This window comes from Arachis stenosperma, chromosome 10 (genome assembly GCF_014773155.1).
Source record: "Arachis stenosperma cultivar V10309 chromosome 10, arast.V10309.gnm1.PFL2, whole genome shotgun sequence".
NCBI classification, from domain to species: Eukaryota; Viridiplantae; Streptophyta; class Magnoliopsida; order Fabales; family Fabaceae; genus Arachis; species Arachis stenosperma.
The window spans coordinates 113,699,850-113,771,938 of NC_080386.1; the positions used below are offsets into that span (position 1 = coordinate 113,699,850).

At 33.6% G+C, this 72,089-nt stretch overlaps 1 protein-coding gene and 1 non-coding gene across 2 annotated transcripts; one reads left to right on the top strand and one right to left on the bottom strand.

Moving 5' to 3' along the window:
* Window positions 1-29,193: 29,193 nt before the first annotated feature.
* Window positions 29,194-34,697, bottom strand: LOC130957911 (F-box/LRR-repeat protein 15-like). The gene is made up of 17 exons (XM_057884760.1): window positions 34,292-34,697; window positions 34,051-34,180; window positions 33,839-33,971; window positions 33,589-33,685; window positions 33,317-33,514; window positions 32,964-33,234; window positions 32,768-32,866; window positions 32,590-32,678; window positions 32,345-32,444; window positions 32,102-32,272; window positions 31,736-31,888; window positions 31,075-31,235; window positions 30,794-30,992; window positions 30,141-30,607; window positions 29,996-30,059; window positions 29,647-29,733; window positions 29,194-29,520 (listed from the first exon to the last, which is right to left on the bottom strand). Exons 1-17 carry the CDS (start codon window positions 34,408-34,410, stop codon window positions 29,443-29,445), a joined length of 2,616 nt encoding a protein of 871 aa, XP_057740743.1. The 5' UTR covers window positions 34,411-34,697; the 3' UTR covers window positions 29,194-29,442.
* A 14,153-nt stretch (window positions 34,698-48,850) lies between these two features.
* Window positions 48,851-48,958, top strand: LOC130958507 (small nucleolar RNA R71). The gene has a single exon (XR_009077625.1). It is a non-coding gene; the product is annotated as a small nucleolar RNA R71 (small nucleolar RNA).
* Window positions 48,959-72,089: the final 23,131 nt, after the last annotated feature.

Here is a 72,089-nt window from a genome sequence, read left to right on the forward strand (position 1 = left end):
ACACGTTTCTTGTGTACCTTCCACGGCATGAGTCTCTAAACCCCATGGTTGGGGGTGAGGAGCTCTGCTGTGTCTTGATGGATTAATGCAATTACTACTGTTTCTTATTCAATCATGCTTGCTTCCATTCTAAGATATCACTTGCTCTTAACCCGGATGAATGTGATGATCCGTGACACTCATCATCATTCTCAATTATGAACATGTGCCTGACAACCACCTCTGTTCTATTTTAGATTAAGTAGATATCTCTTGGGTTCTTTAATCGGAATCTTCGTGGTATAAGCTAGAATTGATGGCGGCATTCAAGAGAGTCCGGAAGGTCTAAACCTTGTCTGTAGTATTCTGAGTAGGACTCAATGATTGAATGACTGTGACGTGCTTCAAACTCCTGAAGGTGGGGCGTTAGTGACAGACGCAAAAGAATCACTGGATTCTATTCCGACCTGATTGAGAACCGACAGATGAATTCCGCTATGACTGTGACAGGGCATATGCAATCGCTTTCACTGAGAGGATGGGAGGTAGCCACTGACAACGGTGAAACCCTACATACAGCTTGCCATGGAAGGAGCTTTGCGTGTTTGATGAAGACGACAGTAGGAAAGCAGAGATTCGGAAGATGGAGCATCTCCAAAGCCTCAGCCTATTCTCCATTACTGCAAAACAAGTACTTTTTTTGTTCTTTTGCTTTTTACAATCAATCCTGATAATTTCTGATATCCTGACTAAGATTTACAAGGTAACCATAGCTTGCTTCAAGCCGACAATCTCCGTGGGATCGACCCTTGCTCACGCAAGGTATTACTTGGACGACCCAGTGCACTTGCTGGTTAGTTGTGCGGGATTGCAAAAGTGTTATTGCAATTTCGTGCACCAACAACCACTCCCATTCTACCTTAGATCGAGCGTGTATCTCTTGGATTCCTTAATCAGAGTCTTCGTGGTATAAGCTAGAATTATTGGCGGCCATTCTTGAGAATCCGGAAAGTTTAAACCTTGTCTGTGGTATTTCAAGTAGGATTCAGGGATTGAATGACTGTGACGAGTTTCAAACTCGCGATTGTTGGGCGTAGTGACAGACGCAAAAGAATCAATGGATTCTATTCCGACGTGATCGAGAATCGACAGATGATTAGCCGTGCTGTGACAGAGCATTTGGACCATTTTCACTGAGAGGATGGGAAGTAGCCATTGACAACAGTGATGCGCTACATACAGCTTGCCATGGAAAGGAGTAAGAAGGATTGGATGAAAGCAGTAAGAAAGCAGAGATTCAGAAGGGACAAGCACCTCCATACACTTATCTGAAATTATCGCAAATGAATTACATAAGTATCTCTATCTTTATTTTATGCTTTATTTATCTTTATATTCGAAAACCTTTATAACCATTTGAATCCACCTAACTAAGATTTACAAGATTACCATAGCTTGCTTCATACCAACAACCTCCATGGGATCGACCCTTACTAACGTAAGGTATTACTTGGACGACCCAGTGCACTTGCTGGTTAGTTGTGCGAAGTTGTGACAAAGTGTGATTCACGTTTGAGAGCTCCAAATCTACTGGCGCCATTGTTGATGATCACAATTTACGCGCACCACCCGCCAAATTAAAAAAACCCGCCAAACCCGCATCGCCAAATTGGCGGGTTTTGGCGGGGCGGGACGGGCCGGTCCGCCGGGTCGAAGCTTTTAATTTTTTATTTTTTATTAAATAAAAGAGTGGTTACTATTATAAAATTAATAATTATAGAATTTTTAAACATTTTTTTTCATTTTTTGTTTTTATTCTTCTTTTAGTTATTAACTTTATTTATTTTATTTTACAATTTCGTATATATGCTCAAATTATGTGACTTATTTTTTAAAATAAATATGATTTTATTGACAAATATTATTTTAAAAAATTTTATTGAAGTTAAAAATTAAAAAATTGTTAAAAAATTATATTATAATTTGACTATTTTTAATTGTATTTTATTTTTTAATTATTATTTTTTAGTTAATTTTAATGAATTTTATTTTTCAAAAAAAAAAAAGAGTCAAGCGGGCTAGCCCGCCAACCCACCAATCCGCCATAAAGCGGGACGAACTAGCATTTTGAACTCATTTTAGTTGGCGAGGCAAGGCGAGCCGGTCCGCCCCGTTTATGAGGCGGGCCTAGGCGGGACGGAGCGGATTGGGACGGGCCGGCCCGCTTTGCCACCCCTATTATAAACACATAATAATCTATAAGAAAGTGATTTCTACCCGCACTTCTAGAGTCTAGACAGTTGTGTAAGACTAAGGGCTTGTTTGGGTGAGCTTCTAAAAAAAGATCTTTTTTCGAGTTATCTTTTTTTAAAAGATCTTATTGAAAAGTAAAAGTAATTTTATGTTTGGATATCTCATGTAAAAAGGTCTTTTTATCTATCAATTGTGTTTGGGTATAACAATATAAAAATACTTTTTTGTTTATTTATTACATGAAAAATATCTTTTTTTTAAGGAAAAAAGATCTTTTAAAAAAAGATGTAAATTACAGCTTCTCAAAAAAGATCTTTTTTTTATTTTACTAGTGTTTTTACTTTTACTACTAAAAATTTGCCAAATACATTAAAAAATAAAAAAAAATCTTTTTTAATTAAAAAAAGATCTTTTTTTAACAAAATAATGGCACCCAAACATACACTAAAGAAGGTCTCGTTACTTATAAGGATGTGTTACTTAGGTTGTATTATCCAATTTGTCGGTGTGTGATCATATTTAATGGAAGAAATATTTAGGTGTATTACAAGTTATTAATAACTATTTATAATAAAATCAACTTAGTGTACATGATTTAAATTAATTGAAGAAATAATATCTTTTATTTACTCTAAAGAGTATAAAAGGTGACTTTATTCAACGTAGGTAAAATAACTAATTAATATTATTATTTTAATCTAATAATAAGGATAAAGTTTTTATCATTATTGTTTTAAAAAAATTAAAAAATATCGTTGATATTTAATTTATTTTAATTTTATTCATAATATTTTTAATATATTTTAATTCTATCCATACAGTTAGTGAGGTTTTTGAAATAATATTAAAAAGATAAAAAAAATTAAATTTATTTTATTTAATATTTATTAATTTTAATAATAATATTTAATAAATATTAAATAAAATAAATTTTAATTATTTTTTATTTTATTTTATTTAATATTTATTAATTTTAATAATAATATTTAATAAATATTAAATAAAATAAATTTTAATTATTTTTTATTAATTTTTTTATTAACAAACATTTCAGTTTCTTTTAATTTTACCTCTAATCTCATAAGTTCTTTTTGGTTCATGTCTCAAAATCTAAGACGGACACAAAGACATAAACACTGAAACAAGCACACTTACATAAAGATACTATTAAAAAAATTGTTTTGAGAATTATAATGGACAAAATACACATTATTTTAAAAAGTCTATATAAAAAAAATTTATTAATTTCATCTTTATGTTACCATGGTACAAAGAGTTTAAGAAAGAAACGAAGAATTATTTAGAAAAGTATTATTTTTATTATTCATATTTCTCATATGTGATTACAAAGTTCTTACTAATATACAGAGACCAACAGTACGCTAAGGATACACTCGTTATAGAATAATATCCTAATAAATTACATTGATTTTTTTTTTAATCCTCTTTGATATTTTCTTCATTTTGTTCCCTAATTATGATATTCTAATACTCTCCTTCAAGGTGAGGCGTGGGATCACCAATACTCAACTTGGTTAGAACTTTAACAAAGGATTGTCTTGAAACTGCTTTAGTAAGAATATCAGCCAACTGATCTTCTGATCTTACAAATGGAAGCTCAATAATGCCATTTTCAATTTTTTCTTTGATAAAGTGTCGATCCACCTCAACATGTTTTGTTCTATCATGTTGTACGGGATTCTCTGGAATGCTGATTGCGGCTTTGTTATCACATTTCAACTGGCTTGAAAATTGTGGTGAAAACCCAATCTCAATCATCAATTTTCTTATCCACAATACTTCTGTGATGCCTTTAACGATCCCTCGAAATTCTGTCTCTACACTTGAAAGAGCTACAACACTCTGCTTCTTACTTTTCCAAGTTACCAGGTTGTCTCCAACAAGTGTAAAGTAACCAGTTGTTGATCTTCTATTATTTGGGTTGCCCGCCCAATTTGTATCGGTGTATGCCTCAACCTTTAAATGGCCGTTCCTTTTGAAAATGATTCCACTTCCTGGAGCTCCCTTCAAATATCGAACTATCCTCATGGCAGCTTCTATATGATCTTCTTGTGGCTTATGTATAAACTGACTTACTATTCCCACAACATAAGATATGTCAGGCCAAGTATGTGATAAGTAAATCAGTTTTCCAACCAGTCGCTGGTACCTTTCCTTATCTGCTAGGGTGGTACCTTCTACTATCTTCAACTTGTGATTAACTTGTATGGGCGTATTTATTGGTTTACAATCCACCATTCTTGTTTTTGCCAGAAGGTCCAAGATGTACTTTCTTTGGGAGATAAAGATTCCTTTGCTGGATTGTAGAACCTCTATTCCTAAGAAATATTTTAGTCTTCCCAAATCCTTCATTTCGAAGTCTGTAAATAGGTTCCTTCTCAATTTTTCAATTTCTTCAGTATCACTTCCCGTTATGATCATATCATCCACATAGATTATTAGGCAAGTGATTAAATCTCCCTGTTTTTTCAAAAAAAAAGAAGAGTATAATCAGAGTTACTTTGCTTGTACCCATACCCTTTCATGGCATCTGTAAATCTTCCAAACCAGGCACGTGGAGATTGTTTAAGTCCATAAAGAGCCTTTTTTAACCGGCAAACTTCATGTTTTCTAAATCCTGTTGAGAAACCTGGAGGAGCTTCCATGTGCACTTCTTCTTTCAACTCTCCATGCAAGAAAGCATTCTTGACGTCAAATTGATAGAGTGGCCAATCTTCATTTGCTGCTATTGAAAACAACACCCTGATAGTATTAATCTTTACAACTGGTGAAAAAGTTTCAGTGTAGTCGATACCATAGGTGTGTGTATAACCTTTGGCCACCAGTCTTGCCTTGTACTGTTCAATAGTGCCATCTGCCTTGTGTTTAATGGTGAAAATTCATTTGCACCCGACTGGCTTTTTTCTGGTAGTAGGATATACTTTTCCCAAGTTCCGTTCTTCTCTAGAGCTTCCATTTCTTTATTCACAGCTTTTCGTCATTCAGCTTTCTCATTGACTTCGCGAACAGTTCTTGGAATGTCTTCTGTTAAGATTTTGGCGGAAAAGGCCTTTGCAACATCTGCTATCTATTCTCTAGCCACTCTTATCGGGTATCTTGAGTTACGAAAAATATGTTCTGGTGAGTACCAATCAGGAGGCATCCCTCTGTTTCTTCTTGGAGGAAGAATAAAGGTATTGGGCTCTGGTTCTTCATGTTCCAGTGCTATACTGTTATTGTTAGTGGCCTTATTAAAAGCAGAAAGTAAATTATCAGATTGACAATTACTTACCTCTTGTCTGACATTCTCAAAAGGGCTCTCACTGGTTGTATGTACCGAGTTGTTTTTTACGTCGAGTGAAGTATGCTCAGTGGCTCCATCTACTTGCTCTGTTTGAACAGTTTCTGGGCAACAAAGGTTATTTAGCCAACTTGGTGGTTCATTATTGTTCTCTCCCTGAATGCCATATTGGCGGCTGAAGTAAAATTCAAATTCTAAAAAATCACAATCCATGGTCACATGAATACGACGAGTGATTGGATTGTAGCACCTATACTCCTTTTGGTGTGTAGCATACCCAACGAAAATACATTTTTCTACACAAGGATCAAGTTTGGTTCTATTGGCTTTGGGAATATGGACAAAGACGGAACATCCAAATACTTGAGGTGGTAAGGTTAGAATAGGCGGGATTACAGTCTGAGTAGCCAAGACTTGTAAGGGTGTTTTGTGGTGTAGAACTTAGGTAGGTAGGCGATTTAGTAAGTAGGCAGAGGTCGCTATAACTTCAAGCCAAAAAAATTTTGAAACTTGTGCATCAAAAAGCATGGCTCAGGTCATCTCAAGTAACTTACAATTTCGCCGCTCAGCCACACTATTTTGTTGCGGTGTATTTGGGCAAGAAGTTTGATGAATAAGACTATTTTTCATAAAAAAATCGCGCATTGATTGGTTTATAAATTTCCCACCATTATCTGAGCAAAGTACTTGGATTTTCTTGTTGAATTGAATTTGAATCATTTCGTAGAAAGTAAAGAACTTATCAAGTACTTCAGATTTGTGTTTTAAAAAATATACCCAAGTCATGCGAGAGAAATCATCCACAAATAACACAAAATATTGAAAATTATTATGAGAAATAGGAGCTGGACCCCCACACATCTGAGTGAATTAGAGAAAAAATAGAATTGACTCTAGTGTTGGTTGGAGGAAAAGAAACTCTGTGATTTTTTGCACGAATACAATTTTCACATTTGAGGGGTTCAGTACTACTTGTAAAAAGACTAGGAAATAGTAACTTGAGGTACCCAAATGAAGGATGTCCGAGACGCCTGTGTCATAACCAAAGTTGCCTAGTAACCGTTCCGTGAGCAAGCATGGCATGACCCTGGTGTGATACTTCATCAACGTAGTAAAGGCCTTCATCAACGTAGTAAAAGGTAGAGTACATGAGTACCATACAATTTAGTTCCTTTGTTACTTGGCTAACAGACAATAATTTTGATGATAGTACAGGAACATAGAGACAATTTTTTAATTTCAATTTTTTTGAAAAAGTAATGGAGCCTCCTCCTTTAACATCAATTAATTCTCCACTAGCTGTTTTAATACGGGCTTTTGAGGGTATAGTCACGTTGTTAAAATCATGAAGGTCATGAGTCGGTAGCCCCACAGTCGAAAATCCATTCATTTATCTTTTTAATTGGATTCTGATATTGGGTCTCCCCTTTATATTGAGTCGCGGTCTGGGCTGAGCAGCCAAGGAGTTCAATAGTTCCTGCACTTACTACCGCTGCTACCTTGCCATCGTGACTTGCTTCCTCTCTTCTAGCCTTACTACCGCTGCTGGTGACCTCTGGGATGCTTACAGCGATGACTCCCTTACTCTTATTTCTTGATGATTCCACCAATTTGGGTAACCCACAATCTTAAAGCAGTTTTTTTTTGTGTGTTTCTTCTTTCTTCTTCCACCAATTGCTTTTTCCATCAGAGTTGCCCATAACGGATAATTATATCCGTTTAGTTTGAAACCAATTGACAAATTGTCAGAATTGGTTTGTGATGATCGCATGCCAAAACTATTGCATGGCATATTTGTAATTTGTAATGTGAATTCGTCAAAATTTTGAATCCCTAAAACCTAACTCTGCTCTGATACTATATTACCATGGTACAAAAGGTTTAGGAAAGAAACGAAGAATTATTTAGAAAAAGTATTATTTTTACTATTCATATTTCTCATATGTGAGTACAAAGTTCTTACCAACATATAGACCAATAGTACGCTAAGGGTACACCCGTTATGGAATAATATCATAATAAATTATATTGATTTTTTCTAATCCTCTTTGATATTTTCCTCATTTTGTTCCCTAATTATGATATTCTAATACTTTATTCTTTCATCTTCTTCCATCAATTTGATTCTTATTTCCAACTAAAAAAAATACAAAATAAAAACCAATTTATAATTTTATTTTCATCATTCAATGCAAATTCAAACAATAAAACAAAGAGAAAATTCCACTTCCTTCCTCTGTAAGATGCTAAAATGACACTCCCCTCCCTTCTATTTATAAAATGTACATTCTCTTCCTTTATAATTTTTAGAAAACCGCATCTTTAATTCATTTTAAATTTTTGTGTTAACTAATGTTAACTTTATCCATTTTTTAAGAAAAATAAAGTATTTTTTACAAAAATATCCTTTAACAAAAATTTTATTTTTTGTCATTAAATTTTGCTTACCAAAATATCTTTTAATAAATTATTTTTTATTGATTAAATTGTATTTTCACTAAAAATTTTTTAAAAAAATTTAATAATTAAATTATTTTTTTCTAAGATATTTTTCAATAATTTTTTAATTATTAAATTATAATTTTACCAAAATTTTTGTTAACATTTTTTTATATTTTACTATTAATTTTTTGATATCAATATATATTATTTTAACATTAAATAAAAAAATCTTACCATTGTTAATATGTATAAAAATTAATATATATTGATATTAATATTGAAAAAAATCTTACTAGGATTATTTTAATATTAAAATAATATATACTGATATAAAAAAATTAATAATAAAATATAAAAAAATATTAACAAAAATTTTGGTAAAATCATAACTTAATAATTAAAAAATTATTGAAGGGTATCTTAGAAAAAATAATTTAATTATTAAATTTTTTTAAAAATATTTTGATAAAAATATAATTTAATTAATAAAAAAATAATTTATTAAAAAATATTTTGGTAAGCAAAATTTAATAAAAATAAAATAAATTTTTTCTAAAGGGTATTTTTGTAAAAAATATTTTATTTTTTCTTGAAAAATGGATAAAGTTAACATTAGTTAACACAAAAAATTAAAATGGATTAAAAATTTTTTTTTTAAGTTATAAGGGAGGAGAATGTACATTTTATAAACAGAAGGGAAGGGATTGTCATTTTAGCATCTCGCAGGAGATGGGAGTGAAATTTTCTCTAAAACAAAAGAAACAAATTTACACACTAAAAGAGAAAAAGAACAAAGAGATAAAGTAGATCTACAAATTAGATAAGAGAAGAACGAAGAGATAAAGTAGATCTGAAACTGCAGACATCAACGGTGGCGGCATAAGACCTTTGCAAGATGGTGGTGGCTGCGAACAACCTTCTTCCTACCTGCAATTGTGATAGTATATCTAACAGAGAGAGACCGACCTTGTTCTTAGAGGATGAAGGTGAACAATAACAAAGATGAAGAAGAAGAGATGAAGAAGAAGAAGAGAGAAGGGAGTCTTTGTTCTTGGAGGGAGAAGGTGTGCGAAGAAGAAGAGAGAAAGATAAGGCTAATGCATAGTTGTAAGAAGCGAATCGGATCGGTCGATTTGACTAAAAAATTAATGAACCGATCCGATCTAATGATATGACCGTTTAAGGATAAGGACTGATAAAAATCGGTCCAACTGAACCACTTTAAAAAAAATTCTAAAATTGTTGAATATGATTTAAATTTGAGTCCTCTTTATTATTTCATGATCCCTTTACCACTAAACTATATTATTCCTTATTATTTATATATTAGTTATTAATTATATAAATTAATTAGTTAGTTATTGAAATAAAAAATAGTTATTTTAGTATAAAAATAAAATTAAAAATTTTTATTATGAAAAAATACTAAAATTTTATATACTTATTTAATAAAAACTGAATTTTAACTTGTTGATTATAATTTGTTAAAATTTAATTGTTTTTAAAATATTAGTAAAGATATGTATTTTAAATTTTAATTTTAGGTTTTTAATTATTTTATACTTTTTATTTATGTAGAACTGATTCTTTTAATTTAATCAGTAACTTATCAGTTGAATCAATAAATTAATAAATTAATAATCTAACTAATTCAATTACCAATTCAGTTCTAACAACTATATACTAATAGTATTAGAAAAATTTTTAAGAATATCAATGATAAAATAATCTAAAAATATAATTTCATTCGTGTCTCAAATAAAAAATTTATATCTTGTTTTTTACATAGACACAAATTACATATGATTTATGAGTACTCATATATAATTATATCTTTTTTAATTTTGTGTCTTAATAACCAACCAATAAATATTTGGAGCCACTCATATAACGATGTTAAAAATGTCTTTTTTTAAAGATATTCTTTAATAAGTAAAATTCAACACATATAACTAATTAAATTGTGTTATTTTTATTAAAATTAAACTAAACAAATCAGTTTAGCCAAAAAACTAATAAATTAAATTTTAAACTAATCCAAATTAATATTTTTTTTATAAAGAATAACTATATATTCCTATTATAAAAAATAACTAAAATACTCGTATTATATATATATATATATATATATATATATATATATATATATATATATATATAATATTAAAAATTTTAAATTCTAATCCTATAATGATAGAAAAGAAAATGACTAGAATTTAGAATTTTAAAATTAATATATATAATAAGAATATTTTAGTTATCTTTTATAATAAGAGTATTATAATTATTTTCTATAAAAAATAATATTAATTTATACCAATTCAAAATTTGATTTCCTATTTTTTTGATAAAATTAATTTATCTGGACTAATTTTAATAAAAATAATACGATTTAATCAATTATATGTGTTAAATTTTAATTATTAAAAAATATTTTAAAAAAACGACATTTTAGTCGTCTTTATGTGTGTCTTGTCTTGGAAAACAAAGATTTAATTACTTTGTTGGTCCCTATAATTTCGCAAAATTTTCAATTAGGTTCCTATACTATTTTTCCTTTTAATTGGATCCCTGCACTAATATTTTTTACAATTGAGTCCCTATACTTTTTTTCTTTTTATTTGAGCTCTTGCACCAATTTTTTTTAGTTGAATCCCTATATAATTAAACTAATTACTACCAAAAAGGACTTAATTAAAAAAAATTAGTGAAAGAACCCAATTAAAAAAAATATAAAAATCTAATTGAAAATTTCGCGACAACCATAACCGAAAACAAACGACAATCAACTCCCCTCCTCTTCCTCTTCATCCTCGGTTTTTCTCACTCCATCATGGCCACCACTCCCACCATCCTTCACAGACCACTCAAAGCCCCATCCTACACCACCACAAATTCACCATTATGACTCTGCCATCGTCCTTCAACCCTTGCCACCATCACAAACACCCGCTTCTCATACTCACCACAACACACACTACAAGAAAATAAGCTTTCTGCCACGCTTTAAAAGCGTACCGAAAAGTGCAAAAAAGCGTACCGATAGATTTTCGCCACGCTTTTTGAGCTATTGGCACGCTTTTGAAAGGGTCACATCTGCCAGCGTGCCGATTGCTCTATCGCCACGCTTTTTTGGATCTATCGGCACGCTTTTTTTGTTGGCACGCTTTCATTTATTGCCACGCTTAAAAGCGTGGCTATAGGTCTTAATCTATAGGTACGCTTTTAAAGCGTACCTAAAAGTGTACATATCGCCACGCTTTTAAAACGTCCCAGAATGTATGTTTTGGGTACTCTTTAAAAGCGTGCCAATAGAGGCATATATGGGCACACTTTTTAAACGTGCCAATAAGATAAACATATGGCTATGCTCTAAAAGCGTGGCTATTTATAACTACGAAAATATATGGCTACGCTTAGAAAACGTGCCGATAGATTAGGATATGGGAACGCTTTTAAAGCGTGCCGGTTGCCAAGTTATGGCCACGCTTATTAAGCGTGCTTGTTGATCCTACAGTTATGATATAGCCACCCTTTTTAAGCGTACCCATAAGTTTGGTCAGAATTTTTTTTTTCATTAATCTTCCTAATATTTCGTGCAAAATGCATATATAATTTTAAAGTTATAGACCCAACTAAAATTATATATATTGAACTTAATCCAAGAAATATAAACTTTTCCATTAAAAAAGACATACATATAAAATTGTCACCACAAAAGTAGGCTTTGATGACAAAGTACCAAAAAGTGTAAAATCATAACAAGTAAATAAGAATTACAATTCCAACAAGTGTCACATATCTACTTCTTTTATATATTTAGTTACAAAATATCAAATTTCATGAGTAGTGTGATCATCCATTATGAGCTCCATTGTTTTTATCACTGCCCTGTAGAATTTTAAATAATCTTGTGTTAGTACATGTTATAAAAGCAACTTCAATTAAGTCCAACAAATCCAATTCCAAATCCAAATTGATTAAACATGAAAATGGCAAGGCAACTTTAATTTTGTCCCACTACATTGCATATTCAACACAAAAGAAATAGTCCAAGACAGGTGGCAGTACCCTAAACCCTAAACCCTAAACCCTAGCAGTCAACTAGCACTGCAGAAACTAAATCCGTACCCTAGCAGCAACAGCAGTACCACAGCAGAAGCAAACCAAGACAGGTGGCAGCAGCAACAGCAGCGAAAACACAACTATTAAAAGCCTGTATTAAAAAAAATAGACTTAAATCAACACTAATAAGATTCAGTAGCATCCAAGCAAACACAATATTCAGTTCAAGCAAACACAGTTTTCAATTTTACTGTTGTATATATTGATTAGTATATGACATGGCAAACAAAGATAGAAAAAAGTAAATACTAGTTTTGTGTAATGATATATGCAGGTTCTGTTTTTAAGAGTAAAAATTTGATAGTAAAAATCTTAAATTAAACCTCTAATTCATAAACATTTATTTTTTAAGTGTGTCACTTGATTAATGAGTTATTCTTATTTCAAAAAAAGAAAAAAATATATATTAAAAGAAGAAAAGGTTTAGAGTTTAACAATCAGATGTGTGTATTAGAGAGACACTAAACTCAAATTACCACTAAATCCAAGTACTTTAATCATTCGTGGGAATTAGTAACCTCTTGAGGCAAAAAAAGATTGTGAATATGATATTTAACAACTTCTTAATTACACATAGGACAGCCAAATCATGAAAGGAAGGGAACCGACCAGTAGTAGGCCACATCTCTTTGCTTTCCCATTAATTCAAAGAAAAAAAAAAACTCTTGAATCAAGAAAAAACCAATGGCTAGCTTCCACATCATGATAGATTATACATCTCTAATAGCTCTCACAAAACAATAACTATAGATTCCTCCAAAGCTTCATAGACCCAACACTTGTGAATAAATATTCTAACACTATAGACAAAACAAAAACAATGCTTCAAATCCCAAGTCCCAATCTACTGCAATTTCTTCCATGTAAGTCATTAGCCATTATTTGTTAAGCTGAACTCTCAAGCAGAAAAAAAAGCAAACTTTTTCAACAATGAGCAAACCAAAACCTCTTAAACCAACAGTGACTAAGCATGTAAGCCACCACCACCAGAAGCCTCAGAAAACAGAAAAATAACCCTCTTGGGCAGTGGTAAGAGGCTTATTGTCTTGTAAAAATGTCCAGGTCCAGCAGCAAAAGCCGCTGGAAAAACCACAGCCACAGAATCAGGAAAGTAGTAATAAACAAGCAGTAAAGAAGAAACAGCAGGCACAAAGAATGCTTCAAGAGGAGTTTGAATTATATTGTAATAAAAAGGTTTGAATAATACAAGAGTTTTTGTGTTAACCTCATTGTTTAAAATTTAAGAGAAGAGTCTTTTATAGAGCAATGATATGAGGAATAGATGCAAGTCTGCTCTTACCATTTTACTTTTTTTTAGGCTAAAAATAGAAAGAAATCACAATTAATCTCTTGCGTCGGGAAACATCATGTCAAGGAAAATGAGGATACAAAATACTGTTTATCGCCTATGCGAAAATGGAATAATACATATATATGTCTATATAGCATGAATCACATGCTCAGAGGAGGAAAAGGATCTATACATGAACAAAATTGAGAGCAAACAGCAACTCTTCATTATTATAAGGACATCAGAGCTCATCTTAACACAACATTTAATTTGCTTTGCACCTGAGCTCTTCATAATTATATCATTAACCCCAATTTTCAATCCCAGATCAGATCAGCCCAGATATATTTTCAATCCATTGGACATTTAAGAAAAAGCAACATTGACAATCCACATACATTTAAATGCAAGAGAAAAGGTTCACTAGAACTTTCAAAGAATTACCTCTTCTACAAGATCCCCAGCAATTCCTCTAACAAGTTCACACAGCTTGTTTTCAGTAAATGATTCATTGATCCAGAAACTTATGTCCTTGTAACAAGGAGGATACTGTAGAAAAAAAATAGAGAGAGAAAAGAATTTCTTAAGTAACAAAAGAATTTCTTAAGTAACATTTCTAAACAATAAAACTTCAAAAAGAAAATAGTTCAAACACCAGAAAACTATCAACATATTTAACTTACTTTCTTTTTTTCAAAGTTGTAACAAGATCTTTAGTTATATTACTGCTGCTCACATCTGACCAAGCATGCTTCCATTTGAACTTGTTATTATCCCAATATCAAGTTAACAAATTCAGTAGCAACAACATTTGCTAATAATGTCTGAAATGCAATAAAAATAATTGAAAACAGAATGGAGTCAGAAAATTTCAGTAAGGGAGAAAAATGTAAAAGGCAGGTTGAATATTGTCATTAATAGGCTCTCAGCAACTTACTCTGCCAGTTCCAAGAGGATCATACGGGAGAACGCTGGATCTCTTGCGTAATCCAGATGCAAAAAGATCTTTATGCAGTAGGGGCAACTAAAAATATGAAATTCAGAACAATTAGATATTCTGAAACTACAAACATAAACAGTATATCTGAGCTTGCCTATTATTTAACAAGATAAATACAACAATATATAAGAAACAAGCCTAAAAATGTTCTTAAACAAAAAAAATTATCAAAGTTGAATAAATTCTGTTTCAGACTCAGTTAAATCTAAATGCTAATCCGAGTTAAATTTAAATGCTGATCTGACTAATAGAATGAATGATGTAACTAACTCTTAATCTTTGTGTGTATTTTTAAAATAATTTTAACAATGTACAAGCCTCAATTCAATTTGACTAAATCCTAAACATTCAAACTTCGCTACGTCTCTCCCTATACACACCAGACTTGCGAGGACCTGTAACTCTCTCTCGATGTATCTCTCATTTGCTTATTATTTGGCAGGGTTGCTAACAGAATTGAAGGAGCTCAGTTTACATTCAGATTCAGTTGCAAAGTTATCAAAGTTGATAAAATGAATAAATGATAAATAACAAATTCAGAACCAACACAGCACACTAACAAGTAAGAACTACAAATTATAAGAAGTAGCTATTAAAAACAAACTAAACTAACCCTAACATTTGATAGTTTCAGTATTTCAGTTTCAGATATTCAAATTCTTTAACAAAAAAATAATTAAGTAACTAACAGTCTAAGTATCTAACACTAATTAAACTATTAAAGCATCAGTTTAATTTTTGATACATTATTAAGTTATTAAAGCATGTTTAATTTTTTTTCCATCAAATTTCAATAACCAATTTCATCATTCATCACACCAGATGACTAGAAAACTTAAAAAACATTGAGAGTCTCAATTGAAACAGGAAATTCTGAATGGGTAGTTCCATACATTCTTCCAGATCCAAAGCAAAAAGAAAATTCATTCACACCAAACATTGTAGTTTCATATTAATATCAGGAACAAGAATATATAAACATAACCAGATTCAAAATCTAGAAATCAAATTGAAGTATAAAACCCAAATTCTGAAAAATAAAATAAAATCTGAAGAAAAACATGACATTGAACAACACTATGCCACAGGACGCATTATCAGTTTATCACTATCAAAATACATAACCAGAAAAACCTTGCTGAAAAATAAAAAAGAACGTTGCTGAAAAACCTCACCTCCACCAGAAAGCTTCAAGAAGATGAGAAGATGAGAGGTGAGCAGAACCGCGACAGAGAGGCGAGGAGCACCACGACCAGGGCTGGGTTCGAGAAGATGAGGTTGAGCAGAACCGCGATAGGGCGACCAGCACCGCGACAGACAGCGGCGAGCAGCACCGCCAGAGAGAGAGGCGACCAGGGCTGGGTTCGATCGCGAAGTGAAGCTGACGGCGCCTTAGGGTTCGAGAGGCGAGGAGATGAAGCCTGACTTTTAGGGTTTCATTGTTTTAGTTAGTGTATATTTTTTTGGTTTTTGGTGACTAGTGTTTAAGTTATTAGTGTATGTACTCGACCAAAAAAAATAAAAGTTATTAGTGTATGTGTGTTGTTCATTGTTTTAGTTAGTGTTTTTTTTTTTTTTTTGGTGACTAGAGTTTAAGTTATTAGTGTGTGTTGTTGGGTAAAATTTGATAACTTACAAAAATATAGGTTAAGTGTGGGAAAAATAAGTGGGAAACTAAAATTTTAGGGGGGAACTCTATCGGCACATTTTTTTATGGTGCCAAAATACACAATGTATAGCCACGCTTTTTAAGTGTGCCGGTTTCTTTCTACGGCCACGCTTTTCAAGCGTGGCAAAAAAAAGCGTGGCCAAATATCAAATCAGTGGCCACTCTCGTAAAAGCGTGCCGATTTCTCTCTATCGGTACGCTTTTCAAGCGTGGCAGTAAGAAAGCGTGGCCAAATTTTAAATAAGTGGCCACCCTTAAAAAAGCGTACCTATTTTCCTCTACGGGCACGCTTTTTAAGCGTGCCAAAAAAAAGCGTGGCCAAATGATAAATCAATGGCCACCCTCGCAAAAGCGTGCCCATAGATCACTTTTGGGCACGCTTTAAAAGCGTGGCAAGAAAAAAGGGTGCCGACAGGCCTTTTTTCTTGTAGTGACAACACCCTGAACCCCCTCACTCCATTCAAAATTCAACCTATCACCCCACCCCGCTCTTGCTACTATCATCCCTTCACTTACCGCTAACTCCTCCAAACACTCACTCACAATCCACCACCATACCACCAACAACAACCACTTACAAATTAAATTTCAACAATATATTCAACAATATAAATAGAAATAGAAATAGAGGTTGTTACAATGAGTGATAGAAGAGGTAGCCAGGTAGTTGCAGCAGCAACGAATGATGGATGAGACAGATGCAGGGGCAGCGAATGGTGAAGGAGGTAGATACGAGGGTGGCGCATAGTGGAAGAGAAGATAATTGCTGTGGCGAGTGGTGGAAGAAATCGGGGTTGTTGCAAGGGTGGCAAATGGTGGAGGAGGCGGAAGCGGTATTTAATGCATGGTGGATGAAAAAGGGAGAGGAGGAAATGATGATATGTTGGTGTGTGGGTGTATGGCTTGGAAATAAGAGGGTTCGGAAGAGAGAGAAAGAGAGTTGTGGAAAGAGAGGGTAATAATGAATTGATTATGAATAGATTTTGGGGATAAAATAAAAAAAATGATTAATTATTGATCATAAAATTATTTAACATAATGATAGAAATAAAATTTATGAAAAATTTTAGAAACAACTAAGAAATTGAAGATATTTTTTTTATTTTATGGTACATGATGAGTTATAACTCAATTTTTATTTGTTTGAATTTTAAGTTTGTAATGAACGAATTAAATGATTTTCTTTATTAATTTAATGACTAAGTAGTTACAACAATTAATAAATATTAAATATAATAAATTTTGACTATTTTTGACTAATTTTTTTAGGTTATACTATACATTCAAATATTTTTTATCAAGTTTTATCTAAGTAGGTTTAACACCAACAAAAACTACTCTCGTTAAAAAGAGCGTCATTATATGCACTATCTTTTTCTTCTCTCCTGCGCTTCTGCTTCTTCTTCTTCTCTTTTGTGCTTTTTCTTCTTCTTCTTCTTTTAAATACACGCATACGTCATCTTCTTCTTTCAATTTCACGTATGCATCCTCCTCTTCCTCCTCCTCCTTCTTCGCGTATCCAATTTATGTTATCTTCTTCTTTCAAATTCACGTATCCAATTCAATTCTTCTTTCGTTATCGTCATCACCAATAACACCAACATTTTGCTAATGGATTATGTTTTCAATCGAATTGAATGGAATACAATTGTTGAATTGAATTGATCATCTCTAAATTGTAGACAGAGGTGTTTCGAATTTGATTTTATATAATGGATTATGTTTCGTTTATTCAGTACTATACAATTGTTTCACCATGAGTACGTGTTCGGTTCATTATGCAAAAAGCTATTTGAATTTGATTGTACATAATGGATTATATTTCGTTCACTCAGTACTATACAATTGTTTCACCATAAGTACATGTTCGGTTCATTATGCAGAAAGCTATTCAAATTTGAATTTATATAAGGAATAATGTTCCATTCGTTTAGTACTATACAATTGTTTCACCATAATAATATGTTCAGTTCATTTTTGTTCTACACAATTCAAAACTCTTCCTCCTCACCTTCTACTGCTTCTTCACCGGGAAGAGAATGAGGAAAAGACAAAAAAATACAGCAGCAACAACAACAAAAGAATGATGATAGAGAGAAAACACATAAAAAAGAAGGAACGTGAAAAAGAAGGAGGAGAATGAGGAGGATAGGAGGAACGTGAAGAAGAAGCCGACGCTACGTGCATAAAAGAAGAAGCGAGGGGGAGAAAAGAAGAAGAAAAGAAGAACCATAAGGAAGCACGTGACCTAAAATTGTTTGGATGAACTTAGATGCTAAAATTGTTTGGATGTGGAGAATATTTCTTTTTTTTTTTTGTTACCAAATATTTCGGTAACATCAAAACTATTCATCAATTTTTGTAAAGAAAAAAGACACCTTATATATCTCAACAAATAAGATATGATTAGTTTTATTATTTCTATATGCCTATAAATTATTTACTCATATTCTATATTCATAAAATTATTATACATTTTAACCGCTTATTGATTCAAGCGTCAAAAAATCTTTTATAGGTATCCCACACTCTGTGTTTTTCTCCAACCGAGGAATAACTCATCCAATCAAGAAAGACCAAGGTCATTCTAAGGTGGACAAGCTATAGAGGAACATTTAGCACCCATCATGAGGCAATTATATTTTCTACTTTCAATTTTTGAATAAAGTATCATTTTTGTCCTTAACATTTGGGATAAATCACAAGTTTGTCTCTAACGTTTTAATTGTCCTATTTATATTTTTGACGTTCTAAAATCGTATCAATGTTATCATTCCATCAATTTTATTAAAAACTTTTAACAGAATATACACTTGAACAAGAATATTCTTTTTTTGCTGTTGGACTCTGCCCAAAAAACCCAACCCAACATCCCCAACTAACCCGACTCGCATCCATCTCTCCTAAGTCCTAATCAATGTTGCCTGCTGTACTGAAACACCACCAATTCCTCCTCCTTGTTGCTAGAAATGTCTTTCCTCTTCGCAATTAGCTCCGGCAATGCCATCGACTACATCGACGAAACATAGTTCCACCTATGTCGCTTCAAGAACCTAAAAAGATCTCTATCACCGCCAAAGATCTCCTACGTGAATCTTATGCACAGTGGTCTTAGTTAACGTCGAAGACCAAGGTGTCATGATATGAATCAAAAGAAACCGTTGCAAGAACATTCGACTATTGCCTAAAAATGTCCTAAGAGACGCTTCCGCCACAGAGCTCCCCAAACCCAAGTCCAAAAACTGTCGCCGGCCAAATTAAAGAGTCTCCTACCCGCGTGACCTTCTTCCAATTTTCTGAAGAGGAAGCTCAGCACTAATGCTTTTGCTGAAAACTCAGTCCCTACCGGATCTTCCAAACTATTTGTTTTTTTTTTATAAATAATAAAAAATATTAATAATATCAATAATCCAAATTTTTAGCATGCAAGTGATACATAAAAAGTGAGTAAAAAAGATTAAAATGGATATGTTTGATCAATTAGTACTAAAAAAGAGTACATAAAAGATTTTATATTAAATTATGATCCAATTGGATTGATTTAAATTTGAAAAATAAAAAATAACCGCTTGCTAATTATTAAGAAGAGAGGTTGATGGGGATAGTGGGAAGAGAATTGAAACGGTTATCTCCTACCTCATTATCTACGCGAGAGATAGCCATTTTAATTCTCTTCTCACTATCTCCATCAACATTTCCTAACAATTGATGGTTATTTTTATTTTTTAAATTTAAATCAATCCAATTGGATCATAATTTAATCTAAAATTTTTTATATACATTTAAATAATAAAAAAAATGGATTATCCATTTAATATAAACATATTAATATGTTTACGTGAAAGCACGTAAGTGTACGTACACACGTTTTCTAACTATCCACTATTAATCCTATTGCTTCTAACCGACAAAATTTTTAAATTTTTTATGTACCCTCTTGAGTATTAATTTTCAAATTTTGTTTGTTGCATAGGAGTACATAAGAGTTTGAAATATAATTTAAATATAATTACATTTTAAATTTTGTTTATGGACAATTTACCTATATAAATTGTGAATTGTGTACCCAAATCTGTATTATTGCATTGGGGTAAACAATTCGTCCTTTCAATTTATATACGTAAATTGTCCTTTGTTTATTGTATGCAGGGACGGATGCACTAGTAAAAGTGTGGGGCAAGTACCCCCTACAATTTGAAATTTATTTGAGTAGTATATGATAATAAAATTTATTTGTCCCCACTAAATTATTAAATTTGACCCCACAATAATTTTTTACTCAATTTTTGATATTTCATAGTCAATTTAAGAATTTATTTTAGATACTGTTAGAATGATCAATTCTCAATTTAAATAAAATTTGTGTTTTTTCTTAGAAATCGACTCGAAAGAGTATTATTTATCTTTTTTTATATTAGTTTTAATTTTTTTCTGTAACAACTGCATTAATCGAAAAAACTTTTTTAACTATGAATTTCAATAAAAATTGGCTTCTAATTGTATGAGAAGTAAATTTTTAAATATATATATGTATGTAAGAGTAATACTACACATTCAAGTTTTATTATGAACTAAGTCTAATCAAGTTAAACAATAAGACTTTGAATAATGTTAATCATAACTAGTTAACAAAAAACTTGAATATGTGGTATTATTCTACATAAAAAGAGAGATATTTCGATTGTATTATTAAGAAAAAGATTATTCAATTTTTTTAAAATATAAAATCTAAATAATAAAATTTTAAAGGATAAAATATATTTTTTGTCATTAAAGTTTGACAAAAGATTCAAAAATACCCTTAAGTTTTATTTTGTTTCAATTTTGTTCCAAAAGTTTTCGATTTGCATCAAATATATACCCTTTGATGGCTACTTTTTCAAAAAATTTAAGACTAATTCAACAACAATTTCATAAGAACAACTCTCAACACAAGCAAATCAAGCATAATTTTCATGCATTATCGTTAGATTAATCTTAAATATTTTGAAAATTTAGCTGTCAAGGGTATATTTGATGCAAATCAAAAACTTTTGGGACAAAATTAAAACAAAATAAAACTTAGGGATATTTTTGAAACATTTGCCAAACTTCAGGAATAAAAAGTATTCTTTATCCAATTTTAAATTATATGTTATCATTTAAATTATTCTTTTAGTGTTTTAATTTGTAAATTATATATTTTAAAGACCAATCATATTATATGTACATAAAAAAATAATCACATGTATATATATTGAAATAAAAAATACAAATTAAAAATAAATTAAAAATACATATATTTATATATAAATATCCAACAATTAATGAATAATTTGATAACTGATTTTTATGTACACATAATATTTTTATTATAAAAATTTTTAGTATATTATATATATTTTGCCCCCACTATTAAAATTTTTTGGATCCGTCACTGATTGTATGGGAGTATATAAAAACTAGTGTTAAACCCGTGCATCGCACGGGCTTATATTTTAATTTGACATAATAAATTAAAAATAGTATTTTATAATTATAAATTTTTTAACTTTAATATAATAATATCATTGTTATTATATAATAAGTGTATTTAATATGTTATTTTATATTTATTTAAAATAAAATACAAATAGAAGAGTTTGAAATTTGTAATATTCTTGAACCATCAGAAAAGAGACCTAAACAGATAAGAATACATATAACTATATTAGTAGCATATCAATTTTACATTAAACTTTATATCAAAAAACCTAACAAAAGTTTTTCGATAATATAATATTTTACTAATATCATTAGATAAACAATTACTATATGATATTGTACTTTATGTTATACATTTCATTTCAAGTCTGAAAGTATAGTTATTGATAAATTAGTTAAATTTACAACAAATATTCGTACAAAAATGTAAATCATAACATGTTACTAAAATGAAAATACTATTTTTCTTACCTAAATATTATTAAAAACTTCTTTAAACATAACATTTGTTGTTGATAACTTTGGATTGCTATCTTAGCCTAGAATTAGAATATTCAAGCCATTGCGACTCTTAACTCTTGACAAAGCAACGTAAAGCTATCCATAGGTGAATACTAATTTTGGCAAGTAAAGTCCTACATATGATAATAATTTGCCACATAATGAAATACCTTAATTTTTCAATATTTTTCTCCTCTTATATAGTATCCCGTCAATTAATAATGCCAAGTTGCATTTTAAATACAATTTAGTTTACTAACACTATTAAATATCAATAACATCATAAAAGTTTTCTTTAAAATAATGGCATGAGAAAAATTAAAATTCAATATTATTTTAAAATATAAAACTCTTTTAATCTAATCAGAAAATAGAAATTAGAAATAATTGTTTTAGTTTCATCATAAATTGTATCTATTCTATTATTTGTCAATAAAAATAAAAAATTAATTACAATTTAAAAATTAATAATCTTATAAATTATGTAAATATCTAAAACTAACAACTTAGGAAAGTGTATTTAAAAATTTAAAAACTATCAACCTAACCAAATAACTTAAATTTTAAAAAATAACAACTTAAACAAAATAACTTAAGCAAATAACTTAAAATTTAAAAGATAACCACATAAGCAAATAACTTATAATTTATAAACAAAGTTTTAAAAATTTCTAATAACGACACCTAAGTAAATACTTTCCAAGCTCAATGTATTAGCGTCACACCAACAAAAAATTTTTTATTTTTTTTCAAACTACTAAATTGGTTCAATTTTTTAGGAACGATAGAAAAAAAATAAGTATAGAAAAATATATATTAGTTTTTTAAAAATAGTATAAATAACCTCACATTTTAAGAAAATAAGTAATTTTATTCAATTTAATATAATATTTTGTAGTTAGCAAATTTGCTTATAAATTATATAAATAAAAAAGATATTTTTAAAGACATTCGCTTATTTAAAAATTAAAAAAAATTATATTTTAAATTAAAAATTTTAAACAAAGTGTTTAAATTAGTAATTAGAAATTATAATTAGGATTTTTAAATAATTACACATTAAAAATTAATAACTAACTTAATTATATCAACAATATTTCATATTATATGATATCAAATACTAAATTAGAAATTAACAAAACATGACCGGTATGAATTGAAAAAAAAATCACAAGTAATAACCAAATAAGATTAACTTATATTAAAAAAATTATAAATTATAAACATAAAAATTTAAAAAAATATATAAAAAAAATAACAACTTAAGAAAAATAATATTTTTCCCAAAACAAATATATGTTTGGTATTATTCTATTAGATAGACTTAAAAATGGGATACTAAAATATGCACATTTAAATTCTCAATATTTATTTTCAATTTTGAACATCTTGCAAGTTGAAGTATCTCTTTTCGTCTCTGAATCTTCGGACTCCGAGAATAGTCGTTTGGTTGGTGTAATAGCATTTTTCAACATTTCAGATCCACCATCGTCTACAATTTTGTTGGAGAATTCAAATAAAAAATTATGTACAAAAGACTACGTTAAATAAAAGACATCATTCTCATATTTTATTTTAACTCAATAATATTTTTTAAATAAAATTAGACTTCAATTTAAAAAAAACAAACAAAAAAATCTTTTGAAGGAGATAACTTTAACTTGAACATTTGAAATTTTTGTAAAAACATAAGTAGATCTCTTTAAATTTTACAAAAATATAGGTAGAATTTAAAATTTAAATTTTATTATATCAAATCAAATTAAAAAATTAGCTCCATATTAATAATTAACAATATTTTGAAATCTGATAGTTACTTAATTGTTTCACAATGATGTGTTAATATCAAATTTTATTTTATTTCATTTTAAATTTTAAAACTTTAAAACATTAATTAATTAATTAATTAATTAATTAATTTTGGAGAAAATAGATATTAGAATTACAATTTGTTATGGTTGCAAAAGATATCTTATATTTAAATTTCATTAACTTATCAACATTTAATTTGAGTATAATTTAAATTTAAAAAACAAATTGGAGTTTGATTTGAATATAAAAAACAAACAAACCTTTTAATTTAATGAAATTTTAAATTAAAAAAAAAACTTAAATAAATAAAATGAATAAATAAAAATAATTTATGTACAACAAATTAAAATTATATTTTTCTTAAATTTTTTTCAGTTAAGGATATTAACTGAAAGTGATTAATTGTATTAAACAATAGAGATATTGTATTATGTATTTTTAACTCGTACTTTTATAGTTGACTTATAACTAGAATTTTTTTAAAACGTAATTGAGTTTGATTTAAATTTGACTTAAATTTATAGATAAAAGAAATAAATTTAAATTATAAACTTTAATAACTAACTAATTTAACACTATAATTTTTTCGAAAATCAAAGAGAATAAAAAGAAATATAAGGTAACTAAAATAATTACGTGAACTTATTTATTGCTATTAGTTATTAAGTGAACTTAATTTTGTCAAAAATAATAATTTATTAGTTTTTTCTTTAAATAAAAAAGTAATATTATTATAATTAAAGTAAAATATAACTATAATTTAAGAATTTAAGAGTAATTTTTTAAGCAAATAATTTATAAATAAATTTTTAGATTAGTTCAACAATATTAAAAACTAAATATCTAACAACTTAAGAAAGTGCTTTTAAAAATTAAAAAACTAACAACCTAAGCAAACAACTTAAAATTTTAAAAATAACAATCTAATCAAAACAGCTTAAGCAAATAACTTAAAATTTAAAAAATAACCACCTAAGCAAATAACTTATAATTTATAAATAAAATTTTAAAAATTTCTAATGACGACACCTAAAAAAATAATTTTCAAATTCAATGGATGAGCGACATGTCAGAAAAAAAACTCTAAATTTAAAAAATAATAACATAAGTAAAACAACTTAAGCAAATAAATAATGTTATGGATAAAAGGAGACGGCCACAACTTGAATATTTAAAAGTTTTTGTAAAAGCATATGTGAACCTGTTGCATTCACATTGGCCGTACCACCAGTATGGAGTATTTATAATATGACTTATAGTAGCTATTAGCTAAGACAACACAAACAGCATTCTTAAAAAAATTAATGATTTAAATTCTCTGAATTTGGTGAGTTTTTAAATCTAAAAGATATATCTAAATAAATAAGATGAATAAACAAAAATAATCAATGTACAACAGATTTAAATTAATTTTTTTCTCAATTTTTTTATAGAAAATAAAAGGTTTAATTATCCTATTGGTCCCTATAGTTTCGTAAAAATTTCAATTAGGTCTCTATACTTTTTTTCTTTTTAATTGAATTTCTGCACTAATTTTTTTTTTTCAATTAAGTCCCTCTTAGTAGTAATTGGCTTAATTTTATAGGGACCCAATTAAAAATAAAAGAATTGGTATAGGGACCTAAATAAAAGAAAAAAAAAGTGTAGGGACCCAATTAAAAAAAATTTCTGGTGCAAGGACTCAATTAAAAGAAAAAAAAAGTATAGGGACCTAATTGAAAATTTCGCGAAACTATAGGGACCAACAGAGTAATTAAACCAAAATAAAATTACCGTATCTAATTCTTTTAACTACTCAATTATTTTGCCTTGATAAATTTTTAAGAATGTAGTCTCATTTGAAATTCCGCCAGTATTACCCATATGTTCTTCAAATATTACAAAACTAGATAAATAAAGCGAAAAAAACTACGTTAGATAACACACACAATATTAAACTAAAGAATATATATATATATATATATATATATATATATATATATATATATATATATATATATATATATATATATATATAAATTGGATGACATTTGCTTCTTCAAGATTGAAGATCATCGTTGTGCCATACATGAAATTCTGTAAAATAATTTTTTTTGAAAATTTAATTTAATATAAAATGAATAAAAACTCACATAAAAAATGAGTAAAAACTCACATATAAAAATTCACATAATTATAGATAAGTATTACCGTTATATAACTTCACTCTAACAAATTGTAAGACGACAACAGCTCTATCTTTATTGCCGGATCCCAAAAAAACATTTAATTCATGTGCATAGTTGCTAAAAAGTGCACACTTCATTATTTTTTATGTCAAATAAAATATTTAATGTTAAATATTTTTTTATAACAAAATAAATAAAAAATAATTATAACTAAAAAAGTAACTACCAATAAAGTAATATCAAATTATATATATTTTATATTTTAAAATTTAAAAATTAACAATAAAATTAAAGAGTCAAACACAATTTTAAAAAATAAATACTATTAATAAAAAAATGTTGCCCTTTTTAAAAAACGTTGTCTTTGAATAAAAAAGTTTCTTTGAATAAAAAAGTTTGTTACCTATTAATAATATTAATAAAAATATTCATAATAAAATAAGTTAAAATTACAATTTAAAGAGATGAAAATATCAAAATTTTTAGATTTATAAAAATAAAATATATGATTATCCATCATCAATCTCTAATTCAATAAGAGTAGACTTGGTAGATTTGTTATCTTTTTCAAGGGTCCTCTCACTCCCAATTTCAGCAAGATATCCAACAACATCTGAAATGATTTAAAATAAAAAAATTATTGTCAATAAATTTGTTAAAAAAAATCCAGCCGAAATTATCAATAAAATAAATAAATTTATAAATAAATTATACTTTTTCTAGAAATATTAAGAGTGTCAAAACTCAAAAAATTAAATCCATATTGTGGGATACTTGACGATTCTGGAAGTCTATATATACACATCGGTACGTTGGTTTAAATTAACCACGTACTCATGATGTGCTTGAAGTTACCCTCATTGAGTCCATCACTAAAATATCTTATTTGGTAAGATGTTCCTTCCTTTAACAAATTCACATTGAGACATAAGAGCCCTCTTAACCGTGTATTTTTTCCTCCCTAGAATTGATAAACAAAAATCAAAAAACAATTAGATGGAGATAAACAAACTAATTTAAAATATGAATAATATTTTTAAAATAAAATAAAAAAATATTAGTAGAAAACTTACGTCTTGATCAAGCCAAACCATCTCAATTGAGTATGGCAATGAAAAATGTTCATAACTTGATAGTGTCCATAACCGTATCACTCATATACATACACACAAATTGTTGATTGTAGGATTGATTTCTGTGATTTTGTGAATACCAGCCATTGAAATAAGTAGAGAAATTTTAGATTTTGGATGTATGTAAAGAAAGGGTTTGGTATACTTTAATTGTGGTGCTACACATTTTTCATAACTTATACTTTTATAGTTGACTCATAGCTAAAATTTTTTAAATTTGATTGACTTTTATTTAAATTTAAATTAAATTTGTAGATAAAGTAAATAAATATATTAACAATTTTTAAAATTCTAAATTAACGTAAATATATTTAAATTTACGTATGTAGCTGTAATTTTTGAAAAAAATCTATAAAATTTAAAAAATAGTATTAAAAGCATAGTTGTCAGAACCGAACCGATGATCGAACCGATCAGGCTACTGGATCACTGGGTCACTGGTTCAACCGGTGGGTCACTGGTTGAACCGGTTAACCCGGTCCTATATAAATAAAAATAAAATATAGTAAAAAATTTAGAATTAAAAATTTAAAATACATATTTTTACTAATATTTTAAAAATATCTAGCTATTCTAAACAATATGGAATATAAACAATAAGTATTTTATTAATTTTACTCTATCATAAATATTTTTATTTTATTTTTATATTAAAATAAGTATTTTTTTTAATTTTAATAATTTATTAATTAGTTTATATCTATTATACTATTATATACTACAAGTATTTATTGAAAAATAATATTAATAGATATTATATAATTATGAAAAAAATAATAAGTGAGTTTATAATTACTGTTAAATAAAAATATAATTAATTTAAAAATGAGTGAACTTATAATTAAAATTAAAATAAATTAAATAAAAGTAAATTATTTACTGAATAATATTAATATGTATTTTAATTTGCATAAATATTAGTAATAGATAAGCTAGCCTGGTGGAAGCAACTACCGAATTTGACCGGTTTCTACCGGTTCTTTGCGGGTTTGACCGGTTTGTACCGGTTTTTAACCTTGTACGGTCCAATCATCGGACCGGACCGATATAGAGTTCAGTTTACTGGTTTTCTGGTCGAACCGGCTGGTTCGGTCCGATTCTGCTAACAGTGGTTAAAAGGAATCAACAAATTTTTAAAAAATAGTGTTAAAATTTAAAAAATAAAAACATAAATAAAATAATTTAAAATTTTAAAAATAATAACCTAAGTACAAAAATCTAATATTTAAAAAATAACAACCTAAATAAAATAATTTAAAATTTAAAAATTAATAACTTAAATAAAATAATTTAAAATTTAAAAAATAACAACCTAAGTATAACAACCCAAACAAATAATTTAAAATTTGAAAATAACAACCTAAGTAAATAATAATTTATAATTTACAATTTATAAATATAAATCTAAAAATTTCTAGTAACGATACCTAAGCAAATAAACTCCTAGATTTAACGTACGAGCGCCACGTCAGCAAATGAACTCCCCATTTGTATTACTATAAAAATAAAAATTTGAAATATATTTAAATTTTGTTTGTTGTATGGGAGTATATTTAATAGTGGACAGTTAAAGAAAAGATAACCGTGTTAATAGTGGGACAGTGCACCTAGTGCTTTCACATAAGCGTGTTAACGTGTTTAATTTTTTTGGTCGATTTAATGTGTTTAGTTTAAATAGACAATCAATTTTGACAATCTTTTCTATTATCTGAAATATTCTATTTTTAAAAATTTGATCCAAACTATATTATTAATATTTTTTATTTTTTTTTTAAATTATATTTAATTATTTATAAATACATATATCTCATTTACCATATAAACGAGATAATATATATACTGTAAACGAGATACGTGCAAAATTATCTCGTTTATAGTATAAACAAGATAAGAGAAAGGTATTTATTTTGATAAATATTTTTTAAATTATTTATTTCAATAATTATTACATTTATTTAATTTATAAAATAAAAAATCTAGGATTTTGGTTCTCAAGTCTAGTAACCATGGATTGAACATAATTTGCTCAGAGAATCAAGAACGCTGACGAATATAATTAGAATTTCCCTTAAAAGTACATAAGAGTATACTTAGAAAATCAACTTTTTCAGTCAACAAAATAATACAACTAACAAACGCACTTAGAAACTAAGCACCCGTGTGGTTACCCGATTTCAAGATGGCAAACAAAACAACAATGACAGTTACACCATTTACAATACAGGAGGAATAATCACTTTTATTACCAACCCTTCATTCCAAGTAAATATGCACTTGGAAATTTCGATATCTTTGATGGAGTTCATTAATTTGACAAGTTGCTGAATATTCGCTTCAAACTAGAACATGATGTACGGAATCTCGCAACACTTGTTGAACTTATCTGTCGAGAACCATAAAGCACAATAAATAGCTTAAGAACACGAACAAGATCTGAAAAATGATAAATAATCAAACAGCATTCCATCATCGTACGAAAATTTAATTTGCTGAATAAGTTCACTCTCACCTTCTGACAAAAGCGAACATCAAGAGTCTCCAGCATATTGCATTTTGATATGGCAGCTTCAACAGCTTCCCCATCAATACTGCAAGACTGAAAACCGAAAAAAAAAAGGAGGGGGGGTGTTATGATTTTCAATTTGAATCGCAATATCTCATGACTATACACATTCATACATGGTGTGTTTTTTGTAGAATAAAAATAAAACCCAATCCAAAAATCTAAACATGTTCCAAACGAAGATTTATTCAAAGAAACTACTCAGCATGATGATACCAAAGAAGCATAACCACTCACAAACATAATGAATGCACAAACAGATTAACATTGGCAGGTTAGAATGTTAGACGAATACCTGAAGAAATAGGCTGGTCAATCTTGGACAATCTAGCCTTAGAATTTCCAACGAAGAACAGTTGCTGAACAGACAAGTTAGAATAATTATCACATTTGATACAATGAGGGTATAAACCAACAACATTCATTAGAGCCAACTATACCTTAAATTAAGAAAGCATAGGTTGAGACAAGTAATATTGACCTCCTTCAAATTCCTTGATAGCGAAAGGTTTAAGAATAATAGATTTAAACAATGTGCCCTTGATGGAATCTCAACCTTTATAATATTTGTACATCCCACACAGTTGAGGTTCTGAAGTAAGCAGGTGGATTCCTGACTTGACTCCAACACATTCTCATGGGAACTTACACCATATGGGATCTTCAGAGCAGGCGACACATCAACCTGCCCATGACTGCATCCCCACTTCAAATCATGCACATTCTCACAGCCATTCAGGCTCACACGCCTGAGATTTGTGCAGCAAACAAGAAGTTCATCTATGGCAGACTGACAGAGTGTTCCATGGGACAAGTCCAACTCCTGTAGTGCAGGTAAAGCACCTCCTTTGTAAAGAGGTTCCAGTGAAGTGTCGGAAAGAGATTTGCATGCTTGCAACTTTAGCACCTTTGCAAAACAGAAGAAAAGCAGTGCTGTCAGAATAGGTGACAATAATAATTACATACAAGGTCAATATTATATAGAAAGACATGAGAGAATAAGAACAAACTGAAATTATTTATGATATGATACAAAACAATAACTATTAACCCACCCCCCGCCCCCCAAAAAAAATCCTAGGGTAGACCATACCTCTAGTTGTGAACAAAACTCAAAAACAGGCTGCAAGTCCACCAAGAAAGTGTATGATAAGTCAAGAACCGTCAAATTTGGAAGTGAACACAGAGAATGAAGTACTTTCGAACCAATCAATAGGCATGACATTAATATTAACGATTCAATTAACGGGCATGAGGCAGTGGTAGCAGATAAGCATTCATCTGTTAGTTGGCTGTAATTTAAAACCATAAATATCAGTGGGCAATGCATGCAACCAGGAAACCAAAAAGAAACAATACAAGATGCAACCTAACCTGCAAAAGGAAGCATCCAGAGAAGTTAAGAGCGGACAATTGATGAATGCTTCAGACAGTACTCCACATCCTTTCAACTCGAGAGAAACCATAAATGGTGCTTCAATGCTGAGTATGTTCAGTTTCGGACATATTCCTAAATTAAGAGACAGGAGACCAACCTAAGATACAAATGAAGAAAAGAAAACACTTAGTCTCTAGCTACTCAAAATAAGATAAATACAATTCCACACCTTGGATATATCACATACACATAGGCCCAAGCCTTAACACAACAGCATCCCTACAAAAATGCCTTTCTTAATAGTATAAACATTTTTAAACAAAAGCAAACAGCAAATGTCACGACCAAAACAACTTCATATTGATAATGAGTTCACTTCAGACAAACGTTCAAATCAAAAGGTATAAACGTAAGTATAATCACACGCAAAACAGATCATGAAGCATGTTATAAGCCAATACCACTTACAGGACAGAATGATGCTCTTTCCAAATTATTACAACCATCCAAAATGCAAACAGAAAACGTCACAACCAAAACAATTTCATATTGATAATGAGTTCACTTCAGACAAATGTTCAAATCAAAAGGTATAAACATAAGTATCATCGCACGCAAAACAGATCATGAAGATTGTTATAAGCCAATACCACTTACAGGACAGAATGATGCTCTTTCCAAATGATTACAACCATCCAAAATGACTTTCTCAAGCTTTGGGCAAGATAACTCAAGATTAGTTATTGCTCGACAACCACCAAGGGAGAGACTGACCAGAGAGGTGCTGATAAATCGAATTGATGTCAAATTCTGAATTCATCAAAACAGCAAAAGTTATAAAGTATTTAAATAGATTTCAAAAAAGATTACTCATAACCACAGGATAAAATATTAAAATAATCTGACAAACATGTATAACCCATGGCAACCTTAGTCCATAATCCATAATTCATACAAGTAGATCATGCATAAGCAAAGTGAAATCAGAAAATCACAAAGAATAGCTATTCCAAATTCAAATACCTCACAATTATCAAGAGTTAATAATTTCAACATTGGGCATCCTCCTCCATTACTAAAAAAATCACATACAGAGTTTGTCAATGATTCGCACTCAGACAGATCTACTTCTTGCAAGGATTGGCATTGTAAAGCCAATGTGGTTAAGCTGTCCTGCTTTGGTATGGCTAATTTCTGCAATGCCAAAAAGTCCATTGTTTAGACTTCTATACTGTAAAGTATTGGAACAAAAAATGACAGACATACTTGAAGTGAATTTGAAGTGATATTGATTCGGCGGAGTGCAGGGCAGTTGGACATCACCATAGAAGAAAGCATTATAGTCCTCAAGTCCAAATCAGCTAATCTGCCAAGGGAAAAAATGCTTAAAAGAATTCATAAAAGTAAAAGTAAATCCTCATGCATATAAAAGTATGAAAAGGAATCAACAAAACAATGGATGAAAATGAATTTAATTTTCTTGGGAAGGAAAAAATGGGGAAGAAACATACTTGCGACAGTGTACCAATCTTATATTTCGCAAAAGTGGAAGATCTAAAGATACTGAAGTCAGTAGACTACAATTATCAAGCTCCAAAACCTGTGATAGCAGAGGTATAATTTACTCATAAATCTACACCTTGAATTCAGACAAATCAGAAATATCAGTGTCCAGGTAAAATTACATACCTCCAACAAACTACTATGAGCTATTGCAGCCATTGAAGTGGAGGTGATGCCTTCACAACTGTGAAGCTTAAGAACTGTCAACATTGGAAGTCTAACAGACTTCAATGAGGAAAAATGTATGTCAAACAAGGGCGGATCAAGTTTATACCGCCAAACACAGCATCACAAAGAAAAGTACTTATATACTAAAACATACCTCAAGAGATACATTTGGGCAGTATGAGGCATCAAGGAAACTAAGGTTAGCACAAGAGAAGGATACTTCACGTAGTGTTTCATCACTAACACATGAGCAATTAGACACATCCAAAGAAACTAATTGGGGGCATGATGTTGCAGCTGAGCGAATTGCAGAATCAGGAAGTTTATGGCAAGAGCCTATGTCAAGTTCATGCAAAAGAGGGCAATTAAGCACAGCCTGTGCAACATTACTGCGTTTCAACGACATGGTTTCAAGCTGTGGACACCTGGAAAAGAACATAAGATAACATTTTAAATTTAAAGGTAAAGGGACAGCTAAATGCTAATTAAGCATCAAAATATATAAACCTGACTGCTATACGCATCACACGGCATTTTGTTATTTGAAGATGGCACATCCTATAGTGAGTAATAGATATCTCCTGAATACCGCTGCCAAGTGTAGCATCATTGATGCTCAGTCTTTTCAACATAGAGCAATCTTCCAAGGCATGGAAGAACCCATCCGGTATATGTCCTTTTCCCAGTGTTAGAACCTCAAGATTCCTGAAGATGACAAAGATTCAGACGTGGTTGCAGATAACTTGAGTGACTACATTAATACTGCCGAAAAAACCTACCTCAGGGAAGAGATAGCCTTCATGACAAGCGAGGAAATTGTGGCACCGGATATGCTCACTGCTGTGGCTCTAGGATATCGCCTACACATGTCCTCAACTGTAAATACATAAAGCTTTTCAAATCAGCAAAGGGAGACTATTATAAAAGCAGGATCACAGCAATGCAAGAGACACATAACATAATTTCCAATATCAACACAAATTATCATAAAAACAACAATTTTTATACAAGATATGCATTCAAGCTTACATTCTTCCAGAGAAATGTAACGATCTTTGAAGTTCAAAGTCCTCCAGAAATCTTCATGAGCACTAGCAGTTCTCCACTGCGTACAAACCCTGGCAGCTTTGCATAGATTGAGAGGATCCAAAAATGAGAAAACCTGCACTTAACGGGTAGGCATGAGTGGATAATTTTAAAACCATTAACATCTCAAATTGACTTAAAAATTGGGGGCATACCATATGCAATAAATCCTCAGTGAGATCCATTTTGACCCCTTGATCTTCTACTTTTGCTACGTCAGATTCATCACATTCACCTTCGCCCTCTACCTCACAGCTAGAATCAAATCCATCCTCCCCCACGTCACTACGCTTGGACCAAAACATTCCATCAGCAAGCCAATAAACAAAAATCATACAACTTGAGCTTATAATTTCCAACAATGTTAACTTTAAAAACAAAAAACAGAAATCTCACTTGAAATGATGGAGAAATTTGGCGCGCTTGCGGTGAGAGGAACCGGAGCTGCTGCTACCTTCTCCAGTGGGGCGCCGGCGAGCGTAGGGTACGGGTTTCACGGCATCATCACTCGACATGAGGCAGTGTTTCTTGGAATTGTCGTTTTGGGACAAAACGACTTCGCGGGTGATAGAGTGATGAGAACGATTAGGGCGACGAAAACTAGGAGTAGAGAGAGAGAGAGCGGGAGAGAGAGAAGTTATTTGAATGGATCTGAAGGGATATTGGGACGTAGCTGGGTACTTTGATTTTGGAGTTGGTTATAGTTATGGTTATGTTGTTTTGTGTCGCTTTTCTGCAGAAAGCAAGTGTGGAGATGCGCACGAGCAGACGACGGCGTTTTCGCCATTTTCTTGCATTCTTTTCGCCACGCTCGATATTTTTTATTTTTTTATTTTTTTATTTTTTTAAATTTGTTATTATTATTTGTACTGCAGTATTTATGTATAGTGTTGTTGGGTGGTTCGGCGTGTAAGTGGCTGTTGTCTCTTTATCTGTCTACAAAAGTGCTCTCAACAGCAACCAAGTGGATCATGTCTTGTCCTTCTTCACACCACCATTTTTCCTTTTCTTTTTCAATTTCAATCTTTTCTTTTCTGTTGAAATCTTTTCATTCAAATTTAAACATTAATAATAATAATAATAATAATAATAATAATAATAATAATAATAATAATAATACTCATGTGTAATTATTTTTATATAAAATTAATAATTAAAAATTATTAGATAATTTAATATATTTGACTAAATTATTATTTAATAATTTTTAATTATTAATGTTACATAAAAATAATTTCATACAAATTTTTAAATAATAATAATAATTCTAATAAAATGAAAATTTTAAGAGCTCTATAGTTTGGACAAATTTTTTGGTATTGCTCCCAAAGATTGTTGTTGTTTCATTTTTTGCTCCTTTCCCTTTGAGCGCCGTTACCAAAATATCAATCTAAAGATAAAAATAAATTATTTTATGTTTTGTGTAAAAAGGTATGAATTTATTTACTTGAAACTTGGATCAATAGCCACAATCTCAGCAACACAATCTGGAAATGTGGTTTTTAAGACACACTACGAAAGACTAGATACATCAAAGTGGGCTAAGGCATCCACTATTTGGGTACCTCATGAACCTTAAAAACAATCAAATCTCAGATCTAACAAACAAATCTCTGGGATAAGATGTCTATTGTCTATTGTGTGACTAGAAAACAAACAAGAAAAAAGATTCAACCCATTATTTTAATGAAATATCTTTGGTGGAAAAAAATAATTTAGTCTTTAAAGCACCATACAAAAAGATTTCTGATATATGATGTGAATTGTTGCAGTACATAAGATGTTAGTAATGTTAGATTTGATCTAATATTAAATGTAATTGTAAACCAGTACATGAGATGGTCCAATTGAATCAATACTTTGATGATCTATTTTTTTTTTTTGGAGAAAGTATTGTTGGGTGGTTTTTTTTTTTGTTGTTTACGGTGTTTTCTAACCTGACAGATTAAGGACTAATCCGTTGCGGATCCGAGCTCCATTTAAGGGTCTGCCGCTAGCTAATAGTTTGCTGCATGTATAAGGAAGGATTCGAACCCCCAACACTTACTTAAACGGACGAGTAAACTAACCACTCAACCAAACCAAATTAGTTGTTGGGTGGTTATTTTATTTTTTGGACTTGGCTACATGACCCACGCCCACAACCCATCTAAAAACTATTTTAATACAAACTCATATCTCCGAAAAACTAACCTCAATTTCTACCTACAGCCTACCTAAACACTACTACAAATTTTAATGACATTATCCAAATTTTTCGTATAACTTCATCTTCTACCTTCTCATATATATTATTTATGGAAAAATTTGAAAGATACAAATAAGATTTAATAATTAACCGAAAGTAATTTCAAGAATTATATTATTTTAAAGCTTGTTGTATGTAAAATATTACTAGACTTTTTTACAAATTATTGTAATTTGAATTTAAACCTAAGTTAATAATTTATTAAGTAAAAACATGATGTTACAGAAGATTATTAATGGAGAAGATTATTTAACTAAACAAGCATTAATTAGTATAATCAAAGAAGGTTGAAAACCAACTTGAATTGGTCGAGTGGTCAGCTCACTCGTCCGCTTAAGCAAGTGTCGGGAGTTCGAACCCCGACTTGTGCATGCAGCAACTCATTGGCCAGCGGCAGACCCTTAAATGGAGCTCAGATCCGCGACGGATTAGTCTTTAACCTGTCGGATTGGGGCATACTGTTTGAGTAAACCAAAAAAAAGAAGATTGAAGATGGACGACAGTATGAGTAGGAAAGTTGTAATGCGATTTAGGCTAAAAATGTTAGTAAACAAAGAACCTACATAAGTGAGATAACAGGTACAGTGTAGCAAAATATAAAATGTATTGTTTTAACAGAATGACTAGTTTGAATAACAGAAGTCTTATAAAGTTAAATACTAACATAATCTACATAATACATGTCTAACTAATAACAAAAGGATAGGTGTTGGTGAGCTTGTAGCTTCCGAGTGTCATCAGATCATGATCGTACTAAAGCCTTAGGTGTTACTTACCTCTAACCCTTTTTATTTTATATTATATTATTTCATATTGAGCCTTTGCGAATACGAATCGGAATTTTAATCAAGAAAACGAAAAGTCTTTACTTTTAATTACTTAGCCAAAATGATACATATACCTACGTAATCACCTAGCATTATATACATAGACATATACCAAGATTTTCAAATACAAGTCTTATCCCTCTAAAAATCAAATCAAAGACAATAAATGGCGAGGGAAAAATCCAAAGCAAAACCAAATACAGAAGATATGTATACATATGTACATAAAGTTTCGTAGTTCAGTCGCGGCTCTGCACGAAGGATTCCCGAGCCTATTGCTAAAACAGAAGATCTGTAGGGAGTGAGAACGTCGTCTTCGCATGTTCTCAATAGGGAAAGCGAATGCCGTAAAAATATACAGAATAATATACAAATAGTTAACTCATAACCCAAAAATAATTTTCTTTATTAAACCCTTGAAATCCTTCTTAAGTCTTACCTAAAGTCGTGTAAAAGCCTTTTTTTTTAAATCACATTATTTAAACAAAATCTCCGTCATATTAACATTTCCTCCTCTCTTAACAACATTCCTCAATTATCGCAATATCTAAATAAGCCAGCATCGCAAATAATATACATAAACCCAATCCACAAACATCAGCTCCCACCATATTATTAAGTACACAACACAAGTAAAATGTCCAATCAAGCATACAAGCAAGTCACCAAGACAACAGCACAATCACAAATAAACAGGATAAACAACCACAATCAAATGTAAATACGCAAACAATATGATGCATGTCTTTCCTATGCAGGCCATGAACTCACGCGTCGATTGTCTACCCGCAACCCGATGTTACTCGGAGTGAATCCCGAATATGATTTCTTACCATGTCAGTCAAACACAATTATCATCATGAGCGAACCCGTGTCAGTTAGAATATTTTGGCATCATGGTAGAAACGGGCTATCAGTGACAGTTAGGCAACATTCTCGCATTAGCAATCTCAGGCTATCAGTTAGGCGGGCACTTTCGCATTAGCAATCGTAGGCTATCAGTCAGGCGGACAATCCCGCATTAGCAACCTTAGGCTATCAGTTAGGCGAGCATTTCCGCATTAGTACTTTGGCACAAGACCTATTTAACAAACACTTTTCAAGTATCTATCTTATTCATTCTTTCTCATTCTTTTCCTCTTAAGTATCTATTTCCTTCATTAGTTCTCATTTCCTTTCTTTTTATTATGTCTCCACATCACCAATTACATCCCCACACCTCCACATCACCTACATTATTAAACGTACTTCCGCATCACTGCTTAATTACACAGACTTCCGCATCACCAAATAATCAATTACACCTCCGCATCACTACCTATTCACTCATCTATCATAACCTTAAATCGATTAGTTTCTAAATAATCAAACTTCGTAACGTTTAATAAAAACTCTTTTTCTTAATAAATCGAACTCAAATTATAACTTAAAACAAAAATCTTTTCTCAATAGATTAAACTTAAAACATAGTAATTTTCTTGATAATTCGAAAATCAACTATTATGAACCCTAAATCCAGTTTTCTTTTAAATAATACTTTAAGCAAAGTCTCGAAAATTCCTCTAAAATTCGGGCTTTGCCACCCTTCAAGGGTCCCAACCTAACCACCTTTCAAACCTTTTTCAAAACATCCTCAAGTAACAAATCATTTTCAATAAACACACCGTTCGAAATATTAAATAAGTTTTCAATAATCAAATTGTTTTCTTAAAAGTTATGCCTCTTTCTATTTCAATAAAATTCAGCTCCCTTTCAAATCTTTTGCCATTAAAACCAAAGAAAAAAATTCACACGTTCATTCAAACTTTACAAAACCTTCCGACCATGTTCTTTTCACATTAATCATTAACCAAAATCATCTTTTCGTTTATTTTTACAAGAATTCAGACGGAATTTCCCCTTAAGATTCGACTTCACCACCCTTACGGACTCCCTCACTTCTATAACTTCTCGACAGTTTACCAGCCTTCTATCGGCACTTTTCAAACATAAGGTTCTCAATAATCGACATATGATTTCAATCCTTGTAAAATCATTTATAAACTCTCAAAATTGCTACTTCTAATTAAGAAATCAATTTTCATTCACTCTCATAACCAAAAACTCAGTCACAAACACAGCCAATTATTTACAGCCAAAAATTCAAACTCAATAACATTATAATTACTAATATGTTTACAATTATTTACTATACTTTTGGGTATCTTTAAATTGAAAACCGTTAATTTTAAAATAAAATCTCCTACCTTCGTGTGAAATTAAAATCAACGAAAGCTCTGGAGAAGCTTTCTGACCGAGTTGCTAAAGAGAAAAGCATTAAAAATTGTTTGTGCCTCCTAAAATTTCAATTGGTCAAACTCAAGAGGAAAAAGAACTATGTCACCGTAAATTTCTACCGAACAAAAATAACACCAGCATATAAAAAAAAAAGATACAAATACTTTTACCAAATTATATTTTTATTGGAGTTACGAATCGTAAAAAATCGAAGTCGAAAAGTTGGAGGTTTTCGCGGCTTCTCTCCCTCACTTGGTCACTTCTCGTTCTCTTATTTCCTTTTTTTTTATTCGGTGATAAAGTAAGAAGGAAATAAAGCATAAGGTGATATTAATGATGATGATGATGTTCAATGAAAACAAAGAACATGTGTCATGTTAAGCATATATAATAATAATAATAATAACAATAACAATAATAATAATAACAACAACAATAATAACAATAACAATAACAATAATAATAATAATAATAATAATAATAATAATAAGGGATAAGTATTATTTTGGTCCCTCACGTTGAGGGTCGGAATCGAACCTGTCCCTGGTGTATATTTTGATTTAAAATCATCTTTAACGTGTTTTTTTGTATTAAAATCGTCCTTTTTAAAAAAAATTAATTTTATTCTTAAAATATCCCTACTTTAATAAAAAAATTATAAAATTAAAAAAAAGAAAAGAACACGTTTTGGGGGTTTGGGGGGGACGAAACACATTTTTGGGGGGTGGAGGGGCCGAAAGGAAATGCGAAGGGGGAAGGGGAGGGAGAGGGGGAAGGGGAAGGGGGTGAGAGGGGACGGCGCCGGCGAAGCTTGGAGTTTCCGTTGCCATCGCCAGAAGAAAGAAGAAAGGAGAGGGCTGCGACGGAGGAGAAGAGAAGAGGGGAAAGAGAGAGGGAGCGCCGGTGGAAGGGAGGACCGTCGCCGGGAAGAGGAGAACGACGCGAGGAGGGCGGCGCGCGAAGAAGAGAGAGAGGGATCCGAGGTTGAGCTAGTCCGCGCATGCTCCGTCGCCGGTTAGCGGGTGATGGGTAGCGAAGGAGAAGCGGGAAGGGGAAGGGGAGGGGGGACGGCGCCGGCGGCGAAGAGAGGGAGGAGGGGAAGTGGAAGAAGCCGGAGAAGAAGAGGAAGAAAATGACGCGGGGTGGGGGAAGGGGGAAAGGACGCGGGGTGGGGGGAAGGGGAAAGGGGGAGGAAGAGGGGGAATGGGAAAGGGAGGAGGGGGACGGCGAGCCACTGCCGTTGGAGTCCGCCTCGCCGCCTCGCTTCTGCCGCCTCACGCCTCGTCGCCTCACGTCGCCGCCTCCGCCTTCGCCTCACGCCTTGCTTCTGCTTTCTTGCTTTCTGTTTCTGTTTGATGTTGTTTCTGTTTTTGTTTGGTGTTGTTTCCTGCTTTCTTAGTGGTGGTCTTGGTGGTGGTGGTTGTGGTTGTGGTTGTGGTTGGTGTTGGTGTTAGTGGTGGTTGTGGTGCTGGTGCTGGTGGTGATCGTGGTGGTGGTGCTGGTGTTGGTGGTGGTGGTGGTGGAGGAGGTAATTGTGTTGGTAGTGGTGAAGGTATTTTGGTCCAAAAAAATTAAAAGGACGATTTTAAATTCAAATACGACTTTAAGGATGATTTTAAATCAAATTATACACCAAGGACGGGTTCGATTCCGACCCTCAACGTGAGGGACCAAAACAATACTTATCCCTAATAATAATAATAATAATAATAATAATAATAATAATAATAATAATAATAATAATAATAATAGTAGTCAATTTAAACTTTGTCTATCAAAATAGTTTTTAATAGATAATTTAAACTAATAGAATAAATCATAATTAAATTAAATTTTAATAATCATAAAATTGTATTTAATTATTTTGTTATAAAAATAATTTTCTTAAAAATTAACTCTCAATATAATATAATAACTCATAAATAACTAATTATTTAATTTTAAAAAATCTAGGCTCTTACATCGAAAACCCCAACACCTCCGAGTTGAAGTTGCACACGCTAGCAAAGTTTATCCACTCTTCAAAAATTATCCCGAAGCTACCGTTTTTTTTGCCACTATATCTGGTGTAAGTTGTTTCAATCTCAATGTGATCGTGTGTAAAGAGGAATGGGTGTCTCGAACCAGTAAAATGGCTCATATGAGAAACATTCATCTGATTGTAGCATAGAAAAAAATCATTAAAAGATAGATAGTATTGATAAAGTCACATACAAGATTATAAATTAGTACAGATAAACAATGTTGGGAGAATAGTATTAAAAGAATAGGTTGCAGTTAGTTTGGCTTACCAACAAGTTGGAGGATAACATGGGGTCAGTGAGGTCCATCACAAAGATTGGCCATTTAGTGGTGAATTTTTTCAGCAATGGCTTTAGCCTTATTGGAAGAAGGATTGTTGCTACAGTTGGCGTGCTGGAACGTGTCTTGCTTTTCATACAATTGTTCTTCGGATGGTCAGAGCTGGTAGGTATTTTCTCGGCCATCAAAATCGAAGATATGTACTTCAAAATTAGAGTTACCATTGTGTTTGAAATACAACATGAAGTCCAGATTGATCTGGTACCTCTGATGGAATTGTGGCCAATCTTGCGTCAATGCGATTTTACTATTTTACTATTCTTTCTAGAAGAACCGAATACGAGCATCCCTTCCATTAGGGACCACTAAGTTTAAGTAGTGGGTCAGGTTCGAGAGGTTATCTGAAGTGATTGGAAAGGACTGCCAAAGACCAAGCAAGTGTCGTTAAGACATTGATCATACAAAATTAATATTTGGAGGTGGAGATTTGAGTTAAGAGATATGGATTACCAGTTTAAAAGAGGCATGCCTTATTACTAGTTTCAGAAAACGTAATCAGTGGTGTTGTTGGTTACCTTGACCACTTGTTGTCAGTCTCTTACCCTTGTCCTTGGAGGAAAACATGTGAACCTAATACAAAATACAAAACAAGGTTGAGGGTGGAATTATGGGTTAATTGAAATAGTAGGACAAATATAATAGTAGAACTCTGATATCTTATTTCAAATAGTACAATGTTCGGGTTCAAGGTAAGAAGAACGAAGGAACCAAACCATCAAGTTCAATTAGGGTTTCATCAAATAGGGAAAAAATGAAAGCAAAAAGTAAAAACATGCAGAAAATGTATGAACATGAAATATAATAAATCTTAAATGAGTCATTTTGCAGATAGTGCAACTTTCGAGTTTCAAATAAGAAGATCGAAGAAAAGCAAACAATCAGTGCAATTAGATTTTTATAAAATGATAAAATACCGTAAATCAAGAAGCTAAAACAAACATGCAGATAAGGTAATGAATGCAAGATAGTAAAGGTCCGGTAAGTATTCTACAAACAGTAAAATTTTTGGGTTTAGGACAAGATGAACAAAGGAATATGGTGCGCGAAATTGTGATCACTACACAACTTTGCACAACTAACCAGCAAGTGCACTGGGTCGTCCAAGTAATACCTTACGTGAGTAAGGGTCGATCCCACGGAGATTGTTGGTATGAAGCAAGCTATGGTCACCTTGTAAATCTTAGTCAGGCAGACTCAAATGGGTATAGATGATGAATAAAGCATAAAGATAAAGATAGAGATACTTATGTATATCATTGGTGAGAGCTTCAGATAAGCGTATGAAGATGCCTTCCCTTCCGTCTCTCTGCTTTCCTACTGTCTTCATCCAATCCTTCTTACTCCTTTCCATGGCAAGCTTATGCAAGGGTTTCACCGTTGTCAGTGGCTACCTCCCATCCTCTCAGTGAAAATGTTCCTATGCTCTGTCACAGCATATGGCTAATCAGCTGTCGGTTCTCGGTCAGGCCGGAATAGAATCCAGCGATTCTTTTGCGTCTGTCACTAACGCCCCGCCTGCTAGGAGTTTGAAGCACGTCACAGTCATTCAATCATTGAATCCTACTCAGAATACCACAGACAAGGTTAGACCTTCCGGATTCTCTTGAATGCCGCCATCAGTTCTCGCCTATACCACGAAGACTCTGATCTCACGGAATGGCTGGCTCGTTTGTCAGGCGAGCACTCGGTTGTCAGGCGATCAACCATGCATCGTGTATCAGGAATCCAAGAGATATTCACTAGAGCCTTGTTTGCTTGTAGAACAGAGTGGTTGTCAGTCACTTTGTTCATAAGTGAGAATGATGATGAGTGTCACGGATCATCACATTCATCATGTTGAAGAACAAGTGATATCCTGGACAAAGAACAAGCGGAATTGAATAGAAGAACAATAGTAATTGCATTAATACTCGAGGTACAGCAGAGCTCCACACCTTAATCTATGGTGTGTAGAAACTCCACCGTTGAAAATACATAAGAACAAGGTCTAGGCATGGCCATGAGGCCAGCCCCCAAATGATCTAAGAACTAGATGTCCAAAGATGATCTAGAGATCTAAAGTGATCAAAAGATTAAAGATACAATAGTAAAAGGTCCTACTTATAGGAAACTAGTAGCCTAAGGTGTACAAAGATGAGTAAATGACATAAAAATCCACTTCCGGGCCCACTTGGTGTGTGCTTGGGCTGAGCAATGAAGCATTTTCGTGTAGAGACTCTTCTTGGAGTTAAACGCCAGCTTTTATGCCAGTTTGGGCGTTTAACTCCCATTTTGGTGCCAGTTCCGGCGTTTAACGCTGGAATTCCTGAGGGTGACTTTGAACGCCAGTTTGGGCCATCAAATCTTGAGCAAAGTGTGGACTATCATATATTGCTGGAAAGCCCAGGATGTCTACTTTCCAACGCCGTTGAGAGCGCGCCAATTGGGCTTCTGTAGCTCCAGAAAATCCACTTCGAGTGCAAGGAGGTCAGAATCCAACAGCATCTGCAGTCCTTTTCAGTCTCTGAATCAGATTTTTGCTCAGGTCCCTCAATTTCAGCCAGAAAATACCTGAAATCACAGAAAAACACACAAACTCATAGTAAAGTCCAGAAAAGTGAATTTTAACTAAAAACTAATAAAAATATACTAAAAACTAAACTAAAACTACTAAAAACAATGCCAAAAAGGGTACAAATTATCCGCTCATCACAACACCAAACTTAAATTGTTGCTTGTCCCCAAGCAACTGAAGATCAAATAGGATAAAAAGAAGAGAATATGCAATGAACTCCAAAAACATCTATGAAGATCAGTATTAATTAGATGAGCGGGGCTTTTAGCTTTTTGCCTCTGAACAGTTTTGGCATCTCACTCTATCCTTTGGAACTCAGAATGATTGGCTTCTTTAGGAACTTAGAATCCAGATAGTGTTATTGATTCTCCAAGTTAAGTATGATGATTCTTGAACACAGCTACTTATTGAGTCTTGGCTGTGGCCCAAAGCACTCTGTCTTCCAGTATTACCACCGGATACATACATGCCACAGACACATAATTGGGTGAACCTTTTCAGATTGTGACTCAGCTTTGCTAAAGTCCCCAACTAGAGGTGTCCAGGGTTCTTAAGCACACTCTTATTGCCTTGGATCACAACTTTATTTCTTTCTTTTTCTTTCTTTTTATCTTTTTTTTTCGGTTTTTTTTGCCTCTTCTTTTTTCTTTTTTTTTTTGTATTCACTGCTTTTTCTTGCTTCAAGAATCATTTTTATGATTTTTCAGATCCTCAGTAACATGTCTCCTTTTTCATCATTCTTTCAAGAGCCAACATTCATGAACCACAAATTCAAAAGACATATGCACTGTTCAAGCATACATTCAGAGAACAAAAGTGTTGCCACCACATCAAAATAATTAAACTGTTATAAAATTCAAAATTCATGCAATTCTCATCTTTTTCAATTAAGAACATTGTTTATTCAAGAAGGGTGATGGATTCATAGGACATTCATAACTTTAAGGCATAGACACTAAGACTCTAATGATCATAAGACACAAACATGGACAAACATAAGCATAAAAATTCGAAAAACAAGGAAATAAAGAACAATGAGATTAAAGAACGGGTCCACCTTAGTGATGGCGGCTTGTTCTTCCTCTTGAAGGTCTTATGGAGTGCTTGAGCTCCTCAATGTCTCTTCCTTGTCTTTGTTGCTCCTCTCTCATGATTCTTTGATCTTCTCTAATTTCATGGAGGAGAATGGAGTGTTCTTGGTGCTCCACCCTTAGTTGTCCCATGTTGGAACTCAATTGTCCTAGGGAGGTGTTAATTTGCTCCCAATAATCTTGTGGAGGAAAGTGCATCCCTTGAGGTATCTCAGGGATCTCATGATGAGAGGGGTCTCTTGTTTGCTCCATCCTTTTTTTGGTGATGGGCTTGTCCTTATCAATAGGGATGTCTCCCTCTATGTCAACTCCAACTGAATAACAGAGGTGACAAATGAGGTGAGGAAAGGCTAACCTTGCTAAGGTAGAGGACTTGTCCGCCACCTTGTAGAGTTCTTGGGCTATGACCTCATGAACTTCCACTTCTTCTCCAATCATGATGCTATGAATCATGATGGCCCGGTCTAGAGTAACTTCGGACCGGTTGCTAGTGGGAATGATTGAGCATTGGATAAACTCCAACCATCCTCTAGCCACGGGTTTGAGGTCATGCCTTCTCAATTGAACCGGCTTCCCTCTTGAATCTCTCTTCCATTGTGCACCCTCTTCACATATAACTGTGAGGACTTGGTCCAACCTTTGATCAAAGTTGACCCATCTAGTGTAAGGATGTTCATCTCCTTGCATCATGGGCAAGTTGAATGCTAACCTTACATTTTCCGGACTGAAATCCAAGTATTTCCCCCGAACCATTGTAAGATAATTCTTTGGATCCGGGTTCACACTTTGATCATGGTTCTTGGTGATCCATGCATTGGCATAGAACTCTTGAACCATCAAGATTCCGACTTGTTGAATGGGGTTGGTAAGCACTTCCCAACCTCTTCTTCGGATCTCATGGCGGATCTCCGGATATTCACCCTTTTTGAGTGAAAAGGGGACCTCGGGGATCACCTTCTTCAAGGCCACAACTTCATAGAAGTGGTCTTGATGCACCCTTGAGATGAATCTATCCATCTCCCATGACTCGGAGGTGGAAGCTTTTGCCTTCCCTTTCCTCTTTCTAGAGGTTTCTCCGGCCTTGGATGCCATAAATGGTTATGGAAAAACAAAAAGCAATGCTTTTACCACACCAAACTTAAAAGGTTTGCTCGTCCTCGAGCAAAAGAAGAAAGAAGAGAGTAGAAGAAGAAGAAATGAGGAAGAAGGGTGATGGTGTTGTATTCGGCCAAAGAGGGGGAGATGGGGTTCGGCCATTATGGGTGGGTTTGGGAGGGAAAGTGGTTTGAATTTGAAGGGTGAGGTTGGTGGGGTTTTATGAATGATGGATGTGAGTGGTGAAGAGGAAGATGGGATTTGATAGGTGAGGGGTTTTTGGGGAAGAGGTATTGAGGTGATTGGTGAATTGGTGAAGAAAAGAGAGAGAGTGGTGGGGTTGGTGGGGATCCTGTGGGGTCCACAGATCCTGAGGTGTCAAGAAAAAGTCATCCCTGCACCAAATGGCATTCAAAATCACGTTTTGAGCCATTTCTGGCGTTAAACGCCGGGCTGGTGCCCATTCCTGGCGTTTAACGCCAGGTTCTTGCCCTTTTCTGGCGTTTAACGCCAGTCTGGTGCCCCTTTCTGGCGTTAAACGCCCAGAATGGTGCCAGACTGGGCGTTAAACGCCCAACTGCTAGCCTCACTGGCGTTTAAACGCCAGTGAGTTCTTCCTCCAGGGTGTGTTATTTTTCTTCCTATTTTTCATTCTGTTTTTGCTTTTTCAATTGATTTTGTGTCTTCTTATGATCATCAACCTACAAAATAACAAAAAATAACAAAGAGAAATAGATAAAATACAACATTGGGTTGCCTCCCAACAAGCGCTTCTTTAATGTCAGTAGCTTGACAGAGGGCTCTCATGGAGCCTCACAGATACTCAGAGCAATGTTGGAACCTCCCAACACCAAACTTAGAGTTTGAATGTGGGGGTTCAACACCAAACTTAGAGTTTGGTTGTGGCCTCCCAACACCAAACTTAGAGTTTGACTGTGGGGGCTCTGTTTGACTCTGATTTGAGAGAAGCTCTTCATGCTTCCTCTCCATGGTGACAGAGGGATATCCTTGAGCCTTAAACACAAAGGATTCTTCATTCACTTGAATGATCAGTTCACCTCTATCAACATCAATCACAGCCTTTGCTGTGGCCAGGAAGGGTCTGCCAAGGATGATGGATTCATCCATGCACTTCCCAGTCTCTAGGACTATGAAATCAGTAGGGATGTAATGGTCTTCAACTTTTACCAAAACATTCTCTACAAGTCCATGAGCTTGTTTTCTTGAGTTGTCTGCCATCTCTAGTGAGATTCTTGCAGCTTGCACCTCAAAGATCCCTAGCTTCTCCATTACAGAGAGAGGCATGAGGTTTACACTTGACCCTAAGTCACACAGAGCCTTCTTGAAGGTCATGGTGCCTATGGTACAAGGTATTGAAAACTTCCCAGGATCTTGTCTCTTTTGAGGTAATTTCTGCCTAGACAAGTCATCCAGTTCTTTGGTGAGCAAAGGAGGTTCATCCTCCCAAGTCTCATTTCCAAATAACTTGTCATTTAGCTTCATGATTGCTCCAAGGTATTTAGCAACTTGCTCTTCAGTGACATACTCATCCTCTTCAGAGGAGGAATACTCATCAGAGCTCATGAAAGGCAGAAGTAAGTCCAATGGAATCTCTATGGTCTCATTTTGAGCCTCAGATTCCCATGGTTCCTCATTGGGGAACTCAGTGGAGGTCAGTGCACGCCCATTGAGGTCTTCCTCAGTGGCGTTCACTTCCTCTCCTTCCTCTCCAAATTCGGCCATGTTAATGACCTTGCACTCTCCTTTTGGATTTTCTTCTGTATTGCTTGGAAGAGTACTTGGAGGGAGTTCAGTAATTTTCTTACTCAGCTGTCCCACTTGTGCCTCCAAATTTCTAATGGAGGACCTTGTTTCAGTCATGAAACTTTGAGTGGTTTTGATTAGATCAGAGACCATGGTTGCTAAGTCAGAGGGGTTCTGCTTAGAATTCTCTGTCTGTTGCTGAGAAGATGATGGAAAAGGCTTGCCATTGCTAAACCTGTTTCTTCCACCATTATTGTTGTTGAAACCTTGTTGAGGTCTCTCTTGATTCTTCCATGAGAAATTTGGGTGATTTCTCCATGAAGAATTATAGGTGTTTCCATAGGGTTCTCCTAGGTAATTCACCTCTTCCATTGAAGGGTTCTCAGGATCATAAGCTTCTTCTTCAGATGAAGCATCCTTAGTACTGCTTGGTGCATTTTGCATTCCAGACAGACTTTGAGAAATCAAATTGACTTGTTGAGTCAATATCTTGTTCTGAGCCAAAATGGCATTTAGAGCATCAATCTCAAGAACTCCTTTCTTCTGACTTGTCCCATTGTTCACAGGATTCCTTTCAGAAGTGTACATGAATTGGTTATTTGCAACCATTTCAATGAGCTCTTGAGCTTCTGTAGGCGTCTTCTTCAAATGAAGAGATCCTCCAGCAGAGCTATCCAAAGACATCTTGGATAGTTCAGAGAGACCATCATAGAAAATACCTATGATGCTCCATTCAGAAAGCATGTCTGAAGGACATTTTCTGATCAATTGTTTGTATCTTTCCCAAGCTTCATAGAGGGATTCTCCATCCTTCTGTCTGAAGGTTTGGACTTCCACTCTAAGCTTACTCAATTTTTGAGGTGGAAAGAACTTTGCCAAGAAGGCATTGACTAGCTTTTCCCAAGAGTCCAGGCTTTCTTTAGGTTGTGAGTCCAACCATGTCCTAGCTCTGTCTCTTACAGCAAAAGGGAATAGCATAAGTCTATAGACCTCAGGGTCTACCCCATTAGTCTTGACAGTGTCACAGATTTGCAAGAACTCAGCTAAGAACTGATGAGGATCTTCCAATGGAAGTCCATGAAACTTGCAATTCTGTTGCATTAGAGAAACTAATTGAGGCTTAAGCTCAAATTTGTTTGCTCCAATGGCAGGGATAGAGATGCTTCTCCCATAGAAGTCGGGAGTAGGTGCAGTGAAGTCACCCAGCACCTTCCTTGCATTGTTGGCATTGTTGTTGTTTTCGGCTGCCATAGGTCCTTCTTCTTTGAAGAATTCGGTTAGGTCCTCTACAGAGAGTTGTGCCTTAGCTTCTCTTAGCTTTCGCTTCAAAGTCCTTTCAGGTTCAGGGTCAGCTTCAACTAGAATGCCTTTGTCTTTGTTCCTGCTCATATGAAAGAGAAGAGAACAAGAAAATGTGGAATCCTCTATGTCACAGTATAGAGATTCCTTGAGGTGTCAGAGGAACAGAAAAATAGAAAGAAGAGGTAGAAGAATTCGAACTTGATTAGATAGAGTTCGAATTGTGCATTAAGAAGGAGTTATACTTCATAAATAGAAGGATGTGAGAAGAGGGGAAGGAAATTTTCGAAAATCAAGTGAAAAAGTTTGAAAATATTTTGAAAAACTTTAATTGATTTTTGAAAACCAAGAGTGAAAGGAAAAAATCAAGTAATTTTTGAAAAGATTTTGAAATTAGAAATAAAAAAGATATGATTTGAAAACTATTTTGAAAAAGATGTGATTAAAAAGATATGATTGAAAAGTTATGGTTTTAAAAAGATATGATTGAAAAGATATGATTTTGAAAACAATTTTAAAAAGATTTGATTTTAAAAAAAAAAATTAATGACTTGCCTAACAAGAAAAGATATGATTCAAACATTAAACCTTTCTCAACAGAAAAGGCAACAAACTTGAGATGTTCAATCAAATCATTAATTGTTAGTAAGTATCTTTGAAAAAGGAAAGAAATTGATTTTGAAGACATTTGATTGAAAAGATTTGATTTGAAAAAGATTTGATTTTGAAAAACTTTGAAAACTTGAAAAAAATTGATTTTGAAAACAAAATCCTCCCCCTTTTGCCATCCTGGCGTTAAACGCCCAGAATGGTATCCATTCTGGCGTTTAACGCCCAAAATGCTACCTTTTTGGGCGTTAAACGCCCAACCAGGTACCCTGGCTGGCGTTTAAACGCCAGTCTGTCCTTCTTCACTGGGCGTTTTGAACGCCCAGCTTTTTTTGTGTAATTCCTCTGATGCATGTTCTGAATCTTCAGTCCCCTGTACTATTAACTTGAAAATAGAACCAAGATCAAATAAACAAGGCATGCAAGACACCAAACTTAAGATTAGACACTAGACTCAAACAAGAAACATAAAATATTTTTTTGGTTTTTATGGTTTTGTAATTTTTTTGTGCTTTTTCGAAAATTATATGAAAATAGAAAATGAAGGTTTCAGAATTCTCAATTTGGATCCCAGGAATCATTGCAATGTTAGTCTAAGACTCCGGTCCAGGAATTAGACATGGCTTCACAGCCAGCCAAGCTTTCAAGGAAAGCTTCGGTCCAAAACACTAGACATGGCCAATGGCCAGCCAAGCCTTAGCAGATCATTGCTCCAATAGCAAGATTGATAGAAATCAACAAGCTATTGTGATGATCAGTTGAAACCTCGGTCCAACAAGATTAGACATGGCTTCTCAGCCAGCCAGATTTCAGCAGATCATCATGAAACTCTAGAATTCATTCTTAAGAACTCTGAAGAAAAATACCTAATCTAAGCAACAAGATGAACCGTCAGTTGTCCATACACAAGAACAATCCCCGGCAACGGCGCCAAAAACTTGGTGCGCGAAATTGTGATCACTACACAACTTTGCACAACTAACCAGCAAGTGCACTGGGTCGTCCAAGTAATACCTTACGTGAGTAAGGGTTGATCCCACGGAGATTGTTGGTATGAAGCAAGCTATGGTCACCTTGTAAATCTCAGTCAGGCAGACTCAAATGGGTATAGATGATGAATAAAGCATAAAGATAAAGATAGAGATACTTATGTATATCATTGGTGAGAGCTTCAGATAAGCGTATGAAGATGCCTTCCATTCCGTCTCTCTGCTTTCCTACTGTCTTCATCCAATCCTTCTTACTCCTTTCCATGGCAAGCTTATGCAAGGGTTTCACCGTTGTCAGTGGCTACCTCCCATCCTCTCAGTGAAAATGTTCCTATGCTCTGTCACAGCATATGGCTAATCAGCTGTCGGTTCTCGGTCAGGCCGGAATAGAATCCAGCGATTCTTTTGCGTCTGTCACTAACGCCCCGCCTGCTAGGAGTTTGAAGCACGTCACAGTCATTCAATCATTGAATCCTACTCAGAATACCACAGACAAGGTTAGACCTTCCGGATTCTCTTGAATGCCGCCATCAGTTCTCGCCTATACCACGAAGACTCTGATCTCACGGAATGGCTGGCTCGTTTGTCAGGCGAGCACTCGGTTGTCAGGCGATCAACCATGCATCGTGTATCAGGAATCCAAGAGATATTCACTAGAGCCTTGTTTGCTTGTAGAACAGAGTGGTTGTCAGTCACTTTGTTCATAAGTGAGAATGATGATGAGTGTCACGGATCATCACATTCATCATGTTGAAGAACAAGTGATATCTTGGACAAAGAACAAGCGGAATTGAATAGAAGAACAATAGTAATTGCATTAATACTCGAGGTACAGCAGAGCTCCACACCTTAATCTATGGTGTGTAGAAACTCCACCGTTGAAAATACATAAGAACAAGGTCTAGGCATGGCCATGAGGCCAGCCCCCAAATGATCTAAGAACTAGATGTCCAAAGATGATCTAGAGATCTAAAGTGATCAAAAGATTAAAGATACAATAGTAAAAGGTCCTACTTATAGGAAACTAGTAGCCTAAGGTGTACAAAGATGAGTAAATGACATAAAAATCCACTTCCGGGCCCACTTGGTGTGTGCTTGGGCTGAGCAATGAAGCATTTTCGTGTAGAGACTCTTCTTGGAGTTAAACGCCAGCTTTTATGCCAGTTTGGGCGTTTAACTCCCATTTTGGTGCCAGTTCCGGCGTTTAACGCTGGAATTCCTGAGGGTGACTTTGAACGCCGGTTTGGGCCATCAAATCTTGGGCAAAGTGTGGACTATCATATATTGCTGGAAAGCCCAGGATGTCTGCTTTCCAACGCCGTTGAGAGCGCGCCAATTGGGCTTCTGTAGCTCCAGAAAATCCACTTCGAGTGCAGGGAGGTCAGAATCCAACAGCATCTGCAGTCCTTTTCAGTCTCTGAATCAGATTTTTGCTCAGGTCCCTCAATTTCAGCCAGAAAATACCTGAAATCACAGAAAAACACACAAACTCATAGTAAAGTCCAGAAAAGTGAATTTTAACTAAAAACTAATAAAAATATACTAAAAACTAAACTAAAACTACTAAAAACATACTAAAAACAATGCCAAAAAGGGTACAAATTATCCGCTCATCAGAATACCAACAATTAGAGCAATTATGGTGTTAGTAAAAAATAATTACTTTCGAAGAAGAGAGTTATTTGCAGATTAGTAAGTGGGTCCTTAGAAAGAAGTTTAGATCGAGAAGGATTTGTGACTAGGGATACTGAGTGAGAGCCCGATTAGCATAACGGATCGATAGATTGATTGGTGAAGTAAATAGAAGAATTCAAAGTTTGAGGATTGATTCTCATACGTTACATGATCAAACAAAAGAAGCGGGAACAGTTACACATGTTTTCACGGACATGGGGGTTACACTTTGATTTGATTGGCTAGGAGATAGCTATAAATAGAAGAAGGCTTGAAAGAACAAGGGTTGGAACTTCATTTCAGAAATTACTCACGCACACTCACATCCCAGTAACTTTCTGAGTCTGTAAGGTTCCTTCCAGTTGTTTTTATTTTCTATTTACATTTTCTACAAAAACTTTACATTTCTTGCAAATTTATCTTTCACACAACATTTAACATTCTTGTCCAATTTACGTTCCAGCACTTTTATTTTTGAATTCAAAGTCCTTTGATTTAATCGAAGGCATTTTATTGCTTTATTGAAATTCAATGCAAATTATTTCAAATTCAGTCAATTTATTTTCAAAGTCTTTATTTATATTTTTAGATTTTCTTAAATCTTGTCTAATTAAAGGGTCTTTTATGTATTTTTAGAAAACTGGTACTCGTAAAGAGGAGTAAGTTTTGCTCCCAGACCATTAGATATCGAACTACCATCGATTTGCTAAAATTCGATAAAACATAGGGTTTTCTCTATTAGGAAAAAAGAAAATTCGAAGGAACAAGAACAAAGCTGCAAAGAAAATTGTGTTATTAATTTTAAAAAGTACGATTATTTTTTTGTGTTTAATAAATAAAAAATTATGTATTGGTATTTTAAGGGTAACTTAGGTTGATAAAATAAATGAAGTTTAAAATTATACAAATGTCCTAAATTTAAGGTTGTGAGAATTAAACTAATTAATGAATTGATAGAGTGACTGGTTCAATAGTTTAATGGTCCAATCAGAATTCAGATGAAATTCAATCGATTTAATTAAATATAAAATAAAATTATTAAAAATTTAATATATGTAATTATTGATCATTGTCTAGTTATTCCATTTTCAAAATTAAAAAATTTCTAATTAGCAACAATCACAAACACAAACTTATATAAATTAAATAAACCAACAACTAAGTATGGATTATTAAATATAGATTTACACTACATGCAGCATCAAAAACACAAAAGCAACAATTGCATCTAGCATCAGAAGTTTAGAAGACAAACCCAGAAGTCAAAATCCATACAATTAGAAATAAAATCAACAATCAATAAAATTAACAAAGTACCATCAACAATCAACAAAATTATTTCAAAAGAATTAACTCAAAATTAGAAGAACAGTAGACCTGAATAAAATCATCAAATAAAGGTGATAGCAGGGTTGCTACTGTGAGTAAACAACCGTCAGAGGATGAAGTTTAAAGCAAGATCCCTACTGTGAATAAGTGAGCAGTGGAACAGAAGTGATAGTTTGAAAATTTTCTAGTTTTAACACTTATGCTACCTTAGAAGGCTATACTTTATAATAATTTTTTCAACATCAAAAGTTTCGATAATGATTCTTTATATGCTAACGAATTAAATGATGATTTTTAAAAAAATTTTAGAAATCGTTTATTGTTCTCTTTTAAATTTATAAGTTTGTAAAAATGTAAATTTTCTGAAATTTAAACTAAAATACAAAATTTGAATTTTTGTTCTTATTTGTTTTGAGAGATTTTCTCTTATATGTATAGATAGGTGTATTATCCTTTTATTAATAGAGAGTATTATTATAATCTCCTTGCGATAGAGAGAAATTATAATTCTCAAATAAATTTATTTTATACAAATTTTTAAAATATTTCATCTATATATTTTGTTACTTTATTTGTCTGGTACTTAACAGTGGCTGGTATCAAAGTCAAAGGTCGCAATAATTTTTTTCTTTCGCTGCGAGTTACCGTCTAAAAAAAATGACAGCAAAGTATGGGATTCTAAAACTTAGTAGGAGTAAATTTAACTTACGAAAATTGAAAATAAAGGCAATTTTGAGAAAAGACAATTGCGTGGCAGTAATTAAAAGTAGACTCATTGGAATTACAAATGAAAATAGAAAAAGATGGATGACAATGCCATTACAAACTTACACTCGACACTAGGTGATTCATTCTTGTCAAGGATAGCAAAGAAAAAGGTAGCAAAGAAAAAGGTAGCAAAAAAAATTTGGGATGTTCTCACCAAATTATATGAAGTCAAGTCACTTCACAGCAAGATATTTTTAAAGAGAAGAATTTATACTCTTTGAATGAATGAATTAACATTGGCAACAGATTATATCAACAATCTAAATACACTATTCTTTCCGCTCTCATTGTTAGATTACAACATAACAGAAAATGAACGTGTAGAACTTCTACTTCAAAGTTTACCAGATTCATATGATCAACTCATTGTTAACTTAACCAATAATATTTTGACAGACTATCTTTTCTTTGATGATATGGCTGCTGCAATTCTTGAAGAAGAATCCAGGCGCAAGAATAAGAAAGATAGATCAGAGAGTTCAAAGTAAGCAAAGGCGCTGTTGATGACGAGAGGGAGATCAATGAAGTATGGTTTCAGTGGGAATCAAAGTAGACCAAAATCACAAGAAAAGAAGCAATTCATATGCTATAATTATGGTAAGAGATGACACTTCAAAAAAGATTGTTGGAACAATAAGAGTATAGAAAAGGTTTTAGAATAATCGAGTTCTCAAGGATGTGTTGCAAGTACCTCTGATGATGGAGAAATCTTGAATGGTAAAACAACAATTGGTTCTAAAGGCAGCAAACAACTTACTAATGTTTGGATTGTTAATTTAGGAGTAATCTAACACATGACTCCTCATCATGAATGCTTTTGTACATATGAACAAGTTGTCGAAAGATCTGTGTTCATGGGAAACGATTATGCCTTAGAAATTGTTAGAATGGATACTGTCAAAATAAAAATGTTTAATGGTTTTATTCGTTCACTTCAAGGAATAAGACACGTGAAAGACTTGAAGAAGAATTTGTTGTCGATTGGACAACTAGATGAACTTGGTTGCAAGACTCATATTGAAGGTGGGATCTTGAAAATTGTTAAAGGTAGTCTTGTGATAATAAAAACAGAAAAAATTACAACAAATCTAGACGTGTTTGTGGGAGATACTTTGCAAGAGGTAAATGTATCAGTTGCTTCAGTAAGCCAAAAAGAAATGACAATAACATGGCATCGCAAACTAGGCAACATGTCAGAATGAGACTTGAAAATTCTTATGGAACTTAATCTCATTTCTGGGCTCAAATTGGTAAACTTGCCATTTTTTAAGCATTGTGTTACAAGCAAGCAACATAGATAGACGTTTGATAGATCAATTGCTCAGAGCAAGCACATATTGGAGTTGATTCATTCTGATATATGAAAATTGCCGAAAATGTCTCTAGGAGGAACAAAATTAGTAAAGCTAATTTTATAGAAAAGAAAAAGAAATTTAAATAATGAAAGGAGAAAAATACTCCTATGTAATAGCTATCAAACTTTGATGGTGAAGAGAGAAGTAGAATAGTAATCTCATGTTACAGATGATTTACGTAACAGAGATTCGCTAATAAATTTAAAACTTTCTCATTTTATTTTCAATCAATTCATTCAACAAAAAAATTGTAATCTCCTATATTATTTAAGAGGCTTTTTTTCTATATGTAGAAAAAGGTATATTCTCCTTTTATCAAGAGAAAGTTATTGTAATTTTTTTGTAATAAAGAGAAATTATAATTCTCAAAGAAAGTTATTTTATACAAATTTTTAATTTTTTTATCTATATATTTTACTGTGTTATATGTCTTTTACCTAATTTTTTTTATTGACATTTATATTTTAAAGTTAATAAAGAATAAATAATTTGTACAATAAATAAATCAAATAAGATTGATTCGATTTACTGTAGTTATCTTGTATAAGTAGTAAATAAAATCAAACTAATTTGATTTATATGTAAATAGTATAAATTGAATCAATTTAATTCAATTTATACAAGAAATATTTAAGACAAGACGTGTAATCATTATAAATTTAGAACATTTGTATAATTTTAAATTTTATTTATTTTATCAATGTATATTATCCTATTTTTAGTTTTGAAAAATTAAAAGTATTCTTACTTTTTAAAGTTTAAAAGTGTAATATTAAATATATACATTGACCAAATATAATTTTTATAACTTGTGTTTATTAAAAATAGTTTCTACTTTAATAATTATGCTATGTATACTAAAATTATTAATTATTTGTATAAAATATATATTGAGATACAAAATATATTTTAAAAGTAAATTAAATAATATATATTTATATATAAATACATAATAATTAATTTAATAATTATTTTTAATATTTACTTAGCTATTTTTATAAAACCAAAACTATAGCTGATTGTATAATTTTTTAAATTGTCTTTAAACATTTAATAAATTATTTTTAAAAATTCAAAATTTTAGAAAACCAAATATTCTTAATACTATCTTTTTATTTCAAATTAGCGTCTTTTTTACTTTATTTTATTTTAATTACAGATTAAGTATTATTTTTTAATTTTAATATTAATCAATTTTTATCTATTATATTTTTTAGTATTAAAAAAGAAAAAAAATAGATGAATAAAATTAAAGAATTAATAAAATATTTAAAATATTTTAATATGAAAGGGACGGGATATTCACGGAATAATATCGTTGATTAATGTGTAAAAAATTTAGCGAAAATATAGTAGAACAAAATGAAGTGTGGGCAATTAAAAATAATGACAATTTAGACGCAATAAAATCACTCAGAATTAAGAAGTGTGATCGGAGGCTTCTTTGGAGGGAACATGTAGACCCCATCAATACCGAAATAGGAAAAGCTTTGCGGTGGTTGCCACAGAGTCAAAACATCGTCATTCTTTCACCCCCTCTGGCCTCTTCCATCAATCATGCACACACGCCACACTTTTGCACTCTTCAAATTTTGATTACAAAATACGATTTGTATTCGAAAAATAGCCAGTATGTACTGCATTTTTTTATATTTTTATATATAATTTATATAATTTATTAATTTAATAATTAACTTTTATATGAATTTAATATACAGACTAAAGAATAACTTAGTGTAAATCTAACTTTTATTTAAAAATTTATCATTGATTAATATATTGTTATTCATAATGTTGTGTTTAAATTTATAATCCTTTATATTTATTTTGTCAATAATGCTCCACATTCATATAAAAAATCTAACTAAGTCATTCAAGTACTTTTTTATTAACATGGTACCTTGTTGCTAGGGTTTTTAAAAATTATGCTAGGATTTGCAGAAAATCATTATTTTGTTAGTCAAAATCTCTAGAGTGTTAACGATAATCACAATGGCAGCGCCTGCCGTCTCACATGAAATGGTTAAAGGAAAAACTGAATTTGAAGAGGAACAAATTATAGCTTTTGCAGATGAGGACATCAAAGAAGGATTAGATGCATGTACTAAAAGTTTGATCGGAAGATTACTGGCAAACAGATCATTCAGTGCAGGAACATTGGAGGCTGCTCTAAACACAATATGGAAACAACCAGAAGGTTATCGCGTTTTAGATCACGGAGGTAACAAATTCCAGTTTTTCTTCAATGATGAAATCGAATTGCTCAGGGTGGAGAAAAGGACTCCTTAGCTATTCAAGAACTATATTCTAAATCTGAAAATCTGGGAGGAAGATTCATTGATTAATGATGCAGAATTTTCTCATGTCCCTATATGGGTAAACTATGGGGTTTACCGGAGCAATGTAAAACCAAAGCATTGGAAAAAAGGGTGGGAGAGACACTGGAAAAGGAGATGGATGCTGCTGTATTCTCTATAAAAGAAAAGGAGTAGAGGATTTTAAAAATTCAAGTCCTCTTAGACATCACAAAACCATTGAGAAGGAAGATGAGAATCTCGGAAAGCAACAACAAAATTATTGACCTGCAACTCAAATACGAGAAGATTGGCAATTTTTGTTATTGTTCTGGGTGAATCGGGCATGAGATCAGGGCATGCTCAGAAAACCTTGCAAATATAGCACAAGGAGGAGAAGAAGAAGCGGAATGGGGAGCATGGCTAAGGGCAGACCAATTCGGTAGGCGAGTGGAGGATAAAAAAAATACCAATCCGAACCAACCCAATGATGTGCAGGGAGATAGAAATAAACAGAGAAAATCAACTTCGGTTAACCTGATCAGAGAATTTGCAAATCTCTCTGTTCAGGACCGAAGCTCACAGAATAAACAAGATGATCAAGAGGAGCAAAGTGGTCGAAAAATGTTAATAATCGAAGGCTATAAGGGGGAAATATCATAAACGGGTGATATAGGAGACAAGGACAGCAACATAGTGGCACACTCAATAGAGCCAACTCTACCCAAACCAGGTGACCGATGCTTCACCTTCAATGCAACAGGAGGTAATGGGGGGGGGAGAGGAGAGAGTAGGAAATGAAACCTGAAGCAAATAGCAAGGAAAAAATACAATTTTCAAGCTGTTGCAGGTATTAAGAGGAGACCTGGAGGATCAGGAGATAGTATATATGTTAAAACATTTTGTCAGGAGGAAGGAGAAGAGCTGAATAAGGGAGAGGGTGCCACCCAACGATTGGCACCCACGGAGGGATGAAAATGATGATTCGAAATTGTCGAGGTTTGGGAAAACCCCTTGACAGTTCACAACATCAAAGGGATATCTATATCCCATTCTTCCGAGGTATTTGTGAGACAAAAAATAATACCTTGATAGTGGAGAGAGTGTTACGGAGGAAAGGCTTCAAATTTGTTTTTACAGTTGATCCAATAGGGCTGTCTGGAGGATTAGCAGCGGCATGGAAGGATGAAGTGCGGGTTCACATTGTAGAACATGACCAATTCTATGTCTATTTTTTCATAGAGGACCAACAAGTGGGTTTAAAATGGGATATTATAGGAGTTCACTTGTAGACAGATGAGACAAGTAGAAGGGATCAATTTGCAAAACTACTGCAGATAATAAAAAGAGGGAGTGAAACACTGACAATAATAGGAGACTTTAATGCAATTAAAAATCAAGAGAAAAAGGAGGGAGGAAGACAAAAATCCAACAATTCAATACAACAGTTTTGGAATTTTATCAATGAAGGAAGGCTAGTAGACATTGGTTATGAGGGAGATAAATACACTTGGAATAATCGCCAATTTGGAGAGAATCATATAAAGGAGAGATTGGACAAAGCCCTTGTTACAAATGAGTGGAGAAGTGAATTTCTAGCAACCATCCTTGCATACTTATCCAATTTAGATTCGGACCATAAGGCCATCATTCTCAACATAGGTGGTGGAGAAAGGAGGGTAAAGAGGAGGTTCAGGTTTCAAGAAAGATAGTGTGAAAATAAAGAGGTGATTAGTTTAATTAAACTGGCATGGATAACAAATATTCATGGGTCTCCAATGTTTAAGCTAGCTGGAAAGCTGAACTGTTGTAGACATTCAATTGTACAATGGCAGCAGCACTCAGAATCTAATTCAAGAAAGAAAATTCAGATTCTTAAGAATCAGATAGAATAAAAAATGCAGAAAGGAGTTTAGGCAGATGGGAATGCTATCCGAATCTTAGAAACTGAACTAGAGAAGGCTTTGGAGGAAGAAAAACAATATTAGAAGGAGAAATCTAAGGTGCAATGGCTCAACTGAGGCGATAGAAATACAAAATTTTTTCATTCTAAGTTTCGAATGAGGAACCGAAAAAATAGAATTAAGGAGTTGGAGGACGAGGAAGGAAATATGGCAAAGGAACCGGCAAAAATCGCAGAAGTTGCACAGAAATTCTTTAAAAACCTATTCACAACAAGCTGTCCTAGAGATCCGACTGCAAAATTGGATGGAACACCCTAAAAAAGAAATGCATCAACTAATAGAATGCTGTGTAGGCCAGTGACTGAAGAAGAAATTAAAGTAGCAATCTTCTCCATCAATCTTTTTTCGGCTCCCGGAGATGATGGATTCATAGCAAAATTTTTTCAATTCTTTTGGAGTACAATCAAGGGAGATGTGACAGCGGCTGTTAGAAGCTTTTTCTACGGAGGTAACATTTTGAAAGCTTTTAATCATACTTATATATGTCTCATACCTAAAGTGTCGGGCACTAATTCTATGAAACCAGTTAGACCGATTAGTGTTAGCTCTGTCTTCTATAAGATCATATCTAAAATTCTGGTTCACAGGCTTCAATTAGTTATGAGTAGACTGATCAGTGACTCTCAGAGTGCTTTTATAAAGGGCAGGTTGATTAGTGACAATGTTCTAATTGCACACGAACTCATGCATTTTCTCAAAAATAAAAGGTATAGAGATTATGATTTGGCATTAAAGTTGTATATGAGCAAGGCTTATGATAGGGTGAATGGAGTTTTGTTTGGAAGGTGATAAAGAAGCTAAGGTTTTGTGATCGATGGATGAAATGGATTGAGGAACTTGTGACAACGGTATCTTACTCTGTTACTGTGGATGGACAACCTCATGGTTATTTTAAACCATGTAGAGGATTACGACAAGGTGATCCCCTATCTCCCTACCTATTTTTGTTTTTCACAGAGGGACTCTCCTCTCTGCTCCACAGAAAAGAACAGAGGCTGGAAATAGACTCAGTCAGAGGTGTCCAATAATCAATCATCTTTTCTTTGCAAACGATTCAATCCTCTTTAGCAAAGTTTTAGAAGCAAAGTGCCAGAGATTGCTACAGGTCTTGTAGAACTATGAAGAAATTAGTGGCCAAAGGGTAAACTTGGACAAATCATCAGTCTTCTTTAGTAAGAACACACTAATTCTAGTCCGAGATCATTTGGCAAAAATTCTCCTTGTCCCTCATGTTGGCAATAAAAAAATATTTAGGTTTAGCGGCAATGATTCAGAGATCAAAGAAAGCGATGTTTAACTACATTAAAGATAGGGTTTGTTAGAAGCTCAGCCACTAGAAGAGGGCCCTATTATCTTCTAGTGGACGGGAAGTGCTTATTAAAGCGGTGGCAACGGCGATACCGATATACACCCTAAGTTGCTTCAAGTTAGTGGAGACACTAATTGAAGAGATTCAGTGAGACATACTCCAATTTTGGTGGGGGCAGAAAAGGTCAGAAAACAGGATGCAGTGGATCGGATGGAGGATTTCTTGCAGACCAAAATGCAAAGGGGTCTCAACTTTAAAGATTTGAAGGCTTTTAACCTTGCCATGCTCGCAAAGCAAGGTTGAAAGTTAGTTTCCAGACCTAATTCTCTCATCAGTAAAGTGTTTCAAAGAAAATATTATAGATATTCAAGCTTCCTAAGACCAGAGGTTGGACATAACCCATCATGGGATTGGAGGAGTATTATCGAGGGCAGAAAGGTGCTAGAAAAATGCATACTATGGAAAGTAGGAAGGGAAATTAACATTAGAATCTGAGAAGACTCATGGGTGAAGAATTATATTTCAGTTACTCCTATTACTACCACTAGAATGACTGTTAATCTAGAATGGGTTTCACAATTACAGAATTCAAACCAAACATGGAACCAGAACTTAATTCAGACCAATTTCAATCTAGACGTAGCTACAGCAATAATTAACACTCCAATTCATGAATCAGAGGATAGAGTTACCTAGATGATGGAGAAAGGGGGCGGCTTCACTGTTATTTCGCGATACAAAATAGTCTTTAATTTCTACCACCCACCAACTGAATACCTGCCAGAACGATGCATAAGAAAATAATTATGGAGGAGCATATGGAAAATTAATTGTCAACTTAAAATAAAGAATTTACTTTGGAAACTGATGCATGGAGGACTCCCTGTGAAAGCAAGATTTAATGCCCGAATACAAGCCGTCGAACTCTGGTACCCAAAATGCAATCAAATACAAGAGACTGTTTTCCATTGTTTCTGGAAGTGTCCAAACACGACTGAAGCTTGGAGATGCTCAAATCTTCCATGGCCAATTTAAGCTCGAGAACCATGGGAGTGGTGGATTCAGTTATATAAAGAACTGAGATTGGGAGAAAATCCGAACGATAAAAGAGCAGAAGCAGCAAACCTCATATGGAAAATATGGTTAGCAAGGAACAGATGGGTATTCGAAGGTAGAAACACCCCTTTCACAACTATGGTAGAAATGGCAAGAGAAGTGTGTGAGAGAGAAGAGACCACTCAGTTGTTACTTTGCCTTTCTATTTCCTTATGTTAAATCATTTTATTAAAGGTGGAACTTCCTATCATCATTTTACGTTACTTGCTTGTAGTCCAAATTGGACCAATTTTCAGTAATGAAATCACATAACTTTGACAAAAAAAGCACTTTTTTATTAACGCGCCTCCCCTCTCCTCCAAGTTACGTGAAATACACGCGCGCCCCCTCTCCCTCCTATCAACGTAGCAGATTTACGTAAACCTTTCCTTCAATGTAAACATTCTTTTTCTTCTTTTCATCTTAAACGTTAACGATTTACATTGTAATTTTTGGATCTATAATCTCTACTGCTTGTCGTTCTTCTTCTTTTTTCTTCTTTTCTACCTGTTGTTTTTCTATGCTGCTCGTCCTTCTTCTTCTTATTCTTTTTTGTTTTCTTCTTCGATTTTGTGATTTTATCTTCTTCATTTTCAGATTTCAATATTCTATCAAAACAATGAATGATTCAACTTCAAATCAGTTGAATGAGAGCGTTTTGGATTATTCTTCTGAAATGAATCAAGCGGACGAGGTTTGGATTATTTTTTAAATCGAATTGAATTGAATTGAATGTACACATGTGTTCTGAATTGAATTGATAATCTCTAAATTGTAGACACAGGTGTTTTGAATTTGATTTTATATAATGGATAATGTTCCGTTCATTTAGTACTATACAGTTGATTCACCTTAATAACGTGTTCGGTTTATTATGCAGAAGGCTGTTTTAAATTTGATTTTATATAATGGATAATGTTCCGTTCATTTAGTATATACAGTTGTTTCACCTTAATAACGTGTTCGGTTCATTATGGAGACCAGGTGTGTTGTGGATGAATAATTTGTCCCAAAAGTCGGGATGACTTTCAAGACACTCGAAGAAGCTGAAAAATTCTACAAAAATTACTCCAAACTTGCCGGTTTTTCTACCAAAATAAGGAACACAACTCAGAAGGGAGACAAGATTAAGAATCAACTAATTGTATGCAACAGAGAGAGGAGGTGAAAATTTAAGATATCCCCAACTCTGAATAGTCACTTTTTTGTGTTAGTCTTTATTGAATAGTCATTTTTTTATATTTGATATTATCAAAGAATTCAGGTATTTTTGAAACTGAATACTAATAGTAACATTTTTTAAAATTTGATAAGTATTTTTTTAGTGTCATATTTAGAATTTGATAAGTTTGATCCATTTGATTGAAGTATTGTAATATATGGCATAACTTTATTATTGGTCAAATTTTTTTTTGTTTGAATAAAAAATAGTTGAATTAAAAATGACTAAACCAATTGAACTAACTGGTTTTTTAAAAATAGAATAGTTAATGAAAAATATCCTGAATCAATACTAATTCTTTTTATTGTTAAAAAACTGATTTAGTTTATGCCCTGTAAATTCAATCATTTTAAGTTCAATACAAAAGCAAATTTAATTTGATTCAATATAAACCATTACAATTTTTTATCCACCTTATAAGTTAAGAGTTATTAAAGAAAATAAAATATATGTCATTTTGAGGTACTATTTAAAACCAAGGTGAATTTGAATTTAAATGTGAAGTTTAGACTTCTCTGGATAAAAGTTTCAATTTTTTTGTAAGTACAATAGGTTTTTTTTGAATGACAAATTAGCTCAACACACTCAGTGGAGCATACAACAATTCAAGAAAGACGCAATTTCTATGTCATCTTTAGCATAGCCATCAACAACATAAATTATTTGCACACTACTCCTTCGAACTACAAAACGATCTAGCAATGTATTCCACCACGATCGTTGTCTTATTCTGAAAAATGAATTCATTTCTACACAGCCAGATATTCTATATGACAGAGAAGAATCTCACTAACCATGTTTTACGCTCGTCTTTTGTCATAGGCATCAACCTCTAGCTCTCAAAATGTTCTCTTATGGACCCCAGGATACACCATGCCCGACCCACATGAGAGATCCACGAACACCAAACCTGCCAAGCAAACTCACACGTAACAAACAAGTGTTGAACAGATTCCACTTCATTGTTGCACATCACACAAATATTATCATTCTGCGCAATTATGCCAAAATTGCTCAAACGGTCCTTTGTATTAACTCGTTCTACTAGCATAAACCAATTAAACAACTTAATTCTAGGAGGTACCAGTCCTTTCCTGATACCATTTGTGAACTTGTATCTAAGGATATCGTTCGTCATGATCTGTTCCTGCAAAACCTGCACAAATGAGTTAGTAGTATAAACACCTTCCTTGCCAAACTTCTACACCACTCTATCTGGTACATCTGCTATTAATCTCACAGTGTGCAAGATATCATGCATTTGATTCAGAATGCCAATCTCCCATTGGCGGAGTTTCCTCCTCCATTGGAAGTTCCACACCCACTCTATCCCATCCCAAAACCCACAGTCCCCAATGACGGATCCTTTGTTATTTGAAACCAAGAAGAGCCTTGGGAAGGAGTCTTTCAGCTTCTCCAACTGTAACCATGTATCCTCCCAGAATCTGGTTGATCTACCATCACCTACTTCTATAGTTAGTCCATCAATCATCTTCTGTCTAACAATTTGCTCTTTAATTTGCAGGTTACATATTTCTTTCCACAGACCCCCTTTTGTTGGCAAAGCTTGAGTAGACAAGAGCTGGCTAGGATTTAGATTATTGCACGAGCATACAATCTTCTTCCACAGTGGACAGTCTTCCTTAGAGAATCTACACCACCACTTGAACAATAAGGCGGTGTTCCGAATTGTCGCATCTCCGACACCTAGTCCTCCTAGTTTCTTCGGTGCCTGTATCATTTTCCACTTTACAAGAGCCAATCCAGGTCTTCCATCCTCCTTTCCCCAAAAGAACCTCCACTGTAGTGAAATTAGTTTTTTTTCCACCACTACTGACATTTTATAAAGGCTGAGATAATAAATTGGTAGACTATTAATTACTGACTTGATGAGGACCAACTTCCCTGCTTTACTGAGAATCTTTACTTTCCACAAACTATGTTTCTCCTCCACCTTATCAAGTACTGGCTTCCATATTTTTACCAGTCTTGGGTTTTTCCCAAGATTAATTCCCAGGTACTTCACCGGCAGAGTTGTTGCCTGGTACCCTAGTAGTTCGCACGTCCGATCAACCCACACTTGATTGCAATTTACCGGTGTCAAACTGGATTTTTCAAAGTTAATGCTCAATCTGGACATAACTTCGAAATACCGCAAAAGTCTCTTGTAATTTCGAACTGTCTCCTCCTCTGGTGGATAGAACGATATAGTGTCATCAGCAAATTGCAGGTGTGATAACTCTATATTATCCCTACCAACTAAAAGAAGGGATATTCTCCCGTTTCTAACTGCATCTCCAATCATCATATTCAAGACATCAACTATAAGGATGAACAGAAACGGTGATAAAGGATCACCTTGCCGCAGCCCCCTTTCCATCCTGAAGGGTTTCGATGGTGACCTGTTAACCAATATGGGCATAGATGCTGATCTTATACATTCTCCAACCCATGCCCTCCATCTTCTCCCGAACCCCATCTTTTCTAGAACAACATCAACAAAGTTCCACTTGATTCTGTCATAGGCTTTTTAGAAATCCAGTTTGATGATTGCTGATACCTTTCTTTTCAGTTTAAGCCATTGTACATTTCACATGCTATTAACGCCCCATCATGTATTCTCCTGCCCTTAACAAAAGCACTCTGCGATTCCCCTACTAAGCATGACATTACACTTCTCATTCTCCTTGTCAACACCTTTGATATCACCTTATATATTCATCCAACCATACTGATTGGTTTAAGGTCCTTTATCTCCTTTGTGCCCACAAATTTCGGTGCCAGCGCTACCTAAGTAATATTGGAATCTGCTGGTAGCCTCACCATCTTAAAAAAAGTCATCACAACTTTAGTAAATTCCACCCCAATCTCCTCCCAGCACCTTTTTATAAAGTTCATGTTATATCTATCGCTACCCGATACCTTAGACGATTCGCAATCCCATATAGCATCTTTCACTTCCTCCTCTGACGGTAACATCACTAACGCTTGAGCTTCCTCCATCTCCAACCGGTTGACTAGACCATCTCGAAAGCTGATATTTGGCGTAGCTTCATGTTGGTACAATTTTATGTAGAAATCTCTGGTGACCTTAATCCTTGCATGATTCCTGACTAACTGATGAACGAACTTTTGTGTAGTCTTGAATTTCACAATAAGTTCTCGTTGCAAGTATAGTTTCTAAACCAACAATAATACTTTCATACAAAAATTTGGTTGTCACAAGTAACAAACTCCTAAAAAGTAATAACCGAAGTATTCAAATCTCGGGTCGTCTCTCAAAGGAGTTGCAGGGAAGTGTATTTATTATTGGTTATGAGTTGTATATTTTTGGGGTTTTGGATTAAGAAACAAGAAAGAGTAAATGGTAATAAAAGTCAAATGATAAAGAGGTCTTGGCAAGGTTTGGTGGTCAAGGATCTCTCTCCTTATCACTAACCTCAACATGAAAATTGGCAATAATCAATCCCATTAATTCATCCTCTAACTAGTAGTAAAGGAAAGTTAAATGAGTTATTCCAATCTAAGTCCATAAATCCTAGATCTCCACTAATTCAATTAGTGAGAGCTAGAGTTAATGGTTCCAATCATCAATTAGTTGGACATTAGTAACTCAAGAGTTCCTAAGTTACCGTCCCAAGCCAAGAACATAAAATCTACTCTAACATCCTTCCAAACATTTTATCAAACACTTGGTAGACACAAAATAAAAGCATAGAAAACTAACAAGGAAAATAAACCTAAACATCCAATTACAAGCATCAATGACTAACAATTAAAGAGAGTAACAATAACCATGAAAAACATAAATTGCATTAATATGGAAATTGAATCTAACATGAAACATCCATGAACTAAATTGTCAACATAAAGTAATCGCAAGGGAAAATAGATAAACTAGAATGCTAGAGCAAATAAAAGTAGAAGAGAAACTAAATTAAAGAAACATTGAACCTGGATTTGAGAATAAATAAACCTAAAACTAAGAGAAATCCTAAAACCTAGAGAGAGGAGCCTCTCTCTCTAGAAACTACATCTATAACCTAAAATTATGTGAATGAGAAGTGTCTCCCTTGATTCCTCCACTCTGCAACTTCTAATCTCTATTTTTGGGCTAACAACTAGGCCAAAAGTAGCCCAAAAATAACCCCCAGTGATTTCTGATATGTACAGCACATGGCTCATACGCACGTACGTGTCATGCACGCGTATGTGCCGTTTGTCTGCGCACTGTCCTCGCGTACGCGTGCTTTGCGCATACACGTGCTTTGCGCGTGCGCGTCACCTAACAGCAAGGCAACTATGACAAAATATCTATCGTTGCAAAGCCCCCGATGTTAGCTTTACAACGTAACTGAAACTGCCTCATTTGGATCTCTATAGCTCAAGTTATGATCGATTGAGTGCAAAAAGGTCTGGGCTGACAGCATTAGCAGTTCCTTCAATTTCTTGTATTCCTTCCACTTTTGCATGCTTCCTTTCCATCCTCTAAGCCATTCCTACCCTATAAACCCTGAAATCACTTAACACACATATCAAGGCATCGAATGGTAATAAGAGAGGATTGAAATTAGAAAATTTAAGGCCAAAGAAGCATGTTTTCAATCATAGCACAAAATCAGGAAGGAAAATGTAAAACATGCGAATTCTCTGAATAAATGTGAGAATAGTGAATAAAATCTACTCAATTAAGCACAAGATGTACCACGAAATTGGACTTCCAGAAGCAGGTCGAGTTCTTCCCTTTGAAGTTAGGAATTGGTTTCTTTACTATAGTGAATTACTCTAGGCGACCTTTCTTCAATCTCTACTGGGATCATTGCCTCCATTCTGTACGCTAATCGGAAGGGTGATTCCTTTGTGGTGGAATGTGGCGTTGTTCGATATGCCCATAGGGCTTGTGGGAGTTCCTCGGTCCAAGCTACCTTTGCATCCTGTAATCTCCATTTCAACCCAGCCAATATGACTTTGTTGGCAGCTTTGGCTTGTCCATTGGCTTGGGGATGTTCTACGGAAGGGAAATGTTGTTTTATATTCAAGTCGGCCGCTAGCTTTCTGAAGCCTGCATCTGTGAACTGGATACCATTGTTTGTGGTGATGGAGTATAGAACCCCGAACCTCGTGACAATGTTCCTATATAAGAATTTTCGACCTCTTTGAGCAGTGGCATTAGCTAGGGGTTCTGCCTCGATCCACTTTGTGAAATAGTCTATCCCCACTATAAGGAATTTGACTTGTCCTGATCCCTGAGGGTAGGGCCCGAGAAGGTCGAGTCCCCATTTTACGAATGGCCAAGGTGAGGTTACGCTGATGAGCTCCTCTGGTGGAGCGATGTGAAAGTTGGCATGTTTCTGGCATGATGGACATGTTTTTACAAACTCTGTGGCTTCCTTTTGTAGAGTTGGCCAATAAAACCCTGCGCGAAGTACTTTTTTGGTAAGTGTCTGTGCTCCTAGGTGATTGCCACAAATGTCACTGTGTACTTCTTCTAGGACTTCCTTTGTGTTAGAATTCGGTACGTATTTTAACAATGATATAGAAATCCCTCTTTTGTATAGAGTATTGTTTATGATAGTGTAGTATTGTGCCTCCCGTTTCAACCTCTTTGCCTCATTTTCTTCTGTGGGGAGTGCTTCTGTTTTGAGGTAGTTAATTATGGGAGTCATCTATCCTTGATCCTGACCTGTTATGGTCAGGACTTTTTCTTCTATAGAGATTGATGAATTTTGTAGAATTTCTTGAATGAGGCTTCTATTGTAGCCCCCTGGTTTGGTGCTGGCTAGTTTTGAGAGTGCGTCAGCTCGAGCATTCTGTTCTCGGGGTATGTGACGAATCTCATATTCTCGGAGTTGTCTAAGCTGTTCCCTGGTTTTGTCCAAGTACTTTTTCATAGTGGGGTCTTTGGCTTGATAGCTTCATGCTATTTGCGAAGTGACTACCTGTGAGTCGCTGAAGATGATAAGCTTTTGAGCTCCAACCTCCATAGCCAGCTTCAAACCAACTAGCAGTGCCTCATATTCTACATGGTTGTTTGAGGCAGGGAACCCGAATTTGAGGGAGAGTTTGATTTGGGTTTCTTGGTCGCTTTCAATTATCACATCCGCGCCGCTTCCAGCTTTATTTAAGGACCCGTCCATGTAGAGATTGTATTCTGTGGGGTTTTTGATGTATCTGTAAATTCTACAATAAAGTCGGTCAGGTATTGTGATTTGATGGTTGTCCGAGCTTCGTATTGGAGGTCGAATTCGGACAACTTGACTGCCCATTGTAAGATTCTGCCTGCCAGGTCTATTTTTTGTAAGATCCCTTTTATGCGCTGGTTGGTCCGGACCCTGATGATGTGGGCTTGGAAGTATAGACAAAGTCGTCGAGATATTAGTATGAGAGCGTAGGCAAACTTCTCTATTTTTTGGTAGTTCAGCTCGGCTCCCTGTAGCACTTTACTGATGAAGTATACGGGTTGCTGCCCGTTGTCGTCTTCTCGGACAAGGGCTGAGGCTACTGCCCGACTTCCTACTGCGAGGTACAATACGAGTGGTTCTCCTTCCCGTGGTTGAGTTAGGATAGGTTGCTGTCCCAGGAACCTTTTGAAATCTTGGAAGGCCTGCTCGCACTTCGTTGTCCATTCAAACTTCTTTCCCTTCCTTAGAGTAGCGTAGAAGGGAAGAGATCTTATTGCCGATCTGGCTAGAAATCTGGACAAGGCTGCTAACCTCCCATTGAGTTGTTGTACCTCTTTGACATAAGTTGGGCTATTCATGTCAAGTATGGCCCGACATTTGTCCGGATTTGCTTCGATTCCTCTCTGTGTGAGCATAAAACCCAAGAATTTGCCGGCTTCTACGGCGAAGGTGCATTTTGCGGGATTGAGTCGCATGCCATGCCGTCTTATAGTGTCGAATACCTGGGTCAGGTTGGACAATAGTGTCTCTTCATTTTGTGTCTTTATTAGCATGTCATCTACGTAGACTTCCATGATTTTTCCGATGTGATTCAAAAAGACCTTATTCATTAATCTCTGATAAGTAGCTCCCGTATTTTTAAGACCGAAAGGCATGACGATGTAGCAGTAGTTTGCTTTTGGGGTTAAGAAGGAAGTTTTTTCTTGGTCAGGTGGATACATTGGGATTTGATTGTATCCCGAATATGCGTCCATGAACGAGAGGTATTTATATCCGGAGGAGGCATCGACCAGTGCGTCGATTCTTGGGAGTGGATAAGGATCCTTTGGGCAGGCTTTGTTGAGATTAGTGTAGTCGGTGCACATTCGCCACTTTCCATTTGATTTCTTCACCAAGACGATGTTAGCTAGCCATAGTGGATATTTGACTTCTCTTATGAATCCTGCCTCCAATAGAGCTTGTACCTGCTCATCCACAGCATGAGAGTGTTATAATCCGAGCTTTCTGCACCTCTGTTGCACTGGCCGAGATCCTGGGTAGACTGCTAGTTTGTGGCACATTAACTTGGGGTCTATGCTTGGCATGTCTGCGTCCTTCCACGCAAAGAGGTCGACGTTATCTTGTAAGAATTGTATGAGCGATTCTTTTATGTCTCCTTGTAGGATTGTTCCGATACTGGTCGTTTTGTCCGAGGTATCCCCAATCTGGATTTTTTTCTATTCTACCTTCAGGTTGTGGGCGGAGTTCTTCCTGCCTCTAAACTCCACCGAGTTTGATTGTGTGAAATTCTTCTCCTCTGCTTCTGAGGTCTAGACTTTCATTGTAATAGCGGTGTGCCGTCTTCTGATATGCTTTTATTGTAGCTATCCCTTCTGGAGTTGGGAATTTCATGCATAGATGTGGAGTTGGGACTATTGCACCGAGCTGTTTAATGTTGTCCGGCCTATTAAGGCGTTATATACCGAACCTACGTTGACCACGATGTAATCTATCTTGAGTGTTCTTCATTGCGTTCCTTTTCCAAAGGTTGTGTGCAATGAGATGTATCCAAGTGGTTGAACCGAGGTTTCTCCTAGTCCGAACAGGCTGTTCGGATATGCTCTGAGTTCTTTTTCTTCCAAATCGAGCTTGTCGAAGGCATTTTTGAACAAGATATCGGTAGAGCTCC

Coding starts and splice junctions, on each gene's coding strand:
- LOC130957911 (XM_057884760.1), bottom strand. CDS start 34,410: ATGTCGAGTGATGATGCCGTGAAACCCGTACCCTACGCTCGCCGGCGC. Junction 30,993..31,074: donor CTGGATGCTTCCTTTTGCAG/GTTAGGTTGCAT, acceptor TTTAAATTACAG/CCAACTAACAGATGAATGCT. Junction 30,060..30,140: donor CTATGCTTTCTTAATTTAAG/GTATAGTTGGCT, acceptor TTGTCTGTTCAG/CAACTGTTCTTCGTTGGAAA.